The 72089-nt window shown below is 34.5% G+C and overlaps 3 protein-coding genes and 1 long non-coding RNA gene across 4 annotated transcripts; 2 read left to right on the top strand and 2 right to left on the bottom strand.

Annotated features, from left to right (window-relative positions):
- Window positions 1–12948: 12948 nt before the first annotated feature.
- LOC105042017 (17.4 kDa class III heat shock protein) lies at window positions 12949–13930 on the top strand. Its single transcript, XM_010919119.4, has 2 exons — window positions 12949–13354; window positions 13466–13930. The coding sequence occupies exons 1-2, from the start codon at window positions 13112–13114 to the stop codon at window positions 13724–13726; spliced, it is 504 nt and encodes a 167-aa protein (XP_010917421.1). The 5' UTR covers window positions 12949–13111; the 3' UTR covers window positions 13727–13930.
- A 563-nt stretch (window positions 13931–14493) lies between these two features.
- Window positions 14494–25457, bottom strand: LOC105042018 (uncharacterized). The gene is made up of 9 exons (XM_010919120.4): window positions 24993–25457; window positions 24677–24880; window positions 24456–24513; window positions 24210–24272; window positions 20807–20882; window positions 18508–18623; window positions 18325–18414; window positions 18083–18214; window positions 14494–14781 (listed from the first exon to the last, which is right to left on the bottom strand). The coding sequence occupies exons 1-9, from the start codon at window positions 25307–25309 to the stop codon at window positions 14647–14649; spliced, it is 1191 nt and encodes a 396-aa protein (XP_010917422.1). The 5' UTR covers window positions 25310–25457; the 3' UTR covers window positions 14494–14646.
- A 9020-nt stretch (window positions 25458–34477) lies between these two features.
- On the top strand, window positions 34478–40637 carry LOC105042067 (MLO-like protein 6). Its single transcript, XM_073253979.1, has 15 exons — window positions 34478–34623; window positions 34740–34797; window positions 34902–35155; window positions 36216–36332; window positions 36408–36468; window positions 36575–36663; window positions 37179–37253; window positions 37339–37433; window positions 38116–38165; window positions 38260–38300; window positions 38694–38867; window positions 38994–39029; window positions 39178–39245; window positions 39729–39789; window positions 39864–40637. Exons 1-15 carry the CDS (start codon window positions 34501–34503, stop codon window positions 40401–40403), a joined length of 1842 nt encoding a protein of 613 aa, XP_073110080.1. The 5' UTR covers window positions 34478–34500; the 3' UTR covers window positions 40404–40637.
- Window positions 36329–39869, bottom strand: LOC140856510 (uncharacterized). Its single transcript, XR_012139766.1, has 3 exons — window positions 38979–39869; window positions 38749–38888; window positions 36329–36678 (listed from the first exon to the last, which is right to left on the bottom strand). It is a non-coding gene; the product is annotated as an uncharacterized lncRNA (long non-coding RNA).
- Window positions 40638–72089: the final 31452 nt, after the last annotated feature.

The raw sequence follows: 72089 nt of genomic DNA, 5'->3' as shown, positions 1-72089 counted from the left end.
GGTTAATTAGAAGGAATGGAACTCCATTTCCATGCCCATCGACCGTTGCTGTACTTAGAGATCATCAGCTGAGTTGTTCTGAAAATGATATTATTTTCAGCGGCCATATAACCCCACTGTAGAAAGACTATTTTCAATGGTCAAAATTGCTGCTAAAAGATTATTTCCAGCGGTTGGAATATTTTAGAAAAACAAGTCAGATGGACTGTTATAGATACTTTTACAGTGGTTATGACTGCTGGAAAAAGTTTTATGTAGTGGAAGACAAACATTACTAAATCCTGGAAAAGACCATTACAAAAGCTTTACTTTTCTCAGCGGTTGTGTAGCATGAGAATTAAGGATAAAAGCTTGGAACTCCATAAATGGGTTTCTAAAGTCTGACGTCCAGTCATTCCGAGCAATATAAATTCTGCTGCGCTTAGGAATTAATTCCTTGCTAAAAGGAACAGAGGGGAAAGGTCCAACTGACGGATCTTCCATTCAGCCAGGCAGTTTGCAAAGTGACATTCGTTGCCCATGTCCAATTGTCGGAGAAAAGCACTGCCAGAGCAAGCCGTACACACTAATGCTGTCTAAATTATTGGTAGTTAGGATCTCCTTAGAACTTTGTCCAATAAAATCTGAACCATCTTAAACATATTCCCATCAAATTAGGACATAATTGTTTCTAGTTACATTATGGATGAAAGCGACAATACTGTTCTAACTAGGATTATGGTGGGGCGTCCATACACCTAGCTATAAATTAATACAAGGCATGCAAGGCCCTTCTCTCTCTATTTACACAAAGCAAGCTCTAGAAAGATATACATCGGATCCCCTAATTGAACTTTGAGACCGAGAGAGAAGGCCGATGCACCACACAGTCTAGTATGCCTTGCTAGCTTCTACATCAGCAATGATGTGGTAGAACATAAGACAAGGGAGAATATACCATCAGATAATTCATGGCACAAGGTATATTCTTAAACTCATAGACGTGATTTTTTTTTTTTTTTTTTTATAGTTAATTCATCGCCTGTCCTGTGAATATTAGTTACTGCTTCATGTTTAATTTAACGATATATACATAGACGATGGCATGTTCCTTAGTATATAGCCCACCTATAAGTTATTGTCGCAAGAGTTCTTAATTATCAACTTTTACATTGCAAGGACCATTTAAAGACATCAACAACAACCAGGTTGGGGAGCAGCCTCATACTCATCCCTCCTTAATATATACCATTCGTTTTATATGGCGTCCATATCTCGAACTCATATAACAATCCTTTTATTTTCTTTTTCTAAATCTTCACATTAAGTATTAATGAATAGCTCTGGTGATTGGATCCAATTATTTGATCGATCATATATATATATATATATATATATATGAAGTTTCAATTCTTTATTTACAGTTTTTAACTTGAAAATGTTACCATCAGCTAGTGGCCTTTTTTCCTTTCCTCGTGACCATGAGGAGCCCAATATGTCGCTACCTTGTTTAGCCAGAGACGGCAAGGTATGACTTTAGTGATTTGTGGGTGAAATATTTGTCAATTTCCAGCTTCACATTTTCTTGCATTGATATCCCAAAAAATATACGTTGTGTATTGATAAATTATTTAAAAATTAAATGTTAATTTGTCGAAATAATAAATTAACATGTGGTTAATGCATCTGTTTGCAAATAATGAAATTGCAATTTGCCAATGCATGTGATTTTATATTAACACGGTGCACTGCAACAATTGATATGTATTTTATTTTATGTTTCGAGATGATGATTCTTAGTCGATTCCCGACCTATGCTATACGTTATGATTTTGTGGAGTTTGAACAAAATTGCTTTTACAATTTTGCATATCTACTCTTCACCAACTGCATTGATGTTAACCAGTGTGGTGAATAATGAAAGCAACCCCATTTGTAACGGTTTGAAGTACAAACAAACTAGCAATAAGATAAAAGTATAGGTGAAAAAAATTTCTTTCCATTGAATTATCAATCAAAATATTTTTGTATGTTTCTTTATATATATATATATATATACATATATATATATATATATATACATATATATATATATATATATACATATATATATATATATATATATATATATATATATATATATATATATATACATATATATATATATATATATATACATATATATATATATATATATATATACATATATATATATATATATATATATATATATATACACACACATATATATATATATACACATACATATATATATATATATATATCACTGATTATTAACTATTTGTAAGTTAGTCCCTATTATGTTATTGCTTTAATTGGATTCTTACAAGCTGCAGCTCATGTTATTGTTAGAAATGCTAGAAAGATGAAACTAGCCCAATTAGATCCTATTTGGGATTGTTGGTGGCAGTAAAATTTGAGAACTTTTACAAGTTGAGCTTTTAAGAAGTAGAGTTTTGGAAAATAAAATTTTTATAATAAATTATTTGCTGTTTAGTAATTATATTTATAAAGTGTTTTGAAACTTTAATATATATTTGATAACTAAAATAAAAAAATATTTTTGATATGATAAAATGACAATAAAAAATATTACACAGTATTATATAATAAAGAATAATATAATATAATATTATATATTAAAATATTATTATATTTATAATATTATTATCATATAAGATAACATAATATTATAATGTAACATAATATTATTATAATAATTATAATATAATATAATACATTAGTTATAATCTAATAAAATAATAGATTATATTATATTATAAAAATAATATTATATTATTTTATTTTATTATAATATAATAATATTATAATAGATTATATTATATATTTATAATGTAAATTTTATTATATTTAAAATATTATTTTATTATATAATATAATAATATAATATAATATATTATTATGCTATAATATAATATTACTATAATTATGATGTAATATATAATGCAATATAATATAATGGATTATAATCTAATCTAATAATAAATTATAATATAATAGATTATATTATATTATTATGATATAATAATATTATATTATTACTAAATATTATTATATCAAATTATATTTTTATAATATAATAATATTATAACAGATTATGTTATATATTTATAATATAATAATATATCATAAAATTAATTTATTATTATATTATATTATATTTATAGTATAATAATATAATGTGATATGATATAAGTTGTAATTATGAAAATTTTTAGTGGACGTTTCGGTCATTAAAAAATTTTATTTAAATCAAAATAGCTTCTCGACATTAATCAGAAAGCACATCTGGGGAAGCCTTAAAATGAAGTTTTTTTCAAATAAATCTTTTTAATTTTGTGATAAAATTAAAATAGTTTTCTGATTTTTATCAAATACCACTGTACTATCCAAAATATTTTTGAAGGATTAAAAAATATTTTTTGATATCTTAAAAATTTAGCTAAATGGGGCTTTAGGCACAAACAGTTTCTCATGGGTTGTCTATTCAGGAAGCTGAGGAGTTCCGACACAAAAAAGGGTGAACATACCTTTTGAGACCCAATGCAACCTCAAAGATTATGCCATCAGGATTTTAGTCCAATCATCTTCACCAACCCTTCTACCTTAAGTCTATTTAGGGGCCAAACCTCACACGTGATCCTCAACAATCTCAACCTTCACATATGACCAGCTAAACTCCTGGCCCTCAAATCTGATCCACTACTCTTTAATCAAGATTTGCACCTAATTACTCTTGAATGTACTATGTGTTACTTCTCCAACCCAAGATACTATTACTCAATATGAGACTAAATGTATTCAATGTGTTACCACGCTAGTCCAAGGGCCATCCACTCGGTGCACCGTGACCTTCATTATTCCACTCCAGCAACCCACATGTTACTATTCCTTTACAAGAGCCAATTGTTCTAGTGCCTTCATATAGCTCAGGAATTGACCACATGTTACTACTATTTTACAAGAGCCACTTATTCTTGTGCCTTTATAGCTTAGGAATTGGCCTAAGATTTTTACCGTCAATTCTGGTACCACTTGTTCGAGGAGACGGAAATCCTAATATCAGAAGAACTTGGCATGCATTATAACCTCATTCAACTTAAAAGGTTAAATCATTAATTTTTGATCTCTAATGTCTATATCATCCCTTACCATTTATTCTATGTGGGATAATTCTGGACATGATCCTCAACGTAATATCTACAACGATTTTTGTTTTTAATTTGTATTTAAATTCCTGCTGAAGATCAAGTTTGAGGATTAGTTCCAAATGGAATAAACATATGTTTTGATACACATGATTGGGCTTCATCTGAAGACATGTGGCATTCGACTCCATCTCCCCTAACGAGTCGAACTAATGGCTAAAGACCATGGGCAACTCTCTAGCATGTAGCAAGTGGATTCTGATAGAGCAACATATTGGGTTGGAACACCAGTTCAAGCATAGTTTCTAGAAGAGCAAACTCATCCAAGAGTGTGGCAAAACATGGCTCTTTCTTGGAGAGCTAAACGCTCCTTAGGTTGGAGTCGCAAGATAGTATGGTGAAGGATGACTCTTAAAAAGTAAGGTTGTTGGATCAGGACAAGGTTTGTATCTTTTGTGCAGAAGAAGGATTCATCTTCCTTCGCATGAATCTACCATTGGATAGTATAATAGCCGCTTCAAGATCTGTGCAAATGGATAAATAAAAAATTTAGTGCTTTAAGATTTGTGCAGGATGTGATCTAATGGTCGGTGTTGTAAAAGAAGATCAATCATTATCTCACACAATAAATTCAACCTAACCTATTGGATCGAGGCAACGATATATGGGCTTGAAGGGTAATGGGCATGGTGCACTTGGAAGAGTAGTTAGGTTAGAATTTGATTATGAATTAATAGAGCAAATTTGAAGGGGTAGAATAGGCTCACACATGAAGAAGAAGGAACATGTTGAAGATCACATGTCAGGATCAGTCCCAATTATAATTAAATAACATGATGAATAAGAATTGATATATATGATTAGGCTCAAAATCTAATAGCTAATTAGCTTTTGAGTCAAGTCAGGTTCCAACATGTATATAATAGCTTTTTATGTTAACACCCCCTCCCCCTCCGTTTCCCAAACATTTTAAAGTGTATTGTACCCTACATTGTTCAGTATATGCTATATGTTTGAAGTATATGTATGTTATTTGCCTATTCCTAAATGAAGAATGTCATTGTATTTAGTTAATAAATAAAAATATTTTTTATTTTTAAAATTTTCTTTTTCTAGATGGTTTATAACTATAATTACAAATATTGGTAGGTTAATTTATTTAAGGAATTATTCACAAGTTAATACTTTAAGATTGATATACAGAGTGTTTTGTTGAATTCTAATTTGAAAAATATATTATATTCTTTCTTTATAGTACTATCTAGATATAATCAAACAATTCTCGTGAAAAGTAAATGAAAAATAGGCAAGTTTTATTATATATTTAGAGAATTGGTTCGTAAAATTTAGATTGTTAATAGTTGTCTTTTAAAATAACAGAGATTAACATGTCTTGAAAGGAAAAATATAGTCAAATTGCAAGAACTACTTGTTTGTGTGATAATGCTTTTGTGCAGCAACTAGTGCATAGACAATGTTTCACCAGCTCACATATCATAGTCTTTGCAACTTAGCATTTAACTACTCCCATGTATTGATTCTCATGAGTTGCATTAGTCCCTTATACCACATGGCATAGTGAAAGTTTCATAACACTTCTTCTCTTGGATAAATGATTTAAGCTCAAAACCATATATTCACCATCTTCCTAAGTCTCTCAGAATCCGATTAAACTAGGAAGGAGGTAGCATCGAAGCGCTATATTTGAAACAACCAAAGCTTCCTATGCATTGATGACCGGTGTATACCTATTACCTTCTCTACCATTTTCTAATAGACTTTGACAATTGTGAGTTAAGCACTAATGGTCTGCCCAATCTTGCACTTGTACCATTCCTTTCTGCTACTATAGCCTCCATGGAAGGTTGTCCAAAGATAATTCTTAGAAGAATCATTGCCATGAAGGAGAAGAAAAAATATATTGATCGACCTTTTCCAAAAAACCAAAAAAAAATTGATTATAATTGATTGATTACACAAGGATACCAACTTGCCTAATATATTTTAGGTTAAAGAAAATCCTGCTCTCTCAAATAAAGAAAAAGAAATGATCTTTTACACTTCCTCTTGCATTAATCCAGACATCACTTTTTGATTATTTGGTTCAGCATTATTATTAGTAGTTTTCTTTTTCTTTACTTGATGGAGATTATCTTTATGTAGAGACGAATACAATTAAATATAGGACTCATCTAGATCTTGTGGAAAAACTAGCTACAATAGAACAAATTAAATAATTATTCCCAACTATTATTTAGTTCCAACAAAATATATGTTAGTACTGGATTAGATAAAAGAAAACTGTAACTTCCACTTCAACAAGAACAATTGGGTTTGGACTGTCCTTATTTTTCAATGAGCAATTTTTATTATTATTATGAAAACTAATCCTTTTGATATTTATGCAAACTAAGAGAATATATAAACTTTTAGCATTTCATAAAGGCATTTTTTATGTGTTAATAGATGTCATCATTTTTTTAATTTATATAACTCATGGTACATTTTGGCACAAGATTAATATATCTACGAATATCCTAAATTGTTGAAATCACCACGATTGGATTATATTTGTTAATATGTATTAGATTCAATTAAACATGATCAAGATCACATGCTTTCCACATTCTCAAACATTCTTTTGCCTTTGATTTCAAATGTAAAAAAGATGGAGTATTATATGACTGTTAGTAAAAATAAAAAAACAGAAAAGGTCCCAAACCTAACAGACCATTGGATCAAGAGATCGGCCATAAAATCTCTCCCCGTATTAGAAGTCAAAACATATAAAATTCTTGTAACATCAAATAACTAGTCAAATAAAGAGTGTACTTTTTAGCTCAATCAAATACATAATATAATATTGTATATCCACTATCATGCCTAAAAAGTTAACATTGGTACTAGAAATTTTATAATATGTGAATAACAGATTCACATTACCAATATTAAACCTATGAGAGTTATTTTCCTACAAACTTTTTACTTTGTTAACAAACAACCATTTCTTCTATAATTTTTCGTGGGTACAATTCCAAATATTGAAATCATTGGAAAAGCAATTTCGGGCAAGTACTAGTTTTCATGAAGCAAATTTTTGTAATGATCATCTAGTAAGCATTTCTACTTCTTATAGCAAGTTTTTAATTTTCCATAGATACAGTTTTTTGTTCAATATTAGTTCAATGAATCATACAAGAGATAAGAAAGAAGTTAAATAGTATGTTTGCTGAAGAAGAGTACAAGGGGGAGGAACCAATGGCTTAAGGAAAGAAAAGTTGTCACAAACCCATAATTTCCAAAGATATACACCTTCAATTACAAAATCTTTTCAAAATCAGATGTCTTTTCAAGATTGATGTGCATGTAACAAAAAAAGAGGACACTTATTTGAAATTAAGAGTTTATTATTTCCAAAGAAAGATCCCCCTATCTATAAAATAAGACCCTTCCCGTGCATAACAACATCTAACTTGCGGCCATCATTCTTCGCTCTTATTTTTATTTCCGTCCTCTCGTGGTACGTTGTCTATCTTCTTTCTCCCCATTTTTTAGAGTTGCATTTCTGTTCGTTTTAATATACCGGGTCCTTCTTAATAAATTTCTATCATGATCTTCTCTTTGCTCGTACTTTTCTCCATACTTTTGTGTTATTCTCTTGCTCTTTTGCTCTTCTAGTCATCTTCTTTTCTCATGCTAATGTTACTAGATCTTTTCTTCTTATATTCAAGTTCTTATTTGTACTTTTACAAGGTTATGCCACGTAAAATAATTGTGGAACGACCTAACATGTTTTTCTTCGCTCCTGATTTAGGTTTGTTTAGGAGAATGGCCAACCAAGAAATGAAAGGCAAATCAATAGAACCAATGGAGAGGAAAGAACAGCGAAGAAAACTTTTCATGTGCCAATACTGTGACAAAGCTTTTACAAGCTCACAAGCTCTTGGTGGCCATCAGAATGGCCATAGAAACGAGCGAGAGTTTGCTAAAAAGGCCAAACAGGAGACTGGAATTTATGGTATACAAAATCCATTTCTTTCAATGCCACCAACTTTTTGGCACAACATTCGTCAAGGCAACTCATGCCCTCCATTATGCTCGCCATATCACGCTATGCCTGCACCTACCTGTTATCATCCTTATCATATGGCAAACTACCTCTGCAGTACTCGTAGAGCAACAACAAGTCATGGTCAAAGGTTCTCTTCGGAGAATTCTTTCAATGGTTCTTCTAATGATAGAGCAATGCTAATAAATGAAGAGCATTTGAAATTTTTGAGCTGGAAAAAAAACTCTCTCCTTCAGCATAATGCACGTTCGGAGATAAGGCCTAACACAATGCAAGCAAGCATGGCAAAACCATCATCCTCGACAAACATAAACCAAAATCTTCGACAAGATGGCAACGAGGTCAAAGATGACAAAGATAACAAGGAAAGCGAGATTGACCTTACACTCCATCTTTAATGGTGGAAATGGAAACTCGAGTCTTTTTCTTTTTCTTTTCTTTTTTTTTGAGGAAAATTTTTTTGTTCAATTTATTGTCCTATCTTTTGTAATTGGAATTATATATACATATTTTAGTGTCTTAACATATTGGTCATGATTCTCTCTCAAAAAAATAAATGTTGGTTACAGTGGTAAGTTGGCTATATTTTGTGTTGAGGAGTGTCGCTTGCTTGTTTCATCTATATTAATTAATTTCCATGTATTATGGACAATCAAAATGCTAAAACTATAATGTATATTTTTCCATCTTTTCTTTTGATGGGAAATAATAAGCTCTACGAAAATAATTATGGCTAATCACGCTCACATCTTCTATCATTTAGCACTATTGTGTTTGGTATATGTCGGTGCACATGTGAACTATTGCACATGCCAAAAACTAATGAAAAAAATACAATGCACTAAATTATTGTGCTAATCAAAATTTCCATTAGGTGTTATTGTATTATAAGAGAAGCCCACCAAAATTGTTGTAGAATATTATAATAGTTGAGACAATCGTTATTTGCGATAATGGTTGTTATCATGGCATCACAATGGACAATAACTGACAAAAATGGAAACATAATAGTGTTATTCCATCAATCATTATTGTCCTGGTAAAAATTATTTTTCAGGCCACACAATCTCTTCTGGAGAGGAATTGATGCAAAAATTTGAATTTTGAAAAGAAACAATATTACGCTTAGATAAAGATAGAAATGAAAAAATTGGCCATGTATTACAGCCGCCATTATAATGTTTGATAACTTGTAATGATGGAAATAATCTTTTCCCTTGTTATCATATATATAATATGAAAGAGGCAACCTAAACGATTATGATGGCTGTTATGAATTAGTGATCATTGTTTTGAACCTTGTACAAATTATAATAGTCAATTCTTAGTCTAAAATCTAAATCTTCGGCATATCTAAGGATATGCATCATTAGGATTTCCAATCTTATAACAGTATATACTTTGGACCTCTCTATTCATCTTCCATATGACTTCCCATGTTCAGAGCTTACTATGATTACGAATCAATTTATCTTGGATGTTTGTGTGCAATTTGTTTAAAGAATCCAAAAATAGTGCTAGAAGATCTTGAACTATTTATGTGAGATTCATTTAAGAGAAAACCTTTGCAAAAGTGATGCCAATACTTTGCACCCATATTTTAACTTTCCCCGTGGCACAACAAACTGAATAAATATTTTTATTCGAATCAACCAAATGCAATGGATACAAATTGAACTAGACCTACCATCTACCATGTATAACCACACATGAACGGATGCATCTTATTGGCGATGAACAAGCATGAAAATGAATCAAGTCTATACCATATTGGGCTTTTCAATGCCTCGTAATAACTTGTACCCCCAAAAAGAAAGCCTTCTAATAACTAATAAGTTGTTCAGTAGATAGACAACACTATCTTCTCTTTAATGTACCCATGGTTGCCTTCAAATATATCTGAATCCTTCCATGTATGCAAGGTGGCGATGAGATGGCTTTGGCTGGGCCACCCTCATTTCATAATGAAGTGGAAATCCCAAGGTGAGATGCAGCCCAAGCCCAATACTAAATTTCGGCCAGGTCCATATAGGGCTGCCACTCCATTTTGCACTGCACCAAACATAATCTATTCCCATATTTAATATTATTGCGATAATTATTAAAATCATCACCATCAATATTTTGTTACCATATTTATCCATAATCATCGCTAGGGATGTGATTTTGGTAAAAAGAATAATGATTTTCATCATAATACTATATCTTTTATTACATTAATATACTTAACAAAAGACAATCAGTAAATATCACAACAAATTTATTAAAAATAAGAAAAAGAAAAAAATATCACTAGTGATACTCTCTCATGTATCTAAATTTTTAAAAGAAATTAGCTACCAAATTTTTCATAGGACAAACAATATAGACTTTTCAAAAAATCAATCCTTCTCACCATAATTTTTGGTCTCTCATGAATCTTATGATCCTATCGTGCCACCCTAGATCTGGATTCCTCTTCTTCCCTTCCTCTACTTTGATACTGCCCGATCATCACCTCTCATCCCCATGGAACCAACCTATTGACATGCAATTGCAACAGATATTCTTCATTGTCTCTCCACCACCATCCCTTTTTTCTATTGTTTCATGCTAGTGATTAATAGAAAATCCGAGGTTTTATCCAATCCTAATCTTGAAATCCAAAGAGACATTCCAGGGCCAATCCGGACTACGAATCATTTGTGGGCTTGACCTTTGGTCCGGTGCTGATATTGACTCATTAGTGGGCTTGACCAGGTTTGAACTCGTTGAATTATAAAGAAATACATAGAATTAAATATTTTTAGATATGTAATAAGGTCTGCCACATTGACATGCGCTGGTACAAGGAAGAGGTCAACTCACGATGTACCTTAGCCACCCACAAACTAATGATTGGTTCGGGGTGTTTGTTTCCCCCCGAATCCATCTCTCTCTCTCTCTCTCTCTCTCTCTCTGATGACATGGGAGGGTTAACCAGCCGGAATTTATTATAGACAATGTACAGTATATATAATGGGCAGGGGTTGGTCTGGCCTGGGTATTCAAGGTCAAACCAGACAATGGAAATAGATGCTCAAGGGGTGAAGGGTGACGTGGGAGAACAGTGGCATTAAATTGAATATTATTATTATGAGTACAATAAAATATAAAATTTAAGAAAAAAAGGAAAAAAATACAAAGCTTCTAATTTTCTATTGGAGTGCCAAGTGCGGAGAAGGACAGATGGATTTTTATTTAAATAATATTTTTTTATAAAATATTTTTAAAATATTATTTTTTAGAAATTATTTTTGAATATCGTATGAAGATCACGTAAAATAAATTCGTGAATTCAATCCATAACTTTTGAGCTCGCGTGAACGTTTAACATGAATTTTGATATTTAAATTCGCAGATTGAACTTACAATTTAATGATAAAATTAAATTTATTAATTTAATCTATGAATTAAGCTATTTAATTCTTTTTAATTTGAAATTAAAAATTCATGACTCCCAGGCACATTTTGAAGCAAAAAAAAAAGAAGAGAGAGAGAGAGGAAGGAGGAAGGGGGAGAGGGATATATTAAATAAAATATATATTAAATAAAAAATAATAATATATTAAATAAAAATAAAAATAAAAAAGTGATGTAGTGAGTAAACAAAAAAAATCCTACTACGGCTTCGCACTCCTCCACTTCCCACATATTTTATTTATTAAATAAAATATAAAATAAAATATAAATAATAAATAAAAAAATAAAAAAAGACTTCTCCACGCTCACCTCGCCATCTGCCCCAGCTCCATGCAGTCCCACCACCCATCCTCCACATCATAACCCTGTGACCCCATCTTGCGAAGGGGTTCTATACAGTCTCTGACCCGTGATGCGACTCTGCGAACCCCCATCTCTCTGTACAACCTCTCTTTTCATGGCTTCACACTCCCCTACCCTCCATCTCTAGAGGTGCGTAAAATCGTACCATGGATCGCAGACTGCATAGAATCGCATTGCAAGATGGAGTCGTGGGGCTATAATACAGAGGATGGATGGTCGGGCAACATGAAACCGCATCAAGTTGTATAGAGCTCGGATAAATGGTGAGGCAGATATGGAGAAATCCTTTTTTTATTTTTTTATTTATTATTTATTTTTTTATTTTATTTAATATTTTATTTAATAAATAAAATAAATAAAATATGTGAGAGATAGGAAAGTGCGAAATAGCATTAGAATTTTTTTTGATTACTCAATACATCATTTTTTATTTTTATTTAATATATTATTTTTTTATTTAATATATATTTTATCTAATATATTCCTTCCCCCATTCCCAACCCTCTCTTCTCACGTGCCAAATCTCCGCCCTGAGTTACTCTCTTTTCTTACTCTCTCTTTTTTTTTTTTTTTTTTTAAGCTTAAAAACATAACTTGAGATTATAAATTTTTAATTTTAAATTAAAATAAATAAAACAGCTTAATTCGTTGATTGAACCATAAATTTGTGAGTTGAATTCATAAATTTAAATATCAAAATTTATGCCAGATGTTTATGCGGACTCAAAAATAGTAAAATCAATCCATGAAATTATTCTACGTAACATCGGAACGGTGGTATTTTAAAAATATTTTTATTAAAAAAATATTATTTAAAAAAAAAATCCGAAGAGCCAGGTAAGATGACCGCAGGCTGAGTCGAATCATGAGAAATCAGGATTGTTCTGGATTGTTCATTTAACGGGACAGCACGACACCTTCTCTCCCCTTTCCCTTTCTTATCGATCGCTCTGGAACCTTCCTCTCGTCCTTTTATTAGCTTCCCTCCCTCTCTCACTGCTTCCGAGACACTCCAAAGAATTGAACGCGACCTTCTACCATTCTTGTTCGTCGATCGAGAAAGAGAGAGATGAGTCCGGTGGCGGATTCGGTGGTGTTCGACACGGCGGTGAGCCACCTATTGCACCTGCCGGAGACACTGGAGAAGCTCGTCTTCCCGTCGCCTCGGCCGCAGGACGGCCATGGCGGAGCCCAGGGCCGCCCAGCCGGCGAGGAGAGGGGCTTCGGTGGGGTCCCCGTGGACATTCTGGAGACACCCAAGGAGTACACCTTCTTCTTCGACGTCCCCGGCCTCTCCAAGACCGACATCCAGGTACGTCTCGAGAAGTTCACATTCCTTTCGGTGCCATATAAAGCAAATCCAAAGGGGATGGCTTGTTTATAAACTGAGAGAAATCTAAATGTATTAATTTTGTGGGTATAGGTGACACTAGAGGAGGATGAGATACTGGTGATAAAGAGCAACGGAAAGAGAAAGAGAGAGGAAGGAGAGGAAGAAGGATGCAAGTACCTGCGCCTGGAGAGGAGGGCCTCCTCCAAGTTCTTGAGGAAATTCCGCGTGCCAGAAGACGCCAAGACTGCCGCCATTACTGCCAAGTGCGAGAATGGAGTGCTCACCGTCGTCGTTGAGAAGCTGCCGCCGCCGGAACCCAAGACTAAGACTGTGGAGGTGGCCGTAGCTTGAAGCGGTTGTTTTTTATTTTAGGAAACTTTGGATTAATTCCTGATCCTGATCAAGTTTTTCATATAAAAACTTGTGGTAATGTCAGAATGGGAGGATATCTTGTGTGTGTCTTCTTGTTTTCCCAGTAGAAAGTTAAAAACTCCTGTGGATTGTGTGAACGAAGGTTAGTTCTTGGAATGGAAGCTCTTTTTGTTATTAATTGTATATGATATAGTATTACTTTGTTTCATTCTCTCTACCAATTTAGATTTCGGCATGGGAAACTAGCAAGTGCATGAAGTGGGGAGGGTTTGAATGAAATTGCTTTCTGGTACAGAGGAGAAAGAAAAGGTTGGTGGAAGTACCAATTCCCACAGGCACAATGCTAATTCCTTGTGCTTGAAGCCTAAAATGCAGGATAAGAAGTGGAATGAGAAGGGTGATGGGAGAGTATATGATTTTGCTAGAGTTTTGTTTTCTTTCCACTTTGAATGCGTTAGCAAAGCAAAAGCATAATAAAGTATCCAACTAATAACTGAACTGACATGGAGAGACAACGGTGTGTGTCGTACTGATACTTTTTATTGATGTTATTTTTTATTGATGTTATTGGTGTTTGTAGTACGACCACATGTCAAAAGTACAGGCATTGGAATTTGTTATGGTACTTTTTTAGTCTTCAACAAGAAAGAAACAAATATTTGTTATGTGGTTCCCAGTGCGTGGAGAACCATTGCACTACATCTGCATGATAATTTGAAACTACTGTGCTTGTATTTCTGTGTATGTATACAAACTATGACTTTCTGTATTAAAATAACCATTGCACTACATCTGCATGATAATTTGAAACTAGTGTACTTATATTTCTGTGTATGTATACAAACTATGACTTTCTGTAATTAAAACTTGAATATAAGAAAGATTCATCTTTCTTCTAACTACTGATTGAGGCCTTTTAGCCAATCTGCAATGTTTCTGGCAAGTACTCTGGTGTCATTGAGGGATAAGGATTTTAAGCCCTGGGCTAGAGCATCTGCTGGAGTGTACTGATATCCCACTTGCCATTTGATATCCTGGATGGTGAAGAATGGTCAGAAGGTGTCCGCGAGCATGGAGTAACAGAATATAAATGCATGTCATGGTAATTCTAACTAGTTCTTTACCTAAATATCTCAAAATCCAGGATGTGACCAGAATAGGAATGGATCGATACAAGTTCATAAGGTAATTAGGTGATGCGAATGTCACTTTGCTTGTTGTTTATTCATCTCACTGATACATTGCAGGAAATTGGTGGCACTCGGTTGTATTTATCATTACAGAAAAGCAGCAAGCAGGAAATAGTTAGAAGTAATTAAAAAAAGGTGCAACCCATAGGTATTCAAATGCCATGATGCTATTGCTAAAGAGGTTTGTCAATGAATATTTTAACAACAAGCCCTCCAAATGAGAACCAAAGAAATGAAAAAGTCCTGGTGACGTGGGGGGTTAAGTAGATTCTTCAATGTGATCAAAGTATGGAATGTGACATGACATTTGATGTTTGCTGATATATGCATTAAGAAGCATTAATCCACTGTCTTTTGGTTGGCATTCCTATCAGAAGCAAAGTCTCTCTTGCATTTGCTTTATTTGTCAGTATGTTATGGAAAAGCATGGAAGAACAGAGGGTACAAGTATGACACTTCTAGATCTTTACAAGCAGTTTCATTCTATCGGATTGGTGACATTACCAAACTAATGACAATGAAAGTGACTGCAGCGTCAATCTGTCCATCATGCCAATATGACCGATCTTGCTGCTTTACATCTATTTCTTTATGTGACATCACCTAACAATTGAAGGTCAAAAAAACATCTTGTTATGCCAAGACGTTTTTAACCATCACATAGGTTGACTTAACAGGAATTTCTTCACTGCCAAACCCTTTATGACATGCATGCCTGCACGAGGATTATGGCTAGATTCATTGATATACATGGCACCTTTATTTTCTTCATGCATTTTTTATGTTATGCCTGATTACACCTTCCAACAGAAAATGAAAGACTAATAATACAACTAATTGGGAACCTCATTTATTCAGGGCTGTCAATGGATCAACTTTGGATCAGATTTAGTTTAAACCTGACTACATTTATCAAATCCAGATCCATGCCCAATTTATAACCACAACCATATCTGCTAGATAAAAAAGGTAGGCCAATGCACGAGGCTCTCACCATTGCATGGTCCGGAAAGGGTTAGATTTATACAACCTTACGCTCCATATGTAGAGAGGCCATTTTTATATTCCGAACCATGACATCCAAATTACAATGAAGCAAGCTTAAGATTGCACCAAGGCTTACCCTCAACCATACCCACCAGTAAAATTGAAAATACTCAAGTAATAGTCAGGTTTCTGACTGTTATCAGATTTGTGTTGGCCTAATTTGAGCTCTATCTTCACTGTGAGTGAGGTGAAGGGAAAAGTAAAAGGTAGGAGGATGGATGAGGAAGAAAAGAGAATTGTCACCAATTGTTGGATAGGACTAACTGTTGTCTTCTCATCCATCATACCAACATTAATTGGTGTTCTTGTTGTTGGCTTGGGCATAAAAGGAAGAATCTTAACATGCCCTGGAAAGGGAAAGGGATATGAGAAGTGTTTCTCAACTGTCATGAAGCAAATGAAAGAGAAACACAAAAGATTATTTATGAAAGACCCACATGCATTATATATGATCTAGTCGAGTTTCATGTATGATTCAGCCTGTACTCAAATCTGACCCTATAAGGATTCCATTTTGACTTTGAGACCCTAATTCAGCCCAATAGTTCTTGGGCCTATTTTTCAGCCTAAACTCCATATTTTGGGCCAGTATAAGGTCAGGTGAGTGGGTTAGCAGCCCCTATTTCTTCCCACTAGCTTCAATTTTATATTTTTTTTTAATTTTACATTCCTTTTCTTTTCATAGAAAAAAGGGGTAGCATTTATAAATGCACCCACCCCTACCAGCCCTAACAAGCTCTATTAACTCTCTAGGAAATTACAGGTCCACAGTCAGCTGAGTAAGAGATACAGGATAATCTACCAAATTGTCAGCTTACTGGTTGGCTTCACTGTAGACGTGTGTCATCATACAATCGGTCATCAGGTACTTCGGTCTCCAATTGCCAGTTAAGAAGACTACTCTTAAAGTTATTCTACTAACCAAATCAATGGTGGTGACTGATTCCCCTTCAATTCATACCTACCACCCCTGGATGTAACAGAATTGATGAGAATGTTGAATAAGAAACCTATGCCTGCATGCTCAGCGAAGTTGCGGGATTTGTTGTGGAAGCTTTCTTTCCATGTTCAATTAAGTATCATGATTTGACAGAAAAATTCAAAGCAGCCAGAATAGTATGCAACTTAGTGCACAAGATATATCTTTCTGTGTCAACACATGCTGAAGTGCCAGCACATGACAATGTGGTGTTGCAGGCATTTGCTGGCACAAGCATGATATTTGATATTTCACTCTGCTAGCACGACTAGGTTGTTTACTCACTTTTTTCCCCACACATCTACCATTTGAGTTAAATGTCAATCCAACCAAATTGGGAGGGATCTCTGTCAAGATGACTGCATAATCTATGAAAACCTATTGCAGTCTCAAACTCTAGATCCTTGACAAACATCCACACAAATCTCCAGTAGTCATCAATCTTGACCAACATTTTTCTTGCTTGTCCTTCAGCTATAAAAAATGACAACTTTTTTGACTAGCAAACTTTTTAAGGTTGGTCATTTTTTTCCTTGACATCAAGGAACCTGAATTCCAATTCACCAGGTGCTTCTTAAACTTGATTCTCTTCAACATGGTGTTTCTCGATTAGGATGATGATCTTGGTTGGTGGAGACATGACCGAACATTAACAAGGTCGGAATGTGGATGTAAGATGTTAGGATAGCAGTAGAGTCAATTATGTGTTGCATTAAAATCCAGGTCAACTTGAAGATTTGCAAAGTGTGAGTTTAATAACACCTCCATATGTTGAAAAGCAAGAGAAGTTGAAGTGCTAGCTGTCAGTTGCATAATAATTAATGTGTGACCTCATACTTAGAATTATACTATAAATATAAAGTTCCAGTTAATTCAAAAAATAGAAGGTAAGACAAAATGTCACACTATATCAAGCAACAGTCATCCATAAAATAAATGAAACTCTTTTGATCAATATGTAGGTGAATTAGAAATTAGATGGTTCTATGTCAGCTCATCCAAAAAGTAGGACGGCACTGACAGGCTGTTCTTTCTTTTTCTTGAGTGTAGACAGATTTGCTCTCATTACGAATAAATTAGAACTATGGGAAATCTGAGATGATGAATACACATCCATACCTGTAGACATGGGGTGAGATGGTTTCCTGACAAAGTAATTTTTTCTAGTGTACCACCTATAGATTCCACACGAGGTCTCAAGATGTCTTCAAGGAGGTCGGTCTCATCAATGGCATCAATATTGAACTTCACCTTAAAATTTATATTAAAAAAAAAAAAAAAAGAAGAAGAAGAAGTAAATTTACAATGGATCCAACACAGAGCTACTAAATAACAAATCGAATGTACATTAATGGAAATACCAGCAATGTATGAGGAACACTGTATGATTTCTTGAAAAATTCACGGTTTTCAGAGGGTGTGGGCTTGAACTCTGATATACCTTGAGTGACCTGAAGGTAATACATACAATAATCGGTTGATAAAATTATTAGAAGGCCAGGACTTTGAAACTCTATAGTGCTACAATTTAGTGCCTGATATACCTGATTCATGACTGATGGTAACTGATCAACAAATTTATTTAAGGATACAATGGCTTCCTGGTCTATATCCTGTATCAATGTGCCAGCAGTATCCAGCAGGGCTTTCCATGCATCTCCTAGGAAGTCATATCAATGTCATATGAGTATATGAGACACAAATAACTTTTATTCAAAACCCCATGCAAGGAATCAAGCGAGCTTATTTAAGAGTTAGTAAATATCGTAGCCAACAAGCACTACTGGCAACAAGACAAACCATGCAATCTCTGAAGTGCAAGTAACAAATTGATTGTGCAGTTTGTTCCATTATGCCTCGAAGTAATGATTAATTTTTACCAGTTGTTCATGAGAAGAGAAGTTCCACCAAGCTAGGCTCAAGTTAGTTTAGCAATCTACCAAAATCACTGACCTTGTTTACTGTTGGATCATCTAATTAATTTAACTTACTAAACAGATTGGAGCAAACTTTACTATTTTTGATAGTTGAGGGTGAGATCCATCCAAATATTAAGCTTGGATTAAATATAAACTATAAAAAAGAGCAGACTTGACCATTCCAATTTGATCAGCATGTTTATCTAAGTTATTCCTTTTTCTCTCGAAACATTGCAGAACAGCCTGCTGTCAATCAAACCCGGCATCCCTAGGCAACTGCCCTAGCCTAGAGACCAGAAGACTGTCTAGACAACATGCTAGGGCAATAATTTGGTAGAGAAGTCAATCATCCATTTATCCGTATGCTTTATGTATATTGTTAAAATTTTGTACTGTATGACCTCATATTTTAACATGCCTCAAGTTATATCCAGTGAACATATTGCATAGATACTAACAATAAAGTATGCTTCTCAATAAATTAAAAAATCTAGACTTAACTCACAACCAGATCACAATAAAATAGGAACATATAGTCTCCTTGTTTTAACTCAAGCATAGTACTCAAGGTATTAAATTTTGCTCAGAAGCAGATTTTTTTGGTCAAAACAGATCGGTTTCTGCTAGTTCTAACCAAGACAAACTGGTCTTTGTCCAATTTCAATTAAAACAAGCTGAAAATAGATATGGGTGCTTTTTTTTGGAAGTTTTATTTTGGTGTTTACTATCATATTGGGGTTATTTATTCTCTCTCTCTCTCTCTCTCTCTCTCTCTCTTTTAAAGTACTGTCAATGTTTAGTTGTTTTTCTTTTTCTTTGGTATTTTTGAGTTAAAAGGGCAATAGATGATAAGCATCACCCTGGATGGGTTAAAGCCACTGGCAAGGCCCGTAATACAATTATTTATATAAATTAAGGCACACAACCAAATAGAATATACTATCATATACAGCAGACATCCTTTTAGACAACATATATTCCACATTTTATAACTACATGAATATAATTAAATAGTCACTTAACCTTAAAATTATGAGAAAGAAGTGGTCCAATTCAAAATATTTGTAAAAAAGGACAAAGAAAAATGTTCAAATTCATTAGGCAGTGAAAGAATTAGAATTGATAAATATAATAAATTTCCAAACAACTAAATTTCAAGAAGTAAATGGTATATAGTTTCACCATTACACGATATCACTATACTATATAAATTTTACTTAAATAAATGACCTAAAACTACAGAAACTACACAGGTAAAGAACCTATAAATCACAAATTACTTTAATATTGTGTATAATTTTTAATGGCTTCTTATACATTTCTTCTACTTCATTCTTTTTGATTTTTTTGATTTCTTATGAGTGAAATTCAGAAAATATCAAAACTGCTAAAACCAAATCTCAACAAGCCTGATGGAAACCAAAAACAAGTTTTCAAGCCATGGAAGAGATTGCATAGCTTCTTTTGTTCTCAAACTCTTCACATAAGGAAAAGAAACAACTTACACAGTATTCACGATATATTTTACCTTATGCCTAGTAGCTTTTCAAACTTCCTCGAAAAGTGGTGCCCAGGAATTCATCGAGTGAAAAGGAAATTTAAAGTAAAGTCAGAAAAAGTAATGCTTTACTCACTTCATCAGAGAGATAAAAAGCTTTCAGGTCCACAAAACCGATATACATCATTACTTAGTATAAAATATATAGATAGCTTATCTGCCTTAAATAAATATGAGTTAGCAATGGCCTATATGATCCAATTAACATACCATGGTTACACCTTAACTGATAATAACATCCTATCTGACCAGCATCTTCCAGACATGGAAGTATAGCAACCAAGAGCATGATAAAGTATAGAAAATAAGACGTCATCATAAACTATTGACATTAAAAATAAGCAAATTTGGATACATATTGAATACCTGATGCATTCCTTGCCATGGAGTATATAGGTGATGCTTCCATTAGAGGCATAACTTGGCTAACCATGGGGCCGAACTGCACCAGAGCTTTCCAAGATACTTAGCATATAGAATTTACTTAAAAAAAGAGGCGTGTAGAGGAACTGGTGACATTGCCACACTTAAGCATAAAATCAGATCTTAGATAAAAATGTAATTATGTATGGAAGGAAGATATAGAGTGAATATCAAACATTTTAAGCACCTTATAAAAATACATACTTTAGGCAGAATAAAATAGAAAATGTGCCAAAATGATATAAGGAACAAGAAACTTCATTCACAATAATATGCTTTGAATAAATGTAAGGACATGAACTTACTTTAGGACAAATTAGACATGCTCTAGAAAAAAGTAAAGCTTCTTTTGAAAAATCAAAATTATGTTTTATTAAAATTATACTTGAGCATGCATAGCTTGAATCAAATAATGAATCTATATGGTTCTCCTTTTCCACAGAACGAGAACTCCAATATGCAGAATATGTTACACCACAAGAATGAAAAGACAAAAAATAAATAAATAAATAAAGGGTGCCCATAGATGCACATATACATATATGATTATACTCCTGTAAGGTAGCCAATAGGTAGTGCCAAAGCAACAGAAGGTCTATAGTTTGCAGGCAGATTCGGAAATTCTGTAACGGAATAGTTCAATAGGTTCTGTAAACCCACTACTTGTTCATTGATGTTTCTGTCTTTTTTCTAGATTCTCATCATTCCATTGTTCAAGAATTAATTATGACATATAAATCCAAAAGTTTTATAATTGTTCTATGCATCCGTTCACATTCCATATCATTACCCTTACATTTATTAGATAAAATTTTTTAATACTTTACTTAATGAATTTGTAAAAAGAATAAAGCTCAGTACTTCCCATGTTAATATGTTCTAGAAGTATAGTGCATTGTTAGATATCTAAAGTGATCACTGCAAGTTCATGTCATATTATTCCTTTGCAGATGATACATCGTGCCAATTATTGTAGCACTCAAAGTAACCCTAGTCCAAAAGAAAGTTTAAGAACATAGGACCTGGTCAGCTAAAGACAGTTAAAATCTCATGGTTGATAATCCAGATTTCATGATTCGGAATAAAATGGCCCTAAACAATCTGGATCTCATCTTTGGATCATGACTGGCTAGCAAAATAAGGATCTAGTTCCATATTCTGATACATAGTCCCTCTGGTCATAAGACATGACTTAATTTAATTATGCTATTTGGATATTACACCATATGTTATTCCATTTCCTATAATTCATTTGACTAAATGGCTTTCAAATTACTCGTTACTAGTAGGCCTTGAGTAGTAAATTTAGCAAGCTTGTTATTGAAGTTCATTGAGTTAAAAATAAGAGGCAAAATTTTCAAATGCTTACTCATATGTTACAAGTTTACCCTTCTCTGTTACCTAAAAGATTCTAACCATAATGATAATTAATTTTATAAAGAATATATAGATATTTTGAGTAATCAGACATAATGCTCGTTTTATTAGGCATGCTATATATGGGTCTATGTCGGTGGATATTAGGCTTCTTGTTTGTATGATTTTTTATTTTTCATTCATCTCCTTTGTATTTGACTCACCTTAAATTTTGTAGTTTTATATATTTATAAAATTTGAAAGAAATAAAAAAAAGAAAAAAATCTTACAATCTGTGATCCAATTTGAAGCAACCCATGCTGGGATTTACAACCTAATCCCAGTCTCAACAATGTTGTCTGCATGCTCCTGCTCTCTTTGTTTCGCTTTTAACCTCTCTTTAAATAACGTTACACAAGATGAGAGTTGGATGATATCACCAAGCCATAAGTCATTCATGATAGGGGTCGTGAGCTCTCTAATGACATGATAAAGTAAGTAACTTAATACATTGAATACATTATGCTAGATTTACGTGCAAGGAAGTGATTGCTTGGGCCTTTCTTTCTCTTTGAGCAATCACATAATGATCCTTTTTTTTTAATTTGAATTATTATGACCAGATAACCACCACTATATTAAGGAAATGTAAGATACACAAGGAGATCAGAACCCTTCACCAGAAACAAAATAGAAAAAAACAAAAGGAAGGAAAGAATAGGGTTCAGTCTCAAAGGAAGACAATGAAGGCTTAGGCCCAACAAATGAAGACCCAGGCTCACAGAACAAAACCAACAAGTCAACTTAAGAAATTACAGGCTATATGATCATCCTCATTGGATCAACTGAAAACCCCTCTAGTTATGAGATCATCAGTTGGTGAAGTTACTTTTGCTGGTTCTAAGTGGGGTTCAGGGCCCCCGCTATAACATCACAGTTAACTATATGCATAACAAATGTCAATAGGAGCTCTCATCATTCTATCAATATTACGGTAGTGTGATTCTATCTTTTTAATCCAAATTTGAGGTCTCAAATCAGCTATGCAAATGGAAGCTCATCATCACATTCATGATGTTAAGAATACCAGCTTTAACACCTATTTTGTCAGAGCTCCATGAACCTAGTTGTCTACCCTGCTCTGCGCATGCAAACCCACCTACATCCTGCCCAGACTGAGGGACAGTTAACTAAACTACCAAAAGGATTGATTTGAATCAGGTTATAACCAATAATATCAAAAAAAACATTTCAGCTCATGACCATTAATATCAAACAACCATTTAGGGCTAGGATTTTGACAAAAGCTTAGATCTGCATAATCCGACCTGGCTAGAAGCTGCTTGATTGTGGTTGGGTGATACGGTTAAATTGCATTTGTCAAAGCAATCTAAGAATCTATAAATCTCACCAGACATCAATGAGTTAAAGCCAGCTAACTATGAATATGACAAATTTACTATTTTAGCAGCATTGATCCTTTAAATAGTCTACAAGCTAGTAATCTAAAAGGCTTGAACAATCTTCCAGAAGGAATTGGACAAATAAATGCACTAACACTTGCTTTTCTGTCAAGCAAGAGATACATCTTCCAAGTATCGACATAGAGATTAATGACCTAACTGATTTTGAATCATTCTTCGTTTTCTTCTTCTTCTTCTTCTTCTTCTTCTTCTTCTTTTTGTGGAAAGAAATTGATTTTCAATGATTCATTAATATATCATAGTACAACAAAAAGATCATCATAAATTAGACAGATTTCCCTGAAGTGCATAGATTCTTCCAAGTACACAAAATAACCTCCTTGTTTTTGTGACATAAGGGGGACCACCACCTTGTTTTATATTATAAACCACGAAGAGACAAGGATGCAAAACTGAATTTTGGAAGAAAAACTCAAGCCAACAGAAAGCATTAGATGAATAAGGCTACTTCATAACAGAAACTGAATAGTTAATTTTTGTAAAAATATGTAGAAAGAGATGGGTACCTGCTCAAAATATGGAACAGCCTCTGTAGCTGGCTTGTTGTTGAACGATATAATAGCATTGGCCTTCCACAACAAAGAGATAAAGCCTTTGTCACACTCTGCCATTGCCCTGCTCGAATTAATAAAAAGAATGCATTGCACAATCCCCTTCCATTTTCATCTGTAACTTTCCTTCTTACACTACACCTTTAAATCATTGTTTAATCCTCTCAATTTATAAAAATTAAAGCAAACACAAAACCAGACCTTTGGGATCTTCTCTGAGAAATAGCTGCCAACGAGCAACTGAAGAAGAGCGCCATTGCTGCAATGCAAATAAGCAAGCTCTCATCGTAACACAAAATCTATATGTATATTGGATTGAATCATTTTATCATATAATTAGAAAGGTAAACCACCACATTTTAGCAATGACTACATCTGAAACGGCCCAATTTGATCTGGCGAGCAAGCATTGTCATACTCACCTATGACCCACAGAGTAGAGTGGAAGGCATGAAATGTCCGAAGGCGTTATACCAGCATCAGGAATCCCAGAAGCTAAGAGCATATCCATGCACGCATGGAACCTCTCATAGACCATCCTCGCTGCTCTCTCATGTTCAAAAGTGACATTGTAAGGTACCGACACCACAAGAAACCCTTGCTTCGCAAGCAACTCCATCAAATGGCTGCAATCACAGCAAAAAAAGGGCTTTCCCCCCTCAGTGCCAATCATCAGAATCCGATCACAACAAGTATAAAAGAACAATTTGTCAGTAAAAGATTAAGGAATTAGCGTGCCTGTACGTGACCTCGGGGACGGCCCCAATGAAGGCGCCACCCAAGAACTTGACGACGGCGAGGGGTTTCCGGTCGGCAGGCGGGGGAATGACGAGGCACGGGTCCATCCTTTTATAGGGCCTCCGGGCGGCCATGGAGGTGCGTCCACCGGCGTATCCGTTGGAGATCATCGCCGGTATAGAACTCTTCGGGGAGAGGGGCCTCCGCCGCCGGCGATCGCCGGCAATTGAGGTGACGACGGGGGAGAAGAGAAGAGAAGAGAGAAAGGAGGAGTCTTTGAGAGCAAGGGGTGGAGGAAGAGGGAGGAAGAGGGCCATCGAGATGGGTTTGAGATCGAAGACGGGGAGTGGAGAGAGGTGGAAGTATTGGGAGTGAGCGGAATGGGCGGGGCGAAGAACATAAGCTGATGCTTCCGCCACGATTCCCCATTCGGATTTTTGTTTATCGAATGGAATGTGTTTTGTTTATCTCTCTTTGTTTTTTTTTTTTTCTCCCATCAATCTATTTGCCCTACCATAAACATATGTATAAGCTTGGGAGGGCTTTCAAGGCTCCAAATATTTCCTACTCAAAATGCCGCATGTAAAATCTGTTACTATGTCTGATTTCTTAACCAAATCTAAAAAAAATGCGAAATCCGGATTTTGTTTTAAAGCATAAGTTTAGCTTTTATTTATTTATGATATTAAAAAAATAAAAAAATTAGTTATAAATTTTTAAATAGATATAAAATTATTTTTAAATTTTTAAATTTCTTAAATTTAATAATTTTTTTTAAAATATTAAAAAATTATTTCTGTGTAACCAAGATATATATCTGTATAATCTGAACTAAAACTAAGTAATCTGAATATAAATTTATGTTACTTGAACATAAATCTATATAAATTGAACGTGGATCTATGTAACCAATCTGTGTGGATGTCAGAGATATAGAAATAACTTCTTAGTATTTTAGAGATTTTTTATTGAATTTGAAAAATTTAAAAATTTAAAAATAATTTTAAATATATTTAAAAATTTATAGATAATTTTTTAAAATAAATATAATTTTTGATATTTTTGTAGATTCTTTTATCTGTGACACTGAAGAAATAAATATGATTCATGATGTTTTTGTAGGTCGGTGTTCTATCATCTTTGGACAAAAAATAGTTGAAAGCTGCAATATTAACACGTACATTTTGGGTGGGTTGATCAGCATTAGTTGTTCCTCACAATTGTCCGCCAGAATATTCTTGTTGACTACTATATTTGGTGGTTATAAATTCCAAGGGAATCTTCTACCACACGCACAATGGGGTGAGATTTCAAAGCGGCAAATTTGGATTAGCATTCTTCCTTTTCATTTAATTTATCTAATTTTTACTATTTTTTTTTATTATTCTCATTCTTCTTGTCATTTTGCTTAGATGTTTGTTAGACTGTCCTCCCTCTGTCAAGGAAAAGGCATTCAGAGTAGAGCTTGACCGGTTATCACATTTGAGGGTCCTTTTTTGATGAAAAAGAGAAGGAGATATTTATTTTTATTTTTTTTTCTTACAATCAAGAGTGCGTACAAGGATCTATAAATACAAATATGTAGACCCAAATATAGATAGGGAATAACAAGAATATGCCAGAGAATAATCAAGAATATGCTAAGGAATAAATCCCTGGACCTTTAATTGGATAGTTTTCCAATTAAGTTCAATCCTTCCAATACTCCCCCTCAAGATGAGGCGAAGATATCTCGAAGCCCCATCTTGTCAATCAATCCAGAAAAAGACATTGAGCTAAGCCCTTTGGTTAGAATTTCTGCCACCTGATCAGAAGACCGAATATAGATAATGCAGATCTGACCCTGATTAATCTTTTCCTTGATAAAATGACGGTCAATCTCGATGTGTTTAGTACGATCATGCTGTATTGGATTGCTTACAATCTCAATTGCTGCTTTGTTGTCACAATACAACCGAAGAGAAAATTTGTTTAGAAGTTGTAATTCCTTAAGCAACTTCTGAAGCCAAAGAAGTTCACATATGCCTAGAGCCATTGCTCTATATTCAGCTTCTGCTGATGATCTAGCCACCACCGACTGTTTCTTACTTCTCCAAGTAACTAAATTACCCCCTACATATGTACAATATCCAGAAGTATATCGTCTATCATCCAATGACCCAGCCCAATCTGCATCAGTGAATCCCTCTACTTGGAAGGTGTTGTGTTGTGAGAACAATAAACCACGATCAGGACATCCTTTCAGGTAGCGTAATACTCTGAAAGCTCTCTCCATGTATGATTCTCGTGGATCATGCATGTATTGACTGATGACACTGACAGCATAGGCTATATCTGATCTTGTATGTGAAAGATATATCAACCTTCCAACCAACCGCTGGTACCTTTCTCGATCAACAGGAGCTCCACCATCTATCACTGTTCGATGATTCTGATTTATTGGAGTAGTAGCAGGCTTACACCCCAACATCCCAGTCTCAGAAAGCAAATCTAGTACATACTTTCGTTGTGACAGAAAAATATCTTTGAATGATCGTCCAACTTCTATGCCCAAAAAATATCTTAGTGGACCCAGATCTTTTACCTCAAATGCTTGCTTTAGTTTTTCTTTGAGTTGTTTAATCTCATGATGGTCATCTCCTGTTATTATAATATCATCAACATAAACCAAGAGTATAGTTTTCTTTCCCTTGAGATGCCTATAGAATAGAGTATTATCTGCATTACTTTGTTTATATCCCATTCCTTTTACAGTCCGACTGAATCGATCAAACCATGTTCGAGGAGACTGTTTAAGGCCATAAAGTGAGTATTTTAGTTTGCAGACTTTTCCAATAGTTGCTCTGGTCTCAAATCCTGGTGGTATTTGCATGTATACTTCCTCCTGAAGATCTCCATGAAGAAATGCATTCTTCACATCTAACTAATGTAATTCCCAGCCAAAATTAGTAGCACATGATATCGGTATTCGAACAGAGTTCATCTTGGCCACTGGAGCAAAGGTTTCATCATAGTCTACTCCATATATTTGAGTGTAGCCCTTTGCTACTAGCCGAGCTTTGTATCTTTCCACCTTGCCTTCTGGAGTCTGCTTTATAGTATACACCCACTTACACCCTACAGGATGCTTACCAGCTGGTAGAGTGACCAGATCCCATGTCTGATTTTTGGATAAAGCAGTCATCTCTTCTAACATTGCTTCCTTCCACTTAGGTTCTGCCATAGCCTTTTGCCAGGTACTAAGAATACAGACAGAGTCTAATGCAGCTACAAAGCTTTGATAAGATGGAGACACATTCTTATATGAAACATAATTAGCGATATCATAATGGTAACGAGCAGGAAGAACAATTGAGCGAGTATCCTTCCATTTTGCAATAGGAATATTAAGATTAGAAATGGAAGGAGTAGTAGAGATATTGTTACCATTAGGAGACTCTGGAGAAGAAGCTTCAAGCGGTGGAGACACTTGGGCAGTTGGTGGTGAATGCACACTGGACTCTTCTTCACAGGACTCTTCTTCTTTCTCAATACTAGGCTCCCTCTGAACATCATTACTATGATACTCTTCCTGGGCATCAGAATTTTTTGGTGTGTATAGAAAGTCACCCGGAAGAAGTAATTTTGGTGTCTTATTATCAGATAGACGACTTTCATAATAAGCTTCAGTTTCTCAAAAAGTAACATTCATAGTAACAAACATTCACCGCTCAGGGGGATAATAGCACTTGTATCCCTTTTGAGTAGCAGGATAACCGACAAAGACACATTTTAATGCTCGTGGATCTAGTTTTCCTACTGAAGGTCTATGATCGCGAGCAAAACAAACACATCCAAAGACTCTAGGAGTGACTACATAATCAGTAGATCCTTTCAAACATTGTATGGGGGACTTAAACCCGAGTGTTCTTAGAGGCATACGATTGATCAAGTAAGCCGCGGTCAAGACAGCCTCACCCCACAAAAATTTAGGAACTTGCATGGTAAAAAGTAAGGATCGGGCTACTTCCAATAAGTGCCGATTTTTTCTTTCGACAACTCCATTTTGAGCAGGAGTATCAACACAAGTGGTTTGATGAATAATTCCATGAGTGTGAAGATACGCACGGAACTCCTGATTAATATATTCTGTGCCATTGTCAAAATGTAGAATTTTAATTTTGACACCAAACTAAGTACCTACAAGTTTATGAAACTCTTTAAAGCAGTTTAAAACTCCCGTCTTTTCCTTCAATAAATAGATCCAAGTCACTTGACTAAAACAATCAATGAAGGTAACAAACCACTTATGGCCCATGAGAGTATTAGTACTACATGATCCCCATACATCAGAGTGAATTAAAACAAAAGGTTTAGAACTTCTAATTCCAGATATAGGAAATACTACTCTGGTGTGTTTAGCCAACTCACAATGATCACAAACTAACAAATTTTTATTGCATTTAGTTGATAAAGATGGAAATAAGCGACTAAGAATAGAAAAAAGAATATGACCCAGCCTACGATGATGTAACATAAGTTCTGAAGTGGCACCTTCAACAGACAATGCATACCCCGTCAAAGAAGAGTTCATATTTTTCTCATCAGTTGATAGATAATAGAGTCCATTGTGCAATCTACCACCCCCAAGTATCTTCCCCATTTTCAGCTCCTGAAATAGACAATGAAAAGGCCAAAAAGTGACAGAACAATTCAAATCTCTAGTAACAGAGCTGATAGAGAGTAAATTTGTAGGAAAGGATGGAACATGCAATACTGATGATAATCTTAAACTAGGAGTACAGTCAATGGATCCTTTTCCTGAGACAGGGGTAAAGGATCCATCAGCTATTCGGACTTTGTTATGTTCTGAACATGGTGAATAGGAAATAAAACTATTAGATGCCCCTGTCATGTGACTGGATACTCCTGAGTCTATTACCCAGCAGTTGGATATTCCGCAAATAAATGCATGTGATAATTTATATGGAGTACCTGAGTGTGCAAAAAGAGAGGAGTCAAGATATCCATCCTGGTGGCTAGACTGTTCCAGAGTAGGTGTGGTGTTAGAAGATGATTCATACTTTTCCATCATTTGTCGGAAAGTCTGATACTCCTCTGTAGATAAGCTGTGTACAGCACTCTCAGTCTCTTCAGAGAGATTGGCTTGGACAGGTCCACGAACATGATTCTGTCCTCCAGTTCTTCCACTACTATGACGACCACCATGGCCTCGATTACTATGCCCAGGCTGATTTGGACGATCATTGAGATCCCAGCAAAATGCCTTAGTGTGCCCAAACTTTTTACAATGAAAACATACCTTCTCACCTACCTGCTGTAGCTGTACAGTAAGAGCTGATCTTACAGAACTATTGGAGTCAGAAGTCACTCGTCGTCGTGTCTCCTCGCTTAAAACAGTAGAGAAGACTTGATCTAAACTAGGTAAAATATCTCTGGCGAGAAGCTGAACTCTGACAGATTCATATTCCGGATTCAGACCATATAGAAAGTCCTGAACCCGTTCTTCTTCTAAATATTTCTGAAATCCATCAACATCGATGGAGCATTGTGGAACAAAAGTTCTATAATGATCAGCTTCAGACCAGAGACGTTTCAACTCGGTGGCATATTCAGTGATAGATAAATCTCCCTGATGAAGCTGACGTAATTGAGAACGGATCTCAAATGCTTGAGCAGAATTCTGCTTTTGTGAGAATATTTGGGCCACCGTCTCCCAGACTTCCTGTGCAGTCTCCAGCAGTTGCACACTTCTGGCCACATTCGGTGTCATGGTATTTAGAAGAAATGCCAGAACAGCAGAGTTCTCCATTCTCCATTGAGCCATATCCTGCTCAGGTTTCCTCTTTGTGCCGATGAGATATCCCTCCAAACCTCGTCCTTGTACAAGTAGACGAGTGCTCCTCTCTCATTGTAAATATGTCGCTGGGCCATCAAGTTTTACAGCCACTTGAAGAGCATTCAGCGATCCACTATCTCTTGACGAACCCCCTGATCGAGTGGCAACTGTAATAAGCCGATCCAGTAGACCTTCAAGATCTTGCATAGTAATTGGATTGGCCATACAGACAAAATATGAACGATAATCTCACTGGCACACTATCAATGAATCACAACACACACGAATCACCTGAAACACATTATCAATGAATCACCAAACACACGAATCACCGGACACACTGTAACTGCAGGCTTCTTAAGTATCTAGCCATAAAAGTTTCTCTTTTTTCTTTTTTTTTTGTTTTATTTTTTTGTTTTATTTTTGTTTTATTTTTGTTTTATTTTTGTTTTATTTTTTTTTTATTTTGTTTTATTTTGTTTTATTTTTTTTATTTTTTATAAATAAAAGATTAAAAGAAAGAACTGTAGTTTTTTTTTGTTACCGATTATGTATCCCGTGAAGCACGGGATTGTTGAGGGTGATGCCGTCGGCAAGGAAGACGATGGTTGGTGTCGGGGATTCGGCTGTGAAGAGGTTTTGGTGGAGGCGTTGGAGGGATTTCGGGGCTGCGGTGGCGAGCTGCGGATGGACTCGACGGAAGCGGAGGCTTCGGAGGGATTTCGGTCGGGAAGAAAGGGGGCTGCGGTGACTGAGAAGAAAGGGGTTGCGGATGACTCGACGGAGGGCAGCTCGTGGAAGGATCAGACGGCAGCGATGGTCCGGTAGAGCACCAGGAGCGGGATGCCGTGGTTGGTGATCTGGAAGAAACCCCAGTCGTGGGAGGCGGCGCGGATGAGATCGACGGGTCGATAGTGGGGATGATGGGCTCGACGGAGACGGCCGGGGAGGAAGGGAGCTGCGATGGCTGCGGTGGCTGCGGCGGCAGCGTGAATTAGGAGGAAGAAGGAGCGGTGGCGACGGTAGAGGCGGTATCAGCAGTGGAGGGAAGAGAAATGTTTTAAGAAGGGGAAAAAAATGGAAGAGAAAGGTTTTAAGAAGGGGAAAAAAAAATGGATCAGAACCTGAGTGCTCTGATACCATGATGAAAAAGAGAAGGAGATATTTATTTTTATTTTTTCTTCTTACAATCAAGAGTGCGTACAAGGACCTATAAATACAAATATGTAGACCCAAATATAGATAGGAAATAACAAGAATATGTCAGAGAATAATCAAGAATATGCTAAGGAATAAATCTCTGGACTTTTAATTGGATAGTTTTCTAATTAAGTTCAATCTTTCCAATATATATTTTTTTTTTCTTTTGGATGTGTTAAAGCTTAAGTCATAGATTTCTTGGAGCAAGGCATATCTTCTTCTTTTTTAGATTACAAACGGATGGTCACACCAGTTTGATTCATCGAAGATCTTTGTTTCTGGTTCATCCGATGAAGGTGACGTGGTTGGTTGGTTTTTCGTTGCAGCGGGAAACATGGTGAAACTAGTTATCACCTATTCTCCCCCCATGCTTGACCAAGGACAGATTCCCTAGATGCCAAATGCTTCATCCTAAACGCATTATTGAGTGCAACCGTGGTAGTTTTGGACTAGATTGGAAATTTTCAGTCAACAGTGTTTTCTGTGATAATTATGGTTGTCAAGGTGGATCATGACGATATGGTGCATGTTATTCGCACTTCACAAACTGAGGTTGCTCCTGCGATTCCACGTTTTGAGGGGCTAAGCCTTTTTTTTAAAAAAAAAAATAATAAGATTGTTTAATTGTGGCCAAAACATCTCTTCTTTATGAGATCCAAGCATGTATGAAATGAAAACTAACTGGAGCGCGTGTTACTGGGCATGCTTGAACCCTGACCAAAGCTGATGTTAATCTTTTTTTTTTTTTCTATTATTTTTTAAATTGAAATTCATATCTCTTGCAAGAGCAGTAACAATCAAGTTTGCTTTCAGAAGAAAGATGATCCTTCTGCGAAGCATACTTTTCTGCAACATGATGCGGTCTTAGGTGTGACGGCTGAACAAAAATCATATGGGGCAGGCATTGCGTGTGAACTTTTTATTTAAAGAAAAAAACTTAAAAGTCATGGACTCTTACTAGTAGAGCCGTCACTTTTATAACTAAAAATAAAAATATAGGATTCTCATTCTTTCTCATTTTATGATATATTTTTTACTGATAGATATTATATGATCAAGTACCACATATCAAATAAATTAATCATCGAGCAAGTCAATACACAGCTCATGACAAATTGATAGATAATTTTTAAAATATAGAGTCCATCAATACAAAGTATATAGTCAAATTATATGTATTTAACAAATTAATCATCTAGCAATCTAATATATACTTTTAAATAAATTATTATAATTTTTGAAATATCATGTTTACTAATATATATTACATAATATCATAATACACACTCGATTTTTTAAGATATATTATAAATTTCTTTGATACATATCTAATATTGATCTAATACATATCTCTAAAGTAAATCGATCATAGTTTTCAGAACATGCTTTTTATTTGGAGATATCTGTTGAATTACTACCATATATGTATCAAAAAAGCTTGTAGTATATATAATTTGATAATATAATATGTGCTGATAAACATAATATTTTGAAAACTGTAATAATTTATTTGGAGATATATATTAATTTACTAAATGATTAATTTATTGAGTATATATCATTTGGTTATGTACTATATATAAATTCTATATTATAAAAAATATATATTAACTTTACCTCGATGTACATATTAATTTGATGATTAATTTGTTTGATGTATGTCATATGAACATATAGTACGTACTGATAAATGATATAAATTAAAAATGAATCTAAAAGAGAAAGTTTTTTTTTTTTTTTTTTGATCATGAGATAGAGATCCATTGGTAGAAAAAAATTTTAATTTTTAAAATTATTTTTTTATGGAAAACAAGATAAACTCCATATTTCCATACGATTTTTGTTAGCGACGTCCAAGCCACGTGACTGAGAAAATAGAGGATCAAAGCTTGCCTGTGTGTGGTGCGGTACAGAACAAATGGTTGGACCCGGCCAGCCGCTCCAGCTCTGCCGGCTCTTCATTGAAATTTATTCTTGAACGTTTTTTTTTTTGCGGTCAAAGAAAGTGTCGCAAAATTAGCGAACCTCCAAGGCGAGGTTGGAAAAATTCTGTACGGAGGTCGGAAAAATTTTCCCTGACCATGACCATCCCATGATGCAGAAGGCTTCTCGGAAGCTGCTGGGGCCAATGGATGCTCCATGCGCCTCGATGGGTCGACCCCACAAGAACCTGATTCCCGGTGGGCGGCGGCGAGTAAAATGCATCGTGGCAGCACTACACCCATGGGCCATAACCAAGTTTAGAGTGTGATCTCGGTCACAAATCGATCTCCTTCCGCCTTGTTCGGTGGTGTCTCTCCACACGGATTCGACACGTGAGGTACACATTCCACGAACGACAGTCCCAGGAAAGAAAATTCCGCGGTCAATGCTCGCCCAAAGTCCTTGCTCTCATGGGCTCCTACTTATAGTTGGGCTCCCTTTTTCCAGAAGCCTATTGCTTGAATCCTTTGAAGGTGCAATACGAGCATGGGTGCAGGAGAAAGTGGACGAAATCTAGAGGAAACTCCAACGTGGGCAGTTGCGACGATATGCGCTGTTCTCGTAGTCATCTCCATTATCATTGAACATGGCATATACCTCTCATCCAAGGTAAGTTGAGCACTCGAGCTAAATGCTAATCATCCCAAACACTGCACAAATTTTGCTATATGGATAATTTAATCCTTTTTCAATCTAAAAAAATAAAGTTTCATGGTTGTCTGCAGTGGTTAGAAAAACATCACAAAAAGGCTCTCCGTGAAGCCTTCGAAAAGGTCAAATCTGGTATGCTTCTCCAAGACTTCCATCAACATGTATAACTTTCTCACACACCATGAGAACCGAAACTAACCAAGTGCGTACTGATGGTGTTCTTCCCCTTGTGACAGAACTGATGCTGCTTGGCTTCATGTCACTGCTTCTGACAGTTGGGCAGGGCATCATCACCGAGATATGCGTGCCAAAGAGTGTTGCCGATTCATGGCACCCTTGCAAGGAGGAGGTCCATGATGATGGTGGCTCCAAGAGCCATGAATCCGACAAAAGTAATGCCGGCCGGAGGCTTGTGCATGATTCAGAATCCATGGCCAGTTTCCGACGAGCTTTGAGCAGCGGAGCGGAGCCGAACAAATATTGTGCCAAGGCAAGTTAGCTCTTTATTGGTTGGTTAACCAATCATAGCATGAATGTCCCCATCATTGATATAGTATGTAAAGTTAAGCTTTCGATCTAATATTAATGATAGAAAGTTTTGAAGAGAACCACATCCAGGAGATGATCCAATCCAGGAGAAATTATATCCTGCACCACATGCACCCAATCACCGAGATGCATTTGTGGTTCTCATTCATGACGAGCTTGTCGGCCTCAATGATTGCCGGGTGCACGGTTTAATACCAGTGCACCTGGTGCATAATATAATTTGCCCCAGTTTGGACCTAGCCTAAATCCAAAATTTCCTAGACCCATCATTGTAGCTCGTGGGCCCAACTAGAAGACATACAATTATTCATCCAATATAAACTTAATTGATCTACTAGCTCAAATGTCATAGCTACAACAATGTAGCGCATGACCACCTTGGCACGAACGGAGCTCTATTGCACTTCATGGGTTTAGCATTATTCTTCAAGAATAATCAAATGACCACCTAAGTTATCATTCTTTTCGCTCTCACGCTCGTCGAAATTTAATGACTCCTTGGATCCTTTGGCAGGCATGTTCAACACCAGGCTTGTCATTCGCCCTCTCTCTTTCTTTCCTTTGTAAATGTGATGATGTCATGTTAGGCCCACAATTATCAAACTCGAATCTTTGAATATTTGGAATCCATAGAGTGGAAAAAGACTGACTTGAGAGGCCTAACTTTGTAAAGTTAAGTTGGCACTCCTTTGCACTTTGTAAAGTTCAGGCGACCCGCTCAAGATCCTCTGGAAAAGCCAGACCAAAGCCAAGCCCATTGACACTCCTTTGCACTTCGTTACCATCCAGATCACAATCATTTTTTATATCAGAGGTATCTAAAGACACTCCTTTGAGGTGTCCCTAGCTATCCAAATCGATATTCTGTCTTCTTTTGTTTCTCATGTTAGAAATGCAGAGCTAAAGGGACCATGCTTGATTAAAATATGAGAAAACTATAACATGGCTTTTTAAATTCTCATGTATATTAGCTTAACAGTAGCTGGTCTATGGACTTACAGAACAAGGTTCCATTCATTTCTGCCGATGGCCTCCACCAGCTCCACATATTTGTCTTCGTTCTAGCAGTGTTCCATGTGCTCTACTGCATAACCACTATGGCCTTGGGCAGTTTAAAGGTATGGTGAACATGAATACCTGTCATTAAATAGGTCCCTTCATTGATCTGAGTTGAAGGAAAACGTCCGATGCAGATGAGACGCTGGAAATCATGGGAGCTTGAGACGAGGACAGCAGAATACCAGTTTTCGCACGGTATGTTAATAAGGGAAACTTCAAGTACTCACAAAAGGAATTCATACACCTATTATCTCAATATACTTATTAACTGCTGTCTGTGTTGTGGAAATTGTACTCTTAGATCCTGACAGATTTCGATTGGCGAGAGACACTTCATTCGGTCATCGTCACCTGAACTTCTGGAGCAACTCGCCCATTCTCACCTGGATTGTAAGGATCGTCACCCTAAGTCAATAATGACAATTTGTTAGTCACCACTACAAAGAGGAAAAGAACCATTACACATAATCAGCTAAACAGCTCAAATTATCTTAATCTATTAAACAATAGGCCATTCGAACACTAATGAAGAAACAGAATTACTTATTTCCAGCCTAGCCACAGGATCTGCTTTGCACATGGAATAAAATTGATTTCACGGTCCTAAGAATTTCTGTTATTTGATTTCTTAAAGAAATTTCAAGGATTACGTGTCGAACAGAATGAAATATCTCAATAGCCCATCATAAAACCCAATGTATACAGTAAGTAAAATATTGAGACTCTGACTAAATACCATAGGAAGGGTTATGCATACAGACTGGTAGATATACTCTATAATACAAGGAGACTTACACAAAAAATGCAACAACGCATTTATGAAAACAATTTGGTATAAAACAGCCAAATTGCAGGTGTTTATTCTTAAACTTGTGCATATTCTTAAAGTGTAATCCTTTTGACAGGTGTGTTTCTTTAGACAATTTGTGAGATCAGTTCCAAAAGTTGATTATCTGACACTACGACATGGGTTTATCATGGTAAGTCATTAGTAGCAACAGATAGCTACGTAAGTGCATTCGACAAACTGCAAAGAGAAAGTCATTCTAATGCGATAACTTACAGGCACATTTAGCTCCACAAAGCTCAAGCAATTTTGACTTTCGAAATTACATAAAGAGATCGCTGGAGGAAGATATGAAAGTCGTGGTAGGGATCAGGTATGCTGCGACATTGTTTTTGACATGCATGTAATTTCTTAAGATTGTTGGCAAGTGTAGCTAGAAGATGCTTTAATTAAGCTGAAAGATGCTTTAAATTGCCAAATTGATCAGCAGATATCTATAATACAACACTACCAAATATAACAAAAATTTGGCTTTCATAACTAAGATGGCCATGCTTGCAAACAGAAAGAAAGGTTCTAGCATAATTATCGTGGGAAGTTCAGAATTTTACACTACATGGCTCCTTTCTGGGAAGTTTAGAATTTTACACTACATGGTTCCTTCTGCCACTACCACAAGACAACTTTATCATATGATGTGAATCAAAGCATATGATGCGAACATTATCATTGTTATTGGTTTCTGAATAGAAATTTTTGAGAAACACTACTGAAAGTTATTTTAAAAGATTTTTTCTCATACAGATTGATTGCCTATAAAAGAATGAATTAATAATGCACCTGGTTGAAAGATTGGACAGTCTGTTACATTCATGCTTGTAAGAATATCTTTCCATATATATTTCGTTATACAACCTACCCATTCCATGAGCAGTATTTAGAGCTCAGCTTGTGTTTGTTAATTTTCACAAGATTATATAATAATATGTATAAGCCATCTGATATGTTAACGAGGCTAATTGTTCCTTTCTTGTTTATGTTTTGAATACTTGCAGCCCCCCAATGTGGTCCTTTGCAGTACTCTTCCTGCTATTTTACAGTCATGGTAATGCTATGCAACTCTATCTTTCTTACACCATCACTAAATAGCAGAACTTGTATGGATATCAGTTAATTATTTGTGTGATCCTTGTTGGCAGGCTGGCACTCCTACCAATGGCATCCATTTATCCCCTTAATTGTAAGTTGAGAATGCCAGCTTAGTTTCAAAGTATTCAGTGTCCTTTTTTAAAAAAAGTGAATACAGTTCAAGAAACTTTGTATTTTTTCAGAAATTCACTTAAAGTGATTGCTTTTACATCATACTGCAATGATAGACTAATACAAAATCAATCAACGTTTTCACCTTCTTAAGGAGCATATTTATCTTTCTTTAGAGAAGTTTAGCATATTTATCTAATTATCTTTCACGGACCTGATTATCTAATCCTGTTGCAATGATACATCATACATCACAGATTAAATACAACAATTTACTCAAATGTTCCACCTTGGACGCATTGTTGTCAAATATAATAATCATCATTGTGTTTACTTCATGAGAGTTATTTAATGCAAGGCAGATTTTTTGCAGATTATACTACTTGTAGGAACAAGGCTTCAGGTGATAATAATAAAGATGGCCTCACAAATCATGGAGCGAGGAGATGTTGTTAAGGGAGCGCCAGTCGTTCATCCCACAGATGATCTCTTCTGGTTCAAATGTCCTCGGTTTATGCTGTACCTCATCCACTTTGTCCTCTTCCAGGTACTGTCCCATTCATGATTCCTAGGGTGCACAAAACCTGTAAGAGGTTGCAAGAAGAATAATCTTCTCCAGATAATAGACACGCCATCACTAGATTAACCCTTTATATACTTCATTGTCTTGCAGAATGCCTTTCAGCTTGCCCTTTTTGCATGGAGCTGGGTAAGGCTCTGAAATCTACCGATCTTTTGTAACTACAACAGATTGCACAACCAAGGGGGTGGGGGATTGACTGGTCAGGAAATCATCGATGGAAGAAGAAATAAACTGATCATGTTTTAATACAATTTTTCACCTGTGATTTTTGCAGTATGAATTCGGGTTTCTTTCATGCTTCCACCAGCGTGTAGACGACATCATCATCAGATTTTCCATGGGGTTAGCTTCCTACTCTCTCTTTATTGCATTTTGTTGGTTTATGTATTAAACAATATATGAAATAATCAACAAAATAAACCTTGTAACATAATGGCCAATTTCTGTTATATTTGAGTGTGCATGTCAATTATTCAGTGAGGACAACTATAATATCCTATTAATATCCATCATGAACAAAGTTTATGGAATCCTCAAAATATGTTAACTATTCTTTGAAACTTCTATACCAGATAACATTTTATTTTGCTTTATCTTTCTCTTCAAACAACTCAAGAAACAATATGAGATTATTAAAATCAGTCAGAATTACAAGAAAGTAAGCTAAGATCATAGCAGACATTTAAGTAAATGAAAATGAAAATAAGAAGATGAAGCCAACGTGGGAGTTATATTAACTAGTTGATCTTACCCAGACAGGTAACAGTATGTTCTGTGATTTTGCTTCTTGCAGTATATCTAATAATTTTTTTTTATTTTGATCAGTGTCCTCATACAGGTTCTATGTAGCTATGTTACACTTCCCCTCTATGCATTGGTGACACAGGTAAACTCGAATAGCAATATATAGATTCCAACAGTAAATACAAATTATTGATCAGACAGGATGGTCATTAACAGATGGGTTCCAACATGAGGCCTACGATATTCAGTAAGGGAGTTGCAACTGCCCTAAGAAAATGGCATCACACAGCCAGGAACCACTTGAAAGAGAATAGTCAATGTAGGCGCATAACTCCATTGTCCACAAGTACGCCTACCACCCCAACTAGTGGGTCATCTCGGGCAAACCTGTTGCAGCGCCTTCAAAAGCTAGATGGTTTCCAAGGCTCCTCAAATCGCTGCAGTTTTCATAAAGAACATCTTGACATTGAAAGGTCACTGTTGCCATCCTACCACACAATCAATAGTTCATCTTCTCAACAACAAAAGATCAGGCCACAACAAGAAGTACCCTCACCATCCAACCACACAATAAATGGCTTATCTTTTCAACAACAAACGATCAGACCACAACAAGAAGTCGTAGGAGTGGAAAGAGAAATGCAAGAATCGGGTGGTTCTGTACAGTCGCCACCCCTAGAGGCAGCAATCATCAACATAGAATTGAAATTTCTCCTGATATCATCTTTGATAGAAGAGAGGGATGATCACTTATGAAGAGAAGAAAAGGAAATGACGGGATCTGATAACTGGTGTTGTTACAAGGAATTTCTCTAGCTCGGGCTTGTTACAAGGTGGAAGTCCCTTGAGAAATTATGCAATCCACTTATTCACCAACCAAAGAAGCATCCTCGATAACCTGATGCTGTAATTTTTCTAAATGTGGTCAAGATTCAGATATGTCTAGTGAATGGTATTTTGGTTTGCTAGAAATCATCCTTTTCTCTTTTATGGGAACGGAAGCTGCAAAGCAGCCACCTGAAATTTATTTTGGTTTGCTAAAAATCATCAACTAACAAATATTCTACTTTGAGATATTCCGCAACTAATTCAAAATTTATAGCAAAATAGATGATCAACTTAGACATAATAATGCCAATGAATCATGGCATATGACTTCAAATGCATGTATAGGAAATTGTTTGATCAAAAGTCCTCAGAATTTTAAAATTTTTAAGCAAGCTTGATGGGGAAGCCTTTAGAAGCTGCGGCTAATATGCTTGAAAAACTTGCCAGCAACCACAACTATAGGAAAAGGTATCTTCTCTATACCAATTTAATGAAGCATAAAATGATTGAATAAAACATCTGAATAACATATTTCAGCTATTTACCTTTTCGAGCGAATTCTTCTACAAGTCTCAGACAGAAATTTAAGAGTTGTAGTTTAACAATAAAAGTAATAGGGGTGAGTATTATCCTATAGTCAATAATAAATATATAACAAACAAAGTGGCCAATTTTTAGTCTTTCACTAATCATGAGAACTTCCACGACTACAAAACTAATCCTTACGCTGCGTTTTTAACTAAGGAGCCCTCAATCCCTCAATAATTAACATATTTTCTCAATTTTCTTCCAAAAAACGAAAGAAAAACATACATTACCAGAAAAAACAAAGACTTTGGAACCTTTGAATCTGAGAAGGCCCTTGTTTCCTTTCTCCACCCCTTTTCGTCCTACTCAGAAGGAAAGCTATCGGGCGGCGGAAAATGGGGGGAATTCCGGCGAGCGAAAACCTCCGGCTAGGGGCGATTCTGCGTTGGACTCGGGACTGGAACGAGGGAAGGTAGGGCTGAGAAGAGTTGGCCTTGTCAAGAAGTAATGGATTTAGCGGTGATGATAATATTGTACAAGGTTTGTAGCTGTAACAATCTTTGCGTTCATTACGACATGGAATTCAGCAAACGACACATCGACTTCAATGCAAACTTGACATAAAAATTATTACTTTTAATTTCCTATAGAAAGTTAATATTACAAATGAGTTGCTTGCATCTGCCTCTCCACAGGTTAAAACATGAAACTGAATGGATAATTATTAACACATCCCTTAGTGAAAATTTTATTTCGTAAAAGTGTTCATGCTAAACCATACCGTGATCATGAAATGGTTATACGGTCAAAGGTCCTCACAACGGAAGATAAATGGAGAATAATATAAGCTTTCTTAAAATAAAATTTAAATTTATAAAATTTATATAGTGACCGTAAAATGGCTTTGAGGTCATATGCATTCAAAGCTAAAATAGAGAACTAGATAAATAGCTTGAGAAAAATTTTAAATATCTAAAATTTTCTCGTTGCAAAATTTTCATGGTGACACCAAAATAATATTCTAGCTGCTATATAGGTTCTTCATGATAAAAAATATTTATAGATTATTAAATAAAATTTTAATTATTGAAAAATTTCTATATTAAAATATCCATATTAGTGACCATTGATGAGATTTGTGATCATTGTGCGAATAATTTTCTACATTTGAGATAAAATTAATGAACCATTGGTTTGTTGATATTTCTTATAACATTATAAAATAAAATTGATATTACTTAAATGTTTCTTGTGACCTATCACATACATATAATTTGTCAAAATTATTTCATTTAACATCATTGCATAGTAGAAACTTATTCTGTTTTGTATAATCCTTGAAAAAAGCTGAATATATATATATATATATATATATATATATATATATATATATATATATATATATAATTTGATCAACAAGAGTTAGCACACCTCTGTGCAAACTAGTTCAAACTTGATTTATGGATAATAATAATTAAAATATGCTATTGTAATAATATCATTAATTTTATAATAACTAGTTATTATAAACTTGATGATAATGAAGAATGATGATAGACTTGATACTATAGCTCTTGACTTAAGAATGAGAGTAATCAATTTTAATTTGATTTATAATGTAGTGCCCCTCAAAATGAAAAATATTCTTAATATATGTACCTAAAATCATTTAATATTTTTATTGGTCCTCATTATAAAATAAATTATTTTATAAATTTGTATCATAAACTATTATTTTTTTTATGGCTATAGGATTTTGGAACTTACAACAATCCGTATCGATAAGCATATTATTTAATTTTTCATCTAAAACTTCAAAGACGTACCTTTTTATGTCTTTAGTCCTCTTTAGCATGTCATGCTCTAGAAAATAATTGATAGTCATTGATGTTAATTTATGTTTCTCTATAATTCTTATTTTTCTTAATCATATTAAATGTATTATGAGAAATTACGCCTTGGTTTCTAGAATTAAAAAAAAATTATTGATTTTTACTAATTCAGATCTTCCATCATCTATAAATTTAAAAATATAAAGAAAAATTTTAATCCTATATTTGGTTGGGGTCATAAGAGGATGAATGAATGAAGTTGAAAAGATGGATGATCTCCATCTACTGTTTGATTCAAAAAATTATAGAAAGGATGAATAAAAAAAGAAAGATTATCCATCCATCCTAACTCATCAATTTACATCCTCCTAAATTGAGATGATGTGATGGATGAAGCATTAATGGATAGATTTTTGCATTGACAATTACTCCTCATTAATTTTTTTTGACAAAACTATAATATTTTTTTACTTTTTCATTCATATCACTTATATATATTTTTATACATATTATTAATCATATACTACTAAATTTTATTACTAATTATTTTAATTTTAGTACATAATTTCAATAGTTATAATTAAATAATTAAAATTATCTTCTATTTCTCTCTTTTTATTTACTATTTTTAATTAACTATTTGTACAATATTAATTAACTATTTAAATTAAATCATAAAATTAATTAATTATTTATATAATTAATATATATAATTAATTAATTAATAATTAATTTATTAAATTATTTATTAAATTAAATTAAATTATAATGATTACAAGTTTGTACATTGTTTCCTTCTTTATTTACTTCTTTAGTATAAATAAGTATTATAAATTAATAATAGTAATATTTTATCAAATGGTAGTCTAGTAAAAATATCATATAAATATCATCCATCCTCTCTTTCATTTTTTTTATACCAAATAGAGGAGAGAATCAATTTTATCCATCCATCCTTCTTTCACCAAACATATGTAGGGGTGCAAATGTTAGATGTATGCCCTAGAAGCCAAGTTGGTTGACATTAATAAACACTCTAAGGGTATAGTTTATAATTTTAACTTATTAAATTATTAATATTAGGTTATTTCATCACTCATATATGTATTTTTGTATCCATAAATCATCCGATAAATTAATAAGATAACGACACATATTCTCAAGAGTTGAGAATTTGAGACATATATCATTGATGGTTTATTTCTGAATTACTTCTGATTGATAGATCATCATGGAGATAGTAGTTGATCCGGTGAGGTTAGTGCACGGATTGTTTCTTTCGGGATAGACGAGTCTTAAGTCTACAGTGTAAAGATACTGGATGAGAGTGCAGGTAGTTGTTAGAAAATAAAGATACTGAGCATGACCACTTAAAAAGTCACTTGGATGTCTACTCACTCATTAGTGATTTGTTCGATACTGCAATAGTGTGACTGGTCCTTAACTTGCGGTGCCTCGATTATTCACGATGAAGTTGCTGTAGTTTGACTGTACATATACTTGGTCCCTAGCCATTCGAATTCTTGTGGTGCATGTTGGCTATAGTAGGTTCATTATAGAAGTAGGTTGTACCTAGATGGAATCTATCGATTTTGATAAATAAAGAGTAGTCATATGCAATTTATGAGACTGAGTTTAAAAATTCTTGATCAAAATAGTGTGATTAGTGAAAATAAGTTTTTACGTGGAATCATAAGAACGCACGATAGGATTGTATCATATGATAACTACACCTAGAGGTTCATCTCTTCTATTCTACTAGATTGTCACTACATACTGTTAGGTATCATTGATGGACTGTAAGACTCATAAGCATTATCTTGATGATCGATGATCCTTGATGGACAGAGTTAGAATCGTTTCAATCCATTGAAAGAAGTTTCAATGATATTGTGATGGAGATTACAGTATATCTCCCTACCAGATAAAATAGAACCTACGGAATCACATACAAAAGAGGTTCTTGACTGATCAGATGGTTGAAATGCGATTATGATTCGCATATGGATCTAATTATCAATGTGATTGATGATTAATCCAATACAATTGTTACAATTATCAAACTTACTAAGAGTTAGTAAGTTGTAAGAGGATTAATTAGCAATTCGATTGCTAATTGGCTCAATTTGATTGAGCAATTGGACTTAAATCAAGTTTAATTGAATTGGATTCAATTTTGTTTGGTTTGGAATTGATTAGATCAAACTTAATTAGATTATGAGATAACCCAATTGTAAGGAAGATCAATCTTCTATTTGATTCGGACTTGACTGCATCTAATTCTTAATTTGGTTAAGATCTAATTGGGCTTCTAGTTGGACTAGGATTTTTCTCAAATTGGTTGTAACCAAATCCTATTTGATCAGGATTTTGACTAGGTTTTGACCAAAGCATTAGAGAGGTTCCAGTTTGACTGAGACTCTCTCTCTTTTCATGCGCCAAACCTTAGCCTCACGCCAACCACTTCCCACTGCCCGTTCTTATGTTTTTACGTGAGATATCTTATGCTAGGAAAGCCCATACATCTATTAGATGTATGACCTAGAAAGTCAATTGTTGGCTGACATATTATATTAATTTTAGAATATATTTTTATACTTGATTTATTGAAATTAGTAAAATAGATAATTATTTTTATTCTAGAGTAATGTGTCCAAGAATCGTTCAAGGAGTTAATGGTTAATGACACATATTCTCAAGAGTTAAAAATTTTAGATATGTGTCATTATAGATTAACTTCTGAATTACTTTCGATCGTTGAATCATCACGAAGATGGTGATTGATCCATCAAGATCGATGCATGGATCGCTTTCTTTTAGATAGATGGATCTTGAGTCTACAGTGTGGGGATACTGGAGTGAGAGTGCAGATGATTATTAGAGAACAATTGTACTGAATGTAACCAACAATAAGAAATCACTTGGATATCTACTCACTCATCAATGACTTTCTTGATGCTGTAGTTATGTCAATAGTTTTTAGACCTACGGTGCCTCGATTTCTCATAGTGGGATTGCTATAGTCTGATAATACATAAATATAGTCCCTAGCCATTCGAAGTTTTACGGTATTCATTGACTATAATAGGTTCATTGTAAGAGTAGGTGTGCACTTATAGGAGATCTATCAGTCTTAATAGTTGAGGAGTAGTCCTATGTAACCTAAGAGGCTGAGTCCTTAAGTTTGTAGCTACAATAGCGTGATAATAAAAAAGAGTTTTAATGCGATTCATAATTGGACTCAAGCTAATTAAGACTTGCATATGATAGATGCTTAGGATTTGACGAGTTTACATGATCCGCATCATGTCGAGACTCTCGATAGAAGAACTCGATCATATGGTAAGTACACTTAAAGATTCATCTTTCTATTCTGTTGGATTGCTACTATATACTGGTAAGCATCATTGGTAGATTATGAGAACTCATTAAGATTATTTTTGGATCAACAATCCTTATTGGATTGAGTTGGAATCATTCTAGCCCATCAAAAGGAGTTTCCATGACACTACGATGGAGATCATGGTATGTCTCACTACCAGATAGAATAGAATCTGAGGGGTCACATATAAAAGGAGCTCGACCTAATTAATAATTTGGATCATGATTAAATTATCAATTGGATTGATGATTTGGATTAATTTATAAAAGTTATAAATTTAATAATTGCTAATTGTTAGCATAAGGAACTTAATTGCAAGTGCTGCAATGCAATTGGATCTGATTAAATTATGGATCAAATCTTAATTAATTTAAATCAGATTTAACTTAATTTAAGACTAATTGAATTTAATTATGTAAATTGAATTTGGATTTCAATCCTGATTAGATTAGGATTGACAGCCTTTTCGAATGTGATTCGAATCAGATTCGAATTGGATTTGAATTAAACTGAATTTGAAATCCAATCAAAATAGGTTGCCTAAGCCCAAGTCTATTGGGCTTCTCTCTCTTATTTCATGCCAGATAGAGGGAGGGGCATGTGAAGATGCATCCCCTTTTTCTCCCTTGTGTGCGTGAAGGGTGAAGGGGCGCCAATAGTTGGTGCCCTTTCTCTCTGGGTCTCTCTCTCCCTTTGGACTCTACTTTCTCTTGAATTTGCTTCAAATAAGGAAGAGGATCCTATCCATATCTAGAAAGGGTGTTGAGATTGTTTTGTGCAACAAAATAAAAGAAGGAATGTGAAGGTGTGGTGTGCGTGGGAGATTGGCGTGTTCTTTTCTTGCCACAAGTTTAATCTCAACGCCCCTTCTCCCTTCCCTTCCTTCTTTCTCTTGATGCCCCACCTTTTTCTCAGATGAGATCTGATCTAGAGAGAGATTAGAGAGAGAAAAAAAGAAGGAAAGAGAAAGATTCTCATCTCTTCTTGGCATTCTAGAAGCCATCTCCCTCGATTCAGTGCGAAAGAGTTCGCATAGGGATCTTCTCCTTCTAGATCTTGAAGGAAAAATCCAGATCCAAGCCAACGAGCGAGGTCTGCGAGGTGCTAGCACTCTGATAGCCTCGGTACTTCAATCAGACCATCTCTATGTGGATACCAGCAAAGGTTGGGTGCGTGCACGACTATGATGAAAACTTCGAGCATCCACCAGATCCGATCCAATAACAAAGAAGGAAAGTGATCTGAGGTAAGAGTTTTTGAACTCTTCTAATTTTTGGTTTTAGATCTATAGATTTATTTCATAGTGTGCTTAGAAAAGATCCTTAGGTGATTAAATGATTAGATCCATGCATATATTAGATTAAAATTATTTTAATCTTACTCTTCTGCCGCATACTTTCATGAGATGAAAAATCTGCATGCCTAATCACTTAGAAATCCAACAGTAGTATCAGAGCCAGATTTCTAACATGCATGAAATAAGTTTCAGATCTGAAAGCAAAATTGAAAAAAATCAACTTTATACTGAAATAAGTTATCCTGATATAAAGTTTACTCCTTATGCTGCAAAGACTGTCCTAACACAAGATTGATCGATTTTAAAAATAATTTTTAAAATATCTTAATTAATAAACTTTAGATCTAAAAATTGATATATGAGATATATCATACTTCTTATTAGATCTGAAATTAAAATGATTAAGATTCGCATCGAACTGATATAAGGTTATTCTGGTATAAAGTTTACCCTTTATACTGTAAAGGTCATTCTAATACGATGCGAATGAAGTTTTTGAAAAATATTTTTAAATTATTTTAATCATTAATTTAAATTTAATTTGCATGTATGTGATATGTGCTTAGTTAGTTTTAGTCTAATTTTTCATATATGTGATACATGATAGTTAATTTTTAGATCTAAAACAACCATATATATGATATATGATATTAGGTTTAAATCTGAAATTATTTCAAGATCATAAGCCATTAATTCATGTACTTAAATATAATCTTAAAATTATTTTTAGAATTTAATTTTTAAGTTAAGCATGAGGGTATGGGTTGAACAATTAGGTCTAACAATTCGGCTATAATTAAAATTTTTGATTAGATCAGATTAGAACTCTTGCCAATTTTGAGCAGTCGATTGAACCTAATCAATAGTTGATTAGGATTAGGTCAAAAGGACTCAATATCGAGTTTAGTTATGGTTGGTTGCATCGATTCATATTTGATGTGAATTGATTAACTCAATACCTAATTTGGCTCAATGATCGAGCTCGAGTAGTTAGGCTGATCTATTCAATTCTAATTGATCAATTGGTGTCTAAGACAAGTCTCAATCGATAATTTTTAATTAAGAGCATGCTTATCTGACCATTCTGATGGTGTCTAAGGCAAGCATCGACTATCCTCCACTGATCTCACTTATCTGATCAACTTGGTTGATTAAGTTTTGGGTTGCTTAATCATTCATATTCACCTATGTCGACTAGGTTAATCAAACATGAGATATGCTGAACTAAATCAGGTTAATCAAACATGAGATATGCTGAACTAAATCAGATTAATCAAACACGAGATATGCTGAACTAAATCAGATTAGTCAGACATTAGATGTGCTGACCTGAACTAGATCTATCATTTATATGAGATGTATGTGGCTATATAGAAGAGACCTAAATTAAATCTTCTCGCATATATTAAGTCTAGCGATCTTTCACTGTTGTAGGAGTGCAGCATCCTACTGATATTGATTGTTCTCGACTGGTTACAGTGGTTCAGTTGCATCGAAAAGATACAAGCACTGTATTAGCATGAGATGTTGCTAGGTAAAGATAGATTGGGCTCAATAATCAGACACAGTGAGGGACCTAATGACGGCTTCACCTATGCATTGAACGTTGGGTCGAACTTAATTAAGAATTGGGCCAATAAAAGGATATGTTGAGGCTTCATGACTTAGAGACGAATCGCTGCATCATGCTTGATAAGTATTGGATAATAGTTATCCATTCATCGATATAGCATGGTCCAATAATCGAGCACGATGAGGTGCATGCATATCGATAGGACACAGTACCCACTAAAAATCCTAATTGCGTAGGAGTTTTTGCATCTCCATGGAGTTTGAGAGATCCAAAAAAATAATGAGAGCTTTTATTTATTTTTTAAAATTTTTAGAATAAATAGTGATTAAGTACAAATATCTAATTAAAATCTTCTTCTCTCTTCAGTTCATCACTCAGCTTCAAACCCTTAGTCCAAATTGTAGGGTTCAACCGATTGATTGGGATGAATACAAATGACTGACTTAGAAACTTTAGAATAGTTCTAAACTCAAAAAATGCTAGGTATGTTCTAGACCAAGATTCTTCAGTATTACCAAACCATCTAATCATTGAAACATTCAATACTTGATAAATGGATGGATGATGGCAATTAGGTTAGGTGCTATATCTTGCCTCAAGGCCTACATGAGGACATCAAGACTTCAGGGTTATGATAACTCACCTGCAAGAGTTGTATAGTGCGCGAGCCAGACTGTGTTTGAGCAGTCCGTTCATGATCATTGTTCGTCAATGATTAAAAATCTAAAAGAGCTTAAGAAGCTCAGATGACCATGCATAAGGAGCTGCAAGTGATTTGATGCAACAATCCCTTAGTAGTTCATTTGGTCAGTTTATTATAAACTACCATATAACAAGATTGATAGCAATTACAAAATTACTGAATATGTTGGTGATCACTTAAGAGACCTTGAAAAGTTTAAGGGGCTATTTTTTACTGTAGAATGGCATCTGATTCCAAGAGAGAGTCTATTGGAACAAGAAATCTACGAGAGAATGAGCCAAAGAAGAATCTTCTCAAGGAGAGGATTCAGGCAAGAGAAAGTATTTCCACTCAGTGCTGACAGTCATTAGAGAGAAATTATCTTCCATCTGATAGCTTAAAGAAAAAGGGTGACACACCTTATAAAGGTATATCAATCTATTTGTTTGCATACAGATGTATTTAAAAAATAGTGAGTACCGTAGGATCTGAGAGATCTAAGATGAGATAAACCATAAGTATAGTGTACCTCAGGTTAGACCATTTTAGAGAGGACAAAATATACAAACTAAAAATAGATCCTACCTTCAAAGAAAAATGATCAAACTACCTTTGTGGGATATGAGAGAGGACCACGATATACTTTTCCTGTAATACACTGATGTGTGTGGCTTATTTGATGTGCAAACTAGAGATGATAATTTCTACTCTATTATTTTTATCGATGATTATTCACGGTATGGATATAAATATGAAGCTTTGAAAAGTTCAAAAAATTCAGACATGAAGTGAAAATAAATTCAAAAATTTCTTAGGTTCTTTGATTGGATCGAAGAGGTGAATACCTTAATAAAAATTTTAGAAGTATCTCATGCAAGTAGCATAGTCTTACATTGGACCCCTCTAAGTATAATTGAAATTGGACCCTATTAGATATAGTCTGATCCATGATGAGGTTCGCTCACTTACTAACCCTTATTTCTTTAGGAACATACTTTAATCTATTGTTTAGGATTATCAGTAAATGTCGAAAGACAACAAACAGATAAGTTAGAGGCTAGGTCTATAAAGGCTCGCTTTATAAGGTATCCTAAAGAGTTGTTAGGTACTAATTATACTTCTCACACTACAAAAATTAAGGTATTAGCGACGATATTTTTATTTTGCTAATATGTCTATTAGCGAAGGCATTACCGATGGCAATGATTCCATCGCTAATAATTATTTTACCGATGGCTATTAAAGATGGTTTTCACCATCACTAATATTAGTTTCACCGATGACGTAAATAGTATTAGCGACGGCATCACTGTCACTAATAATCATTAGTATGACACTGTTAGAGACGGCATTCACCATCACAAAAAAAATATTTATTAAAATTATTAAAGATGGTGAAAAAAATATTAGTGACCGTAATTGCTCTTTCTAATAATCATTAGCGATGGCACTATTAGCGACGGCATTCATCATCATAAAAAATAAAAAAAAAATATTTATTAAAATTATTAACGATGGTAAAAAAGTATGAGTGATGATAAATGCATCTCTAATAATTATTAGCTATAGCACTATTAGCAATCGTATTCATCATTGTAAAAAATTAAAAAAAATTATTATTAAAATTATTAGCGATGGCAAGAAGAGTATTAGCGACGACAGTTGCCGTCACTAATACTCAATGCAGAATATATTTTTTTTATTTTTTTTGAATATGATATAATTTTAAAATTTAAAGTTCATCTTTACTATTTATTATCTAAATAATTATTGTTAAAGTATCATCATAAAAAATTATCTCGATCTATAGCCTAGCTATGTCGATCAATAAAATTCAATCTCGACAGTCACGAACGATCGTATGATGATCCATAAATAGAGACAACGATGGGTCTAAAAATTTATAATAATATTCGATATATTTATAGCATATTATCAAAATTTACTTTAATCGATATCATTATCATTATCAATTTAGCACGAGATGATTTAGACTGTTAAATAAAAATAAATGATCAAAAGATCAAACGACATCGATTATAAGTAATTTTTTAGATAAATAATTTGTGTACTATTTGATCATTTATATGGTGGTGATCATAAAATTCAAAATACATATGTATGAACAATCTAAAACTATATGTCTCTTGATACTCATTCTTAAAATCCTAAATAATTATACTTATGCTTTTATAAAATCTGTTTAATATAGATGGTTCATATATGTGTAGTTTAGATTTTACAATCACCATCGTACAAATGATTAAAGTAGTAGTAAAGATTATTTATCTAAAAAATTATCTTAATAGGATGCCGTTTGCCTTTTAATCATTATTTTTTATTTAACGATCAAATCATCCATACTAAATTGACCATGATAATAATGTTTGATTGAAGTAAAATTTTAATAGTATGCTACAAATATCATCAAGATTATTGCTGTAAATTTTTGAATCCATCGATGGTCTTTATCTATCAGATCATCATGCGATCGTTTATGATCGTTGAAATCAAATTTTATTGATCGATATAACTAGGACTATCGGATCGAGATTATTTTTTGTGATGATACTCTAACGATAATTATTTAGATAATGAATGATGAAATGGACTTTAAATTTCAAAATTATACTATATTCAGATGTTTAGGAAAGTGTGGAGAGGTTATTAGCGATGGTAATATTTCATCGTTAATACAGATATTAGCGATCAAAAATTTTTTTAGCGATGGCTGATCTTGCTGCTAATAAAAAGTATTATTAGCGACGGTATTAGCGATGGTATTAACAACAGAAGTCATATCGTCGCTAATAATTTTAAAAAAACTATTTTAAAAATTTGATAAAAGTATTAGCAATAATTTTTGCTTTTAGCGATGAAAATTTTTATCGCTAATACTATCACCGATGGTATTAGCGATGGCAGACCGTCGGTGACAACAAGTTTATCGTTACTAATAGTCTTTTATAAAATCAAAATATTTCTCCTTCCCAACTCATTCTCTCCCGTTCCCACCCCCCCAACCCCCCTCTCCGGTGTCCCACGATCGCTGCGACCCCGTCTGCCCCATCCCTGCATCGGCCCGACCCCAAGCCAACCTTGCCGGCCCTGCGGCCCCTACACCCCCACCCTTGCGACCCCACCCGTCGGCCCCCCCCTGCCCCACGCCCCCCACGGCCCACCGCCCCCAGCCCGCAACCTGACTCCACCGACCCCCGACCCCTGCCCCGACCCCACGACCCCACCCTGGCCCCACTACCACCAGCTCGTGGACCCTGTCGCGCCAGCCGTGGCCCCAAGCCAGCTGCCTCGGCCTGCCCCATCGCTCCTGCTCACGATTTGTCCCCACATCATCACTGTGAGTATTAGCGATGGCATTAGTGAAGGCTAATGGTGTCTACTATTAGTGACGGCTAGAGTGCCATCACTAAAAATTAATTAAATATTAAATAATTAATTAGTAGATAATTAATTAATTAGATAGATTTATGGGACTTGGGTTTGGGCATGCAGAGTGCTCGGATCGAGGAAAGGTACAGCAGCATTGCAAACATGAGTCTGGGCATGTCCTACATGTCTGGACCTTGGATCATAGTTGGCATGCAAGGCATCTAGCCCTCGTGCATCCAGTGCACACAGACCGATGGAAGGTGCCGGATAGCATTAATTATATATTAATTTTAATAAAATTTACATTGCATGAAGTGATAGATCCATCAGTTGATTGATGTATATATTTAATGTATCCATACATTTATTTATTTTTATACGGATGGAAGAATTATGTACATTGGGCAATTGATTGTTCACTATGAACAGTTTAGAAAATACAAGTAATTCTATAGGTTATTATAGTAATCAAATGGTATGTTGCGGGTTCGAAAAAATTTCGAATAGCATTTTTCTTTTGTTCTCCCTACATGGAAGAACTAAAGAAAAATACTGTCGAAATTTTTTCAGCCCCTATTGATATCGTTTGATTACTGTAATGGACCTATAGAATTAATGCATTTTCTGAATGAGATAGGACCTATCTTTACCTATTAGTTGATGATAGGATGCATTTATTATGTAAGCCATTTTGAATAATAAAATAGTATTTAGCAATTACTTTGTATTTATGTATATGTAGAATTCTTAGATAGTCTGCCATGGACCATAGTTGGATGGACCATTGAATAGTCGATGGAGAGATTTCTGCTGAATATAGAGAGGGTATAGAGTACTTCTATGATTTATTTTTGAGAATGAGGCACTCTTACATCAAGGACAGGCTGTTGTCTTTATAATAGATATGGCAATAGAAAATATTTGATAGGGATATAATTACTATCCATTTTATAAGAGTGGATTTATGCCTGACTATAAACATTGATACCTGCATGGAGAGACGTGGGAGAAAGTTGCAAGGGTTAGAACCGAGCAGGACATAGACACGGATAGAATGATGGACATAGTTATGGATGCGAATGGTCTTAAATTTAATTAGAATGTAAAGGATGATCTAGAAGCTAGCAACGGTGATTTTTACCGTATACTGAAAGATGCTATGAACCACTATAGTTAGGATGTGAAACACACACTGTACTATCAGCTGTGTCAGAGTTGTTGAACTTGAAGATCGAGTTTAATATGACGATCAATTGTTATGATAGAATGGTAGCAATAATAAAAAAAATACTATCGAAGGATGAGAAGCTTGTTGGAAGCTTCTATGCTTCAAAGAAAATAGTGAAAGGGTTGGGCATGGGATATGAGAAGATAGATGCATGCCGTAATGATTGCATGCTTTTCTATAAGGAGGACCAACAGAAGAGCTCATGCGGCATATGTAGTACAAGCCGATTTAAGCCAAGGCAAGAGGGTAGAAATCAGAAAGACATACTATATAAGATTTTTCGATATTTTCCCTCACTCCTAGACTTCAGAGGCTCTACTTGTCCAAGAATACTGTTGGACAGATGAGATGGCACAAAAAAAGACATGCAAGCACCCTGATATGATGTGTCATCCATCGAACAGCGAGGCAGGGAAGTAATTTGATGCTTGCTATCCTTTATTTGTTCAGGAATCATACAATGTCTGGCTGGGTCTATCTACGAATGGTTTTACACCGTTCAGTCATGCAGTGGTCCCTTATTCATGTTGGCAGTCTTTACCACCCCATACAATCTGTCACTTAAGATGTGCATGAAAGAATATAACATCTTTCTTACATAAGTCATTTTTGGATCACAACATCTGGTAGAAGTATTGATGTATATCTAAGATCTCTTGTTGATGAGTTGAAATTGTTATGGTCTGATGGCATTCGTACTTTTGATGCATCGAAGAAGCAAAATTTATAATGAAGGCTGCGTTGATGTGGACCATTAGTAATTTTTTTACTTATGGATGCTGTCAGGATGGAACACTCATAGAAAGCTAGCAGTCCCTATTGCATGGAGAATATAAAATTATTTTAGCTTGAGCATGATCGTAAGCCTTGCTGGTTCGATTGTCATCGTCAATTCCTCCTGAGCATCATCCTTTTCGAAAGCAGTGGGACAGTTTCAGAAGAAATAAGATAGAGAAAGACCATGTACCTCAGTGCCTCAGTGGTATGGAAGGTTAGATCGTTTCTATGAGGGTCATTGTTTCAAAGGGTATCCCAATTGGATGAAGTTCCATTTGGCATTGAATCTGACAAGCAGAAGCCTTGGAGGTTTGGTACAACTCATAACTAAGTGAAGCGAAGCATCTTCTAAGAATTATCCTACTGGTCCACCTATTTGATCCGTCATAATATTGATGTCATGCATATCGAGAAGAATATATTCGATAATATTTTCTATACTGTTATAGATGTCAAGGATAAGACAAAGGACAATCCCAAGGCTCAAGCAGATATGAAAAATATATGCAAGCATCCTCTATTAGAGCTGGTTGAGGTGTTATCTAAAAAATTTCTGAAGTCGAAAATACCTTATACTTTAACAAGGAGCAGCTGAAGGATGTTTGCGACTAGTGTAAGAGCCTTAAATTTTCAGATGGTTATACAAGTAATCTAGCTCGATGCATCAATATCAAAGATTATAGGTTTCATGGATTAAAGAGCCATGACTGTCATGTATTCATACAATGATTACTTTATTGGCTTCGCATGATCTCTTTTTCAACTCCATATGGAGTTCTTTGATCGAGTTTAGCCTTCTATTTAGAGATATTTGTGCTACCGAACTATCCACATATCACATCTCCTATCTTGAGGCTAGCAATGTGACCATAAACAAGTTGGAGAAGATATTTTCTCCCAACTTCTTTGACTCCATGAAGCATCTCATAATTCATCTGACGTATGAAGCTAAGGTGGGGGGTTCGGTGCAGTACAGATGGATGTATCCATTTGAAAGATACATGCACAGTCTCAAGAAAAAAGTAAAAAGTAAGGTCCAAGTCGAAAGTTCTATTGTGAAGGCTATATAATAGAAGAAATTTTAAATTTCAACCGATACTACTTTAATCCCAGTGTGTAGATCAAGCTGACTCAAGTGGGCCAAAATGATGACGGTGGTGCTGAGGGATCAGAGTGGAAGATCTCAATATTTGCCTATCTCGCTTGAAAATTTAGATAGGAGATTCGTCGGACTTTCTCCGATACTGAACTTTGACAGGCAGAGATATATGTTTTGCTAAACTGCACAAAGATCGACCCATATATCTGTAAGTATCTATTACAATCCCAACTCTTTAATCACTTATTTTAGTATACTTATCTTATGCTTGTTTAGGCAATATGATGACATGCTGAAAGAAGAAAATTCAAGCATAAGTGATGAAGAAATATCAACACAGTGCTCAGAAAATTTTGTATGTTGGTTTCATCAATTGGTAAGCATTCATTGTCATTTTATTGTTTTAATTTCTTTAATTTATTTTTTTATAATATGCAGATCATTCAAAGAAGAGAATCCGTACCAATGAAGTTGAGACCATTAGGTTATGGGCCTGAAAAATACGTGACATGCTATAATGGCTGTAACATAAATGGTTTCAAATTTCACACCCAGCAATATGAAAATTATAAAAGCACAATGAATAGTGGTGTGTGTATAAAAGGCTGCTGGTGGGAAGATAAGGTGAAGAGTGACTACTATGGAATCCTCGAAGAAGTGATTAAGATGAGATACATTAGAAGGAATAGTGTTATTCTATTTAAGTGCTAATAGTTTGATACCGACAATGGTATGAAGGTTGATCCACAGCACGGGCTTATTGAAATCAAATATGAATTAAAAGCTTATGTCAACAAGCCATTTGTATTAGCTGCACAAGCTGCTCAAGTGTATTATACTCTTTTTCCATAAAAAAAAAAAGAAAAAAGATCGATGGGCTGTATGCAAAATTAAGTCTCGAACGTTATTACACACTCGAAGAAGAAGAGGAGCTCTAATTACCAGAATGCTTTCAAGAGGATGAGACAGTAGGATTCATCAATCATTCGATGATGTGAAATTGGATGCTCCAAAAATTCTCCTACGTGAAGTGGCCAACATGAGGAGGTAGATCCAACTGAGATTGTTTTAAAGGACAATCTTTTCCAAGAAAGAGAAGAGGAAGAAGAAAAGAAAGAGGTGAAAGAATAGGAAGAAGAAGAAGAATCAAAAAAGATTCGAAGGATACTAAACATTGAAGAGACCGATGAGTAGTACTAAGTATATAATTCTTGGATCATTTTAATTACTTGTCTTGCATCATTTTAAATTTTATATTGCCATCCATAATTGTATAATTAATTTGATGAATCTATTAATTTTTATTTTCAGAGAGCATACATCATATCTTCCAGAGGCCGAAGCCGCACCATTCGAGGACAGAGCTCTTAAGAAGAGAAGATCACACGGCAAGCTCGCATGGTTCTGCATCTCTCTCTCTCATCGGATGGTAAGCTCTAACACTTAATTTATATATTTTTATTTATATTATTTTATATTTTATTAATTAATATAATATTCTTTATATTAGATATTTTATGCTCAGGTTCGGAGGATAGGGGGTCACCTGTGACCCCACAATCGCATGCAGTAGCAACCGCTGGCTCTCAGACATAGCATTGTGATGGAGGATCTACCGACTCGTGGCACCTGATTTAGTCAGAGGATAGAGAGATCATCTATATCCAAAGCCGTTCGTAAGTATTACATACTTAATTAATATGTTTAGAATTTAATAATTTTAGAGTTAATATTTATTCTTCGAAATCAATTTTGTAGTATATTCAGAGAGCCTTCTACATTTTGTGTCGTTACTGGGATCATATATCGATTGATGTTGGGATCGATGAATGAGTTCTCGAGTTGACCGTCGGGAGCTCGTGATGCAGCCTGAGAGATGTCTCTGATAAGTCAAAACTAATTTAATTTTTAATTTTTGATACGTTAATATTTTAATTATATATTAATACATGCTTGCTTATATCTTGTAGGATACTATCGATTCGAGATCTCTAGTATGAGGAGACTGGCCATCGAATCTTCGAGGAGGTGGCCACACAGAGATTCCGAGATGGCTTCTACAGCCTCAAACAATTTGCCATCCAACACACTAATTCTGAGTCACCATCAGACTGGAGGTCCTTCACGGATCACTGGATGTGGATGGATATATGGTAGGTCCTCTACATCTAGTAGAGTAGTGAGGAGTACTTCGGTAGGCAGTAGAGGGCCCGACAGAACTGGACAGCCCAGCAAGATCCGATCAGGCACACGGATGGCTGGTCGGCATACATATGTGACCGACAGACTGGTAAGTAATCTATACCAAAATCTTCACTAGAATTGTAAAAACTCTTATATGTATGTTTAATTAATTTAATTTTATTATTTACTTATTGTAGATACGATAGATGGGTCGTCTATCAAATCAGTTATAGTTGTGGGAGGCCACACACCAGTCTAAGAGGATGGTAACTATTTAGATTCTACATCATGATAAATCATGATAAGAACTTCAAATTTTATTTACTAATTAAGTTATACAGGATCTAATTTTTATATTAAAACTAATATATTTCTGAACTGTGTAGATGCGTTACGTGGAGTACGTTGCTAAGAGATATGACGATGATCCATCTTCTCAGCCCTCTTGATCTTGAGGGATGGTTTAGCACCACCGAGGGGTGAGTAAGAGTCAGGTCATAGAATTCGATCACAGCTTCGACCCTCCACTGGCTCGATATCCTCAGCATCCCCACAAGCCTCGATGTCCCAGATCTGAAGCGATGCGCACATGGAGAGGTCGTTCAGAGGCTTCTGAGCCAGTGACCTCAGAGCCTCCTGGATGCCATCCGTGATACGATCGTGGAGCTTCTTCAGGATCTGCTGTCATCATATCAGATAATTATATTACTAAACTCTTTTACTTGTTTTAAGTTTTCATATTTACAAGCTTTATATATTTAGGTTTGAGTCTGAAAAAGAGATCAGGAGCTAAAAATTTAATTTAACTATCCAATCAATGGGTCGGGGTATTTATAGCTTTATATCATCGAATAAAATATATAAAATAATCTATTCGAGAATCGAAGGAGTGTATCAAAGATACATCCTATATACTCATATCGAAACTTACTAATATTATTTTATTTTCTTCATTAAGGATGCTAGGACATGTGCTCTGTCCATCAGGTGCTAGAGAAGAGTGAAAGGAGGAGGTGGACGATAATGAGGATCGAACCTAATTTTTTTGGATGTATTATATTTTTTATACTATTGTAAAAAAATTATATAATTTATATTTTTAATATAATATAATTAATTTTAAATTTTTGTTATCATATTATCTTTGGATTTTAATTATGACAAGTATTAAAACCATAGTTCATTATGATTAATTAAAATAATTTCAAAAAATATTTTTATTTTTTTTAAAAAATAAAATTAATTATTAGCGATGGTATTAATGATGAAAAATATCATCGCTAATACTTATTAGTGACGATACTGTCATCTCTAATATTTTTTAAATTTTTTTATTTAATTTAAAAATAAAAAAATAAAGATGGTATTAGAATGATATTTTTTATCACTAATAATTATTATGATGGTATTAACCTCAAAATACAATCATTAATATTTTAATTTTTTTTAAAATTTAATTTAAAAATTAAAAAATAATTAGCAATGGAGTTATTACATCGTTAATACCGTCGCTAATAATCATATTAATGATGGCAATATTTTCTGTCACTAATAGAGATATTTAGCGATAAATTTTTTTCAGATTGACTGTTATGATGAATTAGCATAGCGACGTTATTAACGATGGTAGCTGGATATTATGATGATAAATAGTCATGCTAATAGTCAAATTCTTTAGTGCTAGTGGATCACAATGTGATAGTGATCCATCATAGTTCTTGAAAAATAGTTTATCCAAAATAATGATAGTGAAAAAAATTGAGCTCGAGGAAAAATCTCTGAAGTGCAACGAGCTGAAGATTTGGCTCACCCATTCAATCTGAGCCATTAGTATAGGACCTCTTTACCTCGTAGATCGAATAAATTTTTTATCTTCTTGAAAGATACTTAAGATATTTTGATAAAGAAAGTAAAAAAATATTTCTTATGAAAATTAGGGAACATGAAGATGATCCCAAAACCTATAATGAGATAAGATGATGTTAGCCATCGATTCTAGAAATAGATGGAAGCATAAAATTAAAAGTTGACTTGATGCATTTCAAGTCTGACCTTAGTAGATCCACCAAAAGGTATAATACCTATTGGATGCTTAAGGATCTACAAAAGGAAGATAGGTTTGGATGAATAGGTAGAGATCTATAAGCGAGGCTTATGGCAAAAAATGATAATCAATGCGAAAGCATTGACTATCAAAAGATTTTTTGTCTGTAGCTACGCTAAAATCTATCAAATACTGCTTGATTTTACGGCATACCATGATTATAAATTTGATAATATATGTGAAAACTGCTTCTCTAAATAGATATCTTGAGGAAGATATTTATATGGAGCAGTTTTTGGATTTCACTTTCAATGATGGAGATCACAAGATTAGCAAGCTATAATAGACTAAATAAGTATCTCGAAGTTGAATATTCGATGTGATTAAATTGTTTGATTTCATCAAGAACGAGCATCTAAGGAATATGTTTATAAGAGAGTCAATGGGAGGATGAGATTCTCTTGATTAGGAAAGATGTTCCCATACTGACTTGATTAAAATATGATTATCTAAAAATTCTTCATAAAAATTTTGAGAAGCATCCGATATCTTTGGGATAAAGGTCTGTAAAGACAGATCTGAAAGGATACTAGGCCTTTCACAGAAAAAATATATAGAAGAATGCTGAAGAGATTCAGCATGAAAACTTCAAAAAGAGATTTTTACCCCTTAGGCAGGGCATGTATCTCTCCAGGAGGATGTGTCCAAACATATCTAAGAGATTTAGCTCATGATGATCTCTTATGCTTCGACTATAGGAAGCTCATGAATGTCATGCTATGTACTAGACTTGATATAATCTTGCTGTGAGTGTCACGAGCAGATATCAATCAAATCCAGATGTATGAACTGGATCAATTTGACAACAAAAAAGAAAAGCGATATGAGGTAAAAGTTTTTAAGGTCTTTTGATTTTTTATTTCAGATCTGTAGATTTATTTCATAGCATGCTTAGAAAATATCCTTCGGTGATTAAATGATTAATCCATGATGTATTAGATTAAAATTTTTTAATCTTACTCTTCTGCTGCATATTTTCATGAGATGAAAAATCTGCATGCCTAATCACCTAGAAATCCAATAGCGCCCCTTTTTTGACTTATGTTTGCATGAAGCCACAAAAGGATAAGATGTCCAAGTGTTGGATGCCAAGCCCTAACTCTTATCTAAAAGAGTTTTAATCTAACCAAACTCTTTGATGCCCAAACAAAAGAAAGATGAGATCTGATTTTATGCGGAGATGTGAGAGGTTTTCATGCCAAAATAAAGAGAGGGTTTAAGGGGTTACACACGAACTAAGATAGGCTTTTAGGGCATGAAAAATATTGGAGATGTGATCTCTTTTAGGGTGTGAAATCTAAAGGAGGTGTGGACCTCTTCTAAGGCATGGGATTAGGGAGAAAAGATAGAGATTTTTCTTCTTCCTCTTCTTCTTCTTCTTCTTGTTCTTCTTCTTCCTCTGAGAGAGTTTAAGAGAGAAAAAGAAGGATGCTATTTAACTATCAAGGAAGCGATCGCTGTAAGAGAGCTAGCACCCTGATGAGATCAAAAAGCCTCCATCAAATCAAGGCCTCGTGTGGATATCTGTAGAAGTCGGATGGTTATGCGGCTTCAAAAAATCGAAAGACATCCACGATCATTAGTTCGTGGTGAAGATCTATCTGTGGAAAGGTATGAAGATCATATCTTCTTTCCTCTTGTTTTAAATTTCTAAATCCTATACATCATATGAAGATCCTGTTGCCTAGTTTAAGATTTAATCTATTGCATGTTTAGATTAAAAAAGATTTTGATCTGAATTTATTTTTGCCGTGCTTAAGATTTTTAAAAGTTAAAAATCTGCATGCTTGAAACCATGGCATTACTAACAGTGATATCAAAGTCAGGTTCATATGTATACGATTAGGTTAGAAACTGAAATCTAAAATTTATATTTAGATCTAAATTTTTGAATTATTCTGACATAAGTTATCCTGGCATAACTCTGTTATATGAAAGGTTGTCATAGAATGATCAAAATTTTTATATCTGAATTTAATGTTCTTTATATGAGATATAAATTGATTGATTTCAGATCTGAAATTTGTTTCATATCTGAATTTATTTTGCATGTTTTAGATCTGAAAATTGTTTCAGATCTAAATTTATTCAATCATATTTATTTTAGATTTAAAATTATCTAAGATCTGAATTTAATCATTGCTGAAATTTAAGATCTAAATTTTGTTTCAAGATCTAAAATCAGATCTAAAATCTATTTTGAGATATGAAATCAGATCTAGAATTTGGTTCAAGATTTGAATTTTGCAAAAGGGTGAACATGGATAGACCTAATTAGATTTGTAATGAGATTACATCTAGAGTTTTTGGTTAGCACATGATGCAAATAAATCGATTAGAGTAGTTGATCAGATCAAGTCAAGGAGTTGATTCAGATTAGGTCAAGAGTGTCTCAGATCAAATCAACAGTTGTAGGTGATTAAATCAATTAACATGCATGTGACTAAACTGATTAACCCATAAATCTAATTTGGCTCAGTGGCTCGAGCCTTGATCACTAAAGTTAACCTAACTTAAAATTGATTGATTGATTGGTGTCTAAGATAAGTGATTGATCGATGGTTACTTAATTAGGACCGTTGTATTAGCAACAGAGAGCCTCCCATCAATCTTCACTTACCTGACTAATTTGATTGACTCTTTTGAATTTAGATGCATGGTGATTTGTGTTCTGTCCATGCCCTTAATGATTAAAATAATTGCCTGAGATGTGAATTAATTAAGAAGACTAAATTAAAATCTTCTCATATATATTAAGTTTAGCGATCTTCCACCGTTGTAGATGTGCAGGTTCTTTCTGATGTTGATTGTTCTCAGCTGATCACAGTAGCTCAGTTTTATTAAAGAAATGCAACCACTCTACAACATGAGATGTTCCAGCATAAAATAGGATTGGACCCAATAACTAACAGGTGAGGGATCCAATGATGGCTTTACACCTGCTGGTGAATGGTGGGTCTGATTTAAGTAAGAAATAGGATCAATAACTGTTAGGTGAGACTTCAAGACTTAGAGATCGGTGACCGCTATAATTTGCTTAGAGAAGCATTGAACAAGAGTTGCTCACCTATCGGTTAACCCATCACCAATAACTATTAGGTGAGGTGGTGTGCAATCGGTGGGACCGCAGTACCTACTTGAAACTTGAGTCGCAAAGTTTTCGTTTCTCTATCCGAGGAGTATGGGAGATTTGAGAAAATAGTGAGAGATACTTTATTTTTAAAATAAAATCCTAGAACAAACTAATATAAGTCAATTATAATGTCTAACTAGAATCTTTTTCTCTCTATAGAAAAATCTGCTTCCAACCCTCTGCTCGAATCTTAGTGACCAACTATTTTACTGAAATCAATTACAAAGATTGACTCAAAAATCTAAGAATCATTCTTAGTACTAAAATTTAATCATGTTCTCAATCAGAGTATCCCTATATTACCAGCCCGTCCATTCCATGATCAACGAGCTATACTTAAAAATTGGATAGATGATGGCAATATAGCTAGGTGTTATATATTGGCATGATATGTAGACTGCCAAGGATATGCTGACTCATCTACAAGAGTTGTATGGTGAGCAGTGTCGCACAGTAAATACGTGATGGACAGTCAGTCTACGATCTTTGTTTGACAATGATCAAAAACTCTATAAAGCTTGAAAAGCTTAGCATGATCATGCATAAGAAATTGCAAGAGGATTTGATCCTGCAATCTTTTTGATTCGTATGGGCAGTTTATAGTAAACTGCTATATGAATAACAGTGATAGCACCTTATCTGAATTGCTCAATATATTGGTAAGTGGTGAAGGAATCTTGAAAAATTCAAGAGGTACATACTTGGAGAGCGTAAAGAACAATAACATGCCTTTGGAAGGCATGTCGACTTGCTCAGTCATCAAAATTGATCTTACAATTTTCTCTGCTTCTAGTTTAGTATTAGACTCTGAGTCTAAGGGAATGTAAAGGGCTGAGAAAAGTAAAGTCACCCTTCGAGTCAGCAATGTGGTAAAAGTTACTCTGAAGCCGTGGGCACCTATCTTCTGCAACTGTTGTCTAGATTTAGTTTAGTTTTTAGGGACTGTTTCTATGTACCTAGTGCTGGTAGAAATTTGATTCCTATACTAACATAGGAAGAATTCAATAAAGATTACTATTCAATTTATTTTGAAAATAAATTGGCTGCATGTAGCTTTATGATTAACAGTTCCTATCATTTGCATGTTGATGCATCTGTGAACGTATGTGAGCAAGTAATGAGTGCTATAGGATCTAAGAGACCTAGAGATAAAACTAACCTTAGGTATATACAGCACTTTAGGCTCGATCATATAGGAGAAGAAAGGACTAATAGACTAGAGAAGAGTAGGTTTTGGACACATTGACTTTCGAGTCATATCCAGTCTATGAATCCTGTCTTCAAAGAAAAATGACTAAGCTACTCTTTGTGGGATAATAAAAAAATCTACTAAGATACTAACTCTGGTACACACTGATGTGTATGGCCCATTTGATATGCAGACCAGAGGAGATTACTCCTACTTTATAATCTTTATCGATAATTTGTCACGGTATGGGTATGCATAAGATACAAATCTGAAATCTTTGAAAAGTTCAAGAAATTCAAAAATGAAGTTATGAAATAAATTAAAAAATTTTCAAGATTCTTTGATCAGATCGAAGAGGTAAATACCTTAGTAGGAGTTTCTAATCTATCTCAAAGAAAACAGCATGGTTTCACTATGTAAGAATCAGATCCTATTAGATATGGTTCGATCTATGGTGAGTTTTATATATTTTTTAGAGACATATTTTAATCAAGCTATTGAATAGAATTTTTCTAAACCGTTCCTACCATACCGTATGAAATATAACATAGTAAGAAATTGAGTCATGGTTATCTCAAGACTTTGAAATGTCTAGCCTATGTCAAGCAACTACAGATAGACAAATAAGAGGCTAGGTCCTATAGAGCTCGTTACATCTGCTATCCTAGAGAGTCTAGGGATACTAGTTTTACTTTCTAGAGGGCCACAATGTGATTGTGAGCTGAAGTACTATTTTTTAAAAAATAGTTTATCCAAGATGGAGATAGTGGAAGAAAAATTGAGCTTAAAGAGAAATTTCTGAAGAACAACGAGCCATAGAACCTGCTGAACCTATTCATATTGAGCCAGTATATGGACTTCTTATTCTACCTCATAGATTGAGTAGGATTTTTATCCTCTTGAAAGATACTTAAGATATTCTGATAAAAAGTAAAAAATATTTCTCATAAAAAATAGGAAACATGGAGATGATCCTAAAATCTATAATAAGGTGATGTTAGACATCATTTGAAAAATAGATGGAAGTAATAAAATCAAAAATTGATTTGATAAACTCTAGCCAAGTCTAACCTCAGTAAATCCACCAAAATGTATAGTACCTATTGGATGCTTAAGGATCTACAAAAGGAAGATAGGTTCGGATGGATGGGTAGAGACCTATAAGCAAGGCTTATGGTGAAAAATTATAGCCAACATGAAAGCATTGACTATCAAGATATTTTTTTGTCTATAGCCATGCTAAAATCCATGTGGATACTGCTTGATTTTATGGCATACCATGATTATGAATCTGATAAGTAGATGTTAAAACTGCCTTTCTAAATAGATATTTTGAGAAAGATATCTATATGGGGTAGTCTTTTGGATTTTACTTTCAGTGATAGAGTTTACAAGGTCTGCAAACTACAAAGATCCATATATAGACTCAAGCAAGCATCTTAGAGTTGAAACATTCATTTCAATGATGTAATTAAATTGTTTGATCAGAAACAAAAGAGTCATGTATTTATAAGAGGATCAGTGGAAGGATGAGATTCTCCTGATTGAAAAAGATGTTCTCATACTGACTTCATTAAAATATGGTTGTCTAAGAATTCTCTATGACAGACCTTGGAGAAACATCCTAAATCTTTGGGATAAAGGTCTATAGAGATAAATCTAAAAGAATGTAAGGTCTATCACAGAAAATATATATAGAGGAGGTGTTGAAGAGATTCAGCATGAAAAATTTTAAGAGAGAATTTCTCCTTTTAGGCATCGGATTCATCTCTCCAGGAAGATGTGCTCTAATACATCACAGATATAAATCATATGAGCAAGATTCTTTATGCTTCGACTAAAGGAAGCCTCATGTATGCATGCTACGTACTTGATCTGATATAGCTCATGTTGTGAGTGTCACAAGTAGATATCAGTCGAATCCAGATGAGGTGCATCGAAAAACTGTGATATATATCTTTAAGTACTCAAAAAGGACTAAGGATATGTTCTTAATTTTTGGAAGAGAAAAGTGAGAGTGCAAGGATACATGGATTCGAACTTTATGTCTGATATTGATGATCAAAAGTCGATATCAGGCTAAGTACATCATGGAAGGATGGTGCTGTGAGCTAGAATAGTTTCAAGCTTTATCATAGCAAACTCCATCATGGAAGCTAAGTACATCACTGCTTCTGAAGTTGCTAAGAAAGCTTTCTGATTAAAATGGTTTGTTGCAGAATTAGATGTCATGCCATCAGATATCATGACACTGACTAGACACCAATGACGCCATGTCTTCGTTAAGGAGCCAAGGTCTCACCAGAAGTTCAAGCACTTAGAATGGCGGTTCTACATTATTTGCAACTACCTCAAAAGGTTGAGATACATAGAGTTGGCTCCACTGACAATGTGGCAGACTCATTGACTAAGCTGATGAGCCAACAAATGACTATAGCCCACCTTGAGAAGATGGGACTCAGATTTGTAGCCAATTGCTTTAGTGCATGTGGCAGATTGTTAGATGTATGCGCTAGAAGTCAAGTTGACTGACACTAGTAAATACTCTAAGGCATAGTTTATAATTTTGACTTATTAAATTATTAATATTGGTTATTTTATCATTCATATATGTATTTTAGTGTTATGAATCATTCAAAAAATTAATAAATGATGACACATTTTAAGAGTTGAAAATTTGAGACATGCGTCATTGATTGTTAATTTTTGAATTGCTCCTGATTGATGGATCATCATGGGGATGGTGGTTGATCCAGTGAGGTTAGTGTACAAATCACTTTCTTCGAGATAGATGAGTCTTAAGTCTATAGTGTGGAGATATTGGATGAGAGTGTAGGTGGTTGTTAGAAAATAATGGTACTGAGCATGTCACATGAGAAATCACATGAATGTCTACTCACTCATCAGTGACTTGCTCGATACTACAAGAGTGTGACTGATCCATAACTGCGATGCCTCAGCTATTTACAGTGAGGTTGCTATAGTTTGACTATACATACAGTTGGTCCCTGCCATTCGGACCCTTACGATGCATGTTGACTTCAGTAGATTTACTGTAGGAGGAGGTTGCACCTATATAGAATCTATTGATTTTGATAGATAAGGAGTAGTCTTATGTGATTTATGAGACTAAGTTCAAAAATTCTTGACCAAGGTAATATGATTAGTGGAAATGAGTTTTCATGAAAAATCACAAGATGAACTCGAGTCGAATAAATCTGACATATGACTGACGATGAGGTTTGGTGAGTAGTCCTTGACCTCGATCTAGTCAAAACTCACAATGGAAGAACTATATCATATGGTAACTATATTTAAAAATTTATCTCTTCTATTATGTTGGATTGCCACTACATACTGCTAGATGTCACTGATAGATTGTGAGACTCACAAGTATTATCTTGATGATCAATGATTCTTAATGGATAGAATTGAAATCATTCTAATTCATTAAAAAATTTCAATGATATTATATAGGGATCATAATATATCTCACTACCAGATAAAATAGAACCTACAAATTATACACAAAAGAGGTTCTTGACTGATCAGATGGTTGAAATACGATTGTAAATTACGTATAGATCTAATCATCAATGTGAGTGATGATTAATCCAATGCAATTATTGTAATTGTCAAACTTACTAAAGTTAGTAAATTATAGGAGGATTAATTAGCAATTGGATTGCTAATTTACTCAATTTGATTAAGCAATTAGACTAAAATCAAGTCTAATCGAATTGGATTAATTTGGTTTGGTTTGGATTTGATTAAATCAAGCCTAATTAGATTATGAGATAATCCAATTGTAAGGAAGATCAATTTCTTATTTGATTGGACTTGAGTGCACCTAATTCTTAATTTGATTAGGATCTAATTGGGCTCCTAGTTGGACTAGGATTTTTCTTAAATTGGTTACAACCAAATCCTATTTGATTAGGTTTTGACTAAAGTATTAGAGAGATCGCAATTTACTAGGACTCTCTCTCTTTTCATGTGCCAAACCTTAGCCCCATGTACAACCACTTCCCACCATCCCTTCTTATGTTTCTATATGAGATATTTCATGCTAGAAAACCCCACATGCCCCCTTTTTGACTTATGTTTGTGTGAAGCCACAAAAGGATAAGATGTCCAAGTGTTGGATGCTAAGCCCTAACTCTTATCTAAAAGAGTTTTAATCTAACCAAACTCTTTGACACCTAAACAAAAGAAAGATGAGATCTACTTTTGTGCGGGAGATGTGAGAGGTTTTCATGCCAAAATAAAGAGAGGGTTTAAGGGGTTACACGCGAACTAAGATAGGCTTTTGGGGCATGAAAAATATTGGAGATGTGATCTCTTTTAGGGCATGAAATCTAGAGGAGGTGTGGACCTCTTCTTAGGCATGGGATTAGGGAGAAAAGATGGAGATCTTTCTTCTTCCTCCTTTTGTTCTTCTTCTTCCTTGAAAGAGTCTAAAGAGAAAAAGAAGGATGCTATTCAACCATCAAGGAAGCAGTCTCTGCAAGAGAGATATATCCCGATGAGATCAAGAGTCTTCAATCAGATCAAGATCCCGTATGGATATTTATAGAGATCGGACGTTTATGCAGCTTCAAAAAAATCCGAAAGACATCTACAATTATCGATTTGCGGTGAAGATCTACCCCGTAAAGGTATGAAGATCATATCTTCTTTTCTCTTGTTTAAATTTATATTTTGTTTCTCTAATCCTATATATCATAGGAAGATCCTGTTGTCTGGTTTAAGATTTGATCTATTGCATGCTTAGATTAAAAAAGTTTTAATCTGAATTATTTCTACTATGCTTAAGATTTTTAAAAGTTAAAATCTATATGCTTGAAATTATGGCATTATAATAAATTAATAATAGTAATATTTTTATCAAATGGTAATTTAGTAAAAATGATATATAAATATCATCCATCCTCTCTTTCATTCTTTTTATACCAAATAAAGGAGAAAATTATTTCTATCCATCCATCCTTCTTTCACCAAACATATGTAGGGGTGCATGTGGGTTGGATCGGGTTGGGTCATGAGTGAACCTGATCCGATCTGATTTTTTGATCGGATCTGAATATTGGATCCAAACTTAGGCTAATAGAAGATCGGATTAGGTCTATAATCAAATTTTTTGATCCAACAGATCATTCGAGTCAGATTGGGTCTATATATAATCGAACCCTGATTCATGAAATATGGTTTGGTTCGGATCTGAGTTCGGATCGATTTAGGTTGAAAATAACAAGATCAATAAGTACCAAATAAAGTTGTCATGGCACTATTTTGTGTAGCAACACCATTTGAGGACTTGCTTTTCTTCGGTGTATGCTTTTTATTGTGGACTTATGTACCAATTTTCAAACTATTAATTAGATATTGAATTTATTGCTTGTTTTTAACCCATATCTAGTTCTACTTATATTTATATTCTTGTTGATATTTCTAATGAAGTCTATGAAGCTAAAATGAGTATCAAAATTCAATTAATGAGAGCATGTAAAAATAAGTACCAAGATATTTAACATAATTTAAAAAGCTAGTGATGACAGCCAACAACCTTTGATCAATAGAATCTTGGTTCTTTCCCAATCTGTATGTAAAGTCTAGGCGAATGAAGGTAGGAGGAAGTCAAAGAGTTCTATTTTATCCATTTTTAAATTAGAATGCTTCTATCACTTTTGTAATATTAGATGAATAAATATCTAATTCTACTTCCATCATGTTTTTTTTTGACATATTTAAAATCTTAATGAGATTGATGGAATAGCAAAAATATGAGTTTAAAATGATCATTTTTCAAAGAACCATAAGATTATAATTATGAAAACAAATGAAGAAATAAAAGAAATAAAAAAAATAGATCTTTGAAATTCAATAAATAGAAGAGAATGAAATCAAAGAAAGTAATCATGGCTAGGTCTTGTATTGGGTTCGGGTCAGATGAGGTCGGGTCATTTATCTCAAGATCCAAATCAACCTAAAATCTTTGTGGATCAGATCGGATCGAGTCAGATCAAAATTCAGTAAATCTAGATCCAACCCGAAAAATGGAATGGATCCCATTTTAGAATTCGATCCGGATCCACGGGTTCTTTAAAACAGTATGGGTCGGATCTATGTGGATCAGATCAGATCGGGTCATGGGTCAACCCGATCCATTTATAGCCTTAAACATATGAAAAGATGCATAGATCATCTATCCATCCATCCATCCTCTTCTATTCATCCTTCCTTCAATCCATCCTTCATACTAAATAGAAGATAAAGGTTATTTGAACTCCTATAAGTGGAGCCACATGAGCTTAATTTGTAGGTGTGAATCAGTCTACTTACTTGGATACCTACAACTTAAGTTGCACATAAGTTGAGTTGCTTGTTAAATTACAATTCAAGGATATCTTGCGATAGATTGACTTACAAATAAAATAACCAAAGAACAAGTTGCAGCTGCTTGAATAAGTATCATAATTTTTTAAAAAATATATAGAATTTTTTTTCTTCCCTACTCCTTTCATTGCTATGCCTTCTCTTCTCCTCCTCTACTATTTCCCATCCCCTCCATATTGTCATACACATCCTCTAGTCACCCATCCAACCCCTCTCCACCTGTTTAGCCCTCTTCAAGTCCCCACACTGCCCACTCCCTCTAATGTTAATAGACACCTAGGTCCACACCTAGGCTCTTGCCACCGATAGCTTCAACACCAACCTCTTCATCCATGATATCCTTATCTTCCTATATATTGAGTGCTCCGACCTGACATTCACTTGAAAGGCATTCATAGAATATCTATCAAAAATATCATTATTTTTCCCATCCTCTTTCCAAACACAAGAAGTAAGCTTCCTCATAAGTTAATTATTACAACTTAAGTTGCAATGCATTTGAATTGCAATACAACTTCAACCACAAATCTCTACTCAAATTCAGTTCAGTCATAATTAGAGAATAGAGGTCAATATCAATAATTCAAGTTATTGGATATGATCTATTATCTCTAAATTGCTTACACACTAAAAATTTATTTTATTTGGAGACCTTTAGCTTATATATCTATCACACTCCTGATTCAAGATCATAAGCTAGTGTTATGGAACTATCACATACTCATAAAAAATCTTCCATGAATATACAAGATATCTCCTTACGATATCATAAAGAAAACAATAGACTAAATTCAATAAATTAAGTTTAAAATTTAACTAA

This window comes from Elaeis guineensis, chromosome 3 (assembly GCF_000442705.2).
Source record: "Elaeis guineensis isolate ETL-2024a chromosome 3, EG11, whole genome shotgun sequence".
Lineage (NCBI taxonomy): Eukaryota > Viridiplantae > Streptophyta > Magnoliopsida > Arecales > Arecaceae > Elaeis > Elaeis guineensis.
Note: the sequence above shows the minus strand (reverse complement) of the source record. Positions and strands in the feature narration are given on the sequence as shown.

Bases quoted from the DNA above. Each gene is read 5' to 3' on its own strand.
- LOC105042017 (XM_010919119.4), top strand. From the start codon at position 13,112: ATGAGTCCGGTGGCGGATTCGGTGGTGTTCGACACGGCGGTGAGCCAC. The intron at 13,355-13,465 runs GTACGTCTCGAG...TTGTGGGTATAG, and splicing joins TCTCCAAGACCGACATCCAG to GTGACACTAGAGGAGGATGA.
- LOC105042067 (XM_073253979.1), top strand. From the start codon at position 34,501: ATGGGTGCAGGAGAAAGTGGACGAAATCTAGAGGAAACTCCAACGTGG. The intron at 38,301-38,693 runs GTAAGTTGAGAA...GATTTTTTGCAG, and splicing joins ATCCATTTATCCCCTTAATT to ATTATACTACTTGTAGGAAC. The intron at 39,030-39,177 runs GTAAGGCTCTGA...TGATTTTTGCAG, and splicing joins CCCTTTTTGCATGGAGCTGG to TATGAATTCGGGTTTCTTTC.
- LOC105042018 (XM_010919120.4), bottom strand. From the start codon at position 25,309: ATGGCCCTCTTCCTCCCTCTTCCTCCACCCCTTGCTCTCAAAGACTCC. The intron at 18,415-18,507 runs GTATATCAGGCA...TATTACCTTCAG, and splicing joins TACCATCAGTCATGAATCAG to GTCACTCAAGGTATATCAGA. The intron at 14,782-18,082 runs GTATGGATGTGT...TTCACCATCCAG, and splicing joins ATCTCACCCCATGTCTACAG to GATATCAAATGGCAAGTGGG.